The sequence below is a fragment of the Triturus cristatus genome, chromosome 6, assembly GCF_964204655.1.
Source record: "Triturus cristatus chromosome 6, aTriCri1.1, whole genome shotgun sequence".
Taxonomy (NCBI): Eukaryota; Metazoa; Chordata; class Amphibia; order Caudata; family Salamandridae; genus Triturus; species Triturus cristatus.
In genome coordinates this window covers 1,653,713,043-1,653,785,131 of record NC_140589.1, presented here as the reverse complement: position 1 = coordinate 1,653,785,131, position 72,089 = coordinate 1,653,713,043, and positions in this window count along the sequence as shown.

Sequence of the window (72,089 nt, the reverse complement as noted above, 5' to 3'; positions counted from 1 at the left end):
ATTACCATGCCTGGGTCTGCACACCGGCCCTTATACTGTTTCAAATACGTGTGCACCCTGCCTTCGCAGGCTTGAGGATGCACCCTTGCACCTATGTGATTTTGGATAGGTGCCTGGCATGCCATCGCGGGCTGGTGAGTGCATACCTGCATTGCCGGTGTTTAAACAACAGGGTCAGGCATGCCATTGCAGGCCCGTGTCCACACACTTGCACCTATGGTGCCAGTGGCAGAGTGCTTAGTCGGCCATCGCAGGCCGGGAGTGCGCAATTGCACCTGTAAGGGGGTCAACCCATGTCCATCTGGTCCAGGCAGGATGGTGTGCACACATTTGCACCTAAGGTGCTAGGGCCTGGGTAAGCCCAGGTGCCCGACTTGTCATCGAAGCCCGGTGTGTGTGTACTGGCATCTTTTATGATTAAACTCATGAGCAGCCTTCCATTGCAGGCTGCTGCATGTGTGCACCCACACTTATGGTGCCGGTGATTGAATGTGCAGCCTGCCATTACAGGCGTGTGCACTGACACCCGTATTAGACCCATGACCAGTCTCCTGGTGCTGAGAACTGTGTGTTCAACCTTCCATTACAGGTTTGTGTGTGCACTAGTGCACGTGTGCCCAGGTCGTAAGGAATACCTGTGTGTATTTTCACTACCTATGAGGCTTGCTCTCCCCATAGGTTAAAATAAGAAAGATGTTGACATTACTTCGTGCTGCAATAGTGTATTGCAGGGGAGCAGCCCTTTATGTTTCCTATCAATGGATTCGCTGTGCCAAACCCTTTCCAGTGGTAAAGTGGTTTTTGGCATAACTCGTTCCGAAATGCCACTTAAAGAATATTGATGCACTGAAAACACACAGAGGTATTCCTCACTACCTGGGTGAACGTGCACTAGTTCGCACACAGACAACCTGTGATGACAGGTTGTACACATAGTCCCTAGCACCAGGGGTGCAAAAGCGCCTGTCCGAGTCTGCAACTGCAAACCGGACACAAGTTTAACTAATTGGGTGTCAGTGCACACCAGCCTGCAATGGCAGGCAACACACGCTATCACTGGCACCATCAGTGCGGTTGCACACCTACGGTTGCCTGCAATGGCATGCTGCTCATTAGTTTAATCACAATAGATGCCAGTGTGAACACACCAGTCAGCAATGACAGGCCAGGCACATGAGTGTACCCAGGTCCTAGCAACTTAATAGAGAGTGCGCACACACCACCCTGCCTAGACCCATTGGACACGGGTTGCCCCCTTACAGGTACAATTGAGCAGACACATCTCCGGCTTCACCAGGGATGCAGGTATGCCCTCACTGGCCCTCGATGGCATGCCAGGCGCCTATCCAAAATGCCATAGGTACCAGAGTGTATCCTCAAGCCTGCAATGGCAGGTGGGACCTGTATTCAAAACAGCATGAGGTCCAGTGCACACACCCACAGACTGGCCCATGTTTCAAAACACAGTGTCAGTGTCTCATTCTAGACTGTGTAGGAAAGCACACACCCTTCCACACTGTCTTGACAGAGAGTGGGCCACATCTCAGGAGCATCCCATGGGAAGAGCAGAACTCCAAGGCAGCGGAACCTCCATATGGGGTGTTCCTCACTACCTGGGCATGGAACATCCATATGTACCCGCCCAGCCTTCTGCTTACCACCTCCCCTGCACCTTTCAGGGCTTACCCATTGCGTGCCCTCGTGGTATGGGACAACTTATCCGGGATCGGATGATGCATAAGGGATGCCAACCTAGGCAGGGGTTCAAAGGCTCCCCAGCGACCTGTAATGACAGGCCTGATATAGGGTTGACAGCTATCTGGTGGGTGGAACACTCAGTGCTACGTCCCACCACTATCCAGTGCCGTCTCCGCCCTGGATATGTGGTGTACCTGTTTGAGGGTCGCAAGGAGGTACAGCACCTAAACCCATCATGTGCGCAACCCCTGCCCAATGCGGGCAAGGCAAGTGCGTACATCTTCCTTCTGCAGTGCAGTGGTAAAGTACACAGATTCTCAAGGTCAGGTGGAGAGAGTCATCAAAGACTAGGAGGAAAAAGCAAAAAGTTTGGGGGTCAATTTTCCTGAGAAGGGCCATGTCCAACACTGCGTATTTAAAAAATACAGCGCATTCCTGCACTTTCACATTGGTGTAAAGCAGCACTGCAAGAATACTTGTGTCGCTGCCCTACGCCAATTCCCCATAAATGAGGCCGTAACTATCTACAACAACATTCCATTAGGACTACCCAAATACTCCTGCAATTTAGGATAAAACTGAAGACACACCTCTTTGAAGAACATTACATCATGGAGGAGTAAAAGCCCCCCTTTGCTCCGAGACACCAGCTACCTATCAAATCACATGCTGAGTATTTCTTTGCCTTTCACCCTGTACAGTGCTTGGATGCCTTTTGTTAGTGTTGCGCTACAAAAATACCAAACATACACACGTGGCGAGTGTTTAGGAGTTATTTCAAGTTAATGGGAGCACAAGAGGCTGTCAGATTCCTTCAGGGGTGGCTCCGAATGGCAGAGAACCGTTGCCCCACAGCTCGCGGCAGCAGATGATAAATAAACCGACAATAACACAGTTATTGTAATTTTAGGTATGCTGTCTGTCGGTGCCCCGCAATAACTATAGGGCATGGTGGGGCGGGCTGGGCATGTCACGGAGGAGGAGTAAGATAGCTGGGTTGAAGAAACATAAGTGCGCATGTGTGCTTGGCTGGACGTCCTAAGACGACCAAACACACATGTCCATTTATGTTTCTTCAACCCGACTATCTTACACAGCAGGGTTGGAGAAAAGGCACAGGGTCCAATGCACAATTTGAGCGGCAAACGAGCCTCTCAGAGCAATCCTTTCGCTGCTCTCATGTGAGAGCAGATTCAGGATTGGGTGTAGAACCTGTGCCCTGAAGGCCCAGCCTGCTGGAGACGAGAGGAGCAGTGAGGCAGCCATCAGCAGGAGCGGAGCGACAGGTAAGTTTTCTTTTATATTATTTCAACCCCAATCCCCCTCCCCAAACCCCTGCCTTCCATCACGGCCGCCCAACCACTGAAGAGAGATTCCTTTATCTGATAGGTTGACCTACAGTTCTCATCCCACTGACAAAATATCTGCCTTTTTTAGTTTAAGTACATTTTGTTTTAAATGTAAGCTGTGGTTCAATTTGAACATGAAACTTAGCTTATTTTACACGTTTTTGCTCTTCCAACGTGAGTTCATCGAGTATTTTTCTGCTGATAGTTTTATTGCTGTTGCTTGAAAACACACTGCAGACTTCACATTTGATATGAGCACATATCTGTGAATACATGCATAACAAATTACTGCCTCTTGTCTTCATTGTATTCATTTGTTTATATTGTTTTCATTATTATTCGGTGGACAATATTTGAGTAAGTAGTACATCCAGTGATCCCCATTTATTTTCATACATTTGTTGTTTACACTTAAACCCAACGTAAACAACAAATCGAACACTTCATGGGTTGACTGCCTTTCAACATTGTTCACGACATGCGCCTGCTGTTGACATTCAACGCAGTTGAACTTGTCAGTCCTTCAAAAGCAGTTGAAAGGGAAAGTGAAAAAAACACAAGTCTGAGAATCAAATTATTCTGCTTCAGGTATCAGGCCCCATTCTAACAACATGTTCTCTTCCGGTTACTAATCCTTTCCACTACACAAACAGCCACCACTCCAAAATTACAGCCTTGCTTCGACCCCTGCACTTCTTAAGGATTTTGGGGGCCCTAGGCCAAACGTATTTTGAGGGTCCCTGTTCAAAACAGGTTTGAATTTGTGACTCAGTTACAAATCTTTCATGCCCTTTTCGGCCAGGTCACTGACAGTGCACAGGAACACACTGCAAATTCTAAATGCGTTTACATCAAATTTTCAGGGATAATGATGTGTGTTTTTTCAATATTGTAACAAAGCAGAACCAAGGCCTGAGGTGCTCCTTTATCCAGAACCCACACATCTCATTGGAACTGGCACACTTCACGTTTGCGTGAGTCAGAATCAGTGCATCCCCGTTGTTGTGGGGAGCAGAGCTTGCGCATTGCCCTCGAAACCAGCGCATCCTTGTCATTGCTTGGACATAGTCCACAGAACCAGCAGATCAATTTTGGTATTAAACCATCACCTACTGCGGGAGCAGAAGTTGCACATCGCATCCAGAACCAGTGCTCGCACTCAGAACCGATGCATTGACGCAGTTGCATGGAAATAAATCGGTGCATCTCATTCCCCGCGTGGCTCGACACAGAAGCATCACCTCAGCTGCACCTCGCATGTTCGCCGATGATGATGATGCATCCCGGATCAAGGTACTTTGGTTTAGTGGGCCCAAGTGAGTCCCTGTATCTGGCCTGCGCTCCATCGCAGTCAGCCTGAACTTTTGACTTCACCCCGGTCTAGCCCAGTCAGATAACCCATTTAAGCGCTTATTGCTTCTACCCACTGTTTTGACATTTATTCTATACAAATTCATATCTCAACTTCTATACAGTGGATTTATGTTGTTTTTGTCTTGTTTCATTTACAAAATCATAATCTGTCTGTCACCTAAAAGTAAATTGCTAACAATGCTCCCCTTCCCATGGGAGATGACTGCCATTATGAGGAGCACATTACAAATTCCATATCAGAATTTTCTTTTTTAAAATAAAAAAAGAAAGTTGTTTGGTGCAAGGCTGCGCATGCTGATGCGGCTCTGCACCAAACTACAAAATGCATTGGCAGGAACTGCTATGACGGTGGTTCCTGCCTGTCCATTATCAATGATCTCCTGCTTGGCGGTCATTTATAAATTTGGAGGCAGGTCCTTCGACTATGGGAGCGGAGAATTTTTTTTCCATCCCCGAACAGAACAACGGGCCATCGTCAAAAATGAAATGAGACCCTAATAGAAAAGGAGCAGCTGCTTGCTTTTGCTGTTCGTGTCCTGTAGCCTTTAGTGCTACTTACTTAGCGCAAAATGTATCCTCTAGCCCATTTTGTATCCCAGAGTGAATTTTGCGAAATAATGAGAAATGTTCTGGTAATTACAGGTGAGTACGCGCAAGAGAATTATGCCAGTTATGCCCACTCCTAGAAATAACCCTGTATCAGCTAGCTGCAGACACTGTTGGGTTTCACATAGCTTAAACAGAGGCCTAGATTCACAAGTGTTTAGCTAACCCAACGGTTAACCTATTTGGGGATTAACAAACCAACGCTAATTGGAATTAGCATTGGTTTGTATAGTAAAGTAACCAAAGTAGCACTAAAAGCTGCTTTGCATTACTTTGCGTGAAGGTTTTTTTTAATGCAAACCCTATCTATTAACATTAGTAGACAGGGTTTAGCTGCAACAATTAACACCACTGAAAAGCAGACATTAACAGGCTAAATGTTTTAATTTCTCCTTTATTTACTGACTTTACCTGCATGCTGTACTGTGCAGCACACATACAAAGTAGGAAAAACTTTGCAGTGTGTCTAGGCATAGTATTTTCTAGAGAAAGCATACCCTTCCTCTACAAAACCTATGTCAGATTGAGGCACGCACCATGGCGCTAAGGTTTGTGCCTGACGCACGTCAGCTCAAATCTGTGGTAGCACTAGGAAGAGGGGACGAAAGTGGCATATCTCTGTGCATATGGTGTTCTTTGCCCATCAAATCTCTTCTCATCATCACATAAAGACACCCTTTACAGCTCAGTTTTAATTAGTTCATCCACGTTCATGGGCATAACAAAGCATAACATGTAATACTTACCTAAGCAGTTCGGTCTGGACTGTTCCCATGGGGCACAGGGTCAAGACTGATTTGCATATCCCTGGGTCCAAACTGGGGTAGCGTAGTGGGCAAAAGAACAATGGATTTAACCCAGATCTTTTGACGGGGGGAATGTTTGAATTGTCAGCATTCCAACCATCATTTGGTTGCTGTAACACTTTTCGCCCTAAGTGGGATGGGTATGCCCAGACGTGGGTCCCTTCCTCACTGTGCCACTGCTTTCAAGCTAGCCTGGCTGAAGAAGGGTGACATACCCTGAAACCAATCCCAGGATGCTTGTTTCCGGTCCAGGGAGGACCTGGCCTGGCAGTTCGGTCTGGAATGTTCCCATGGGGCACAGAGTCAAGACTGATTTGCAAATGGCTGGGACCAAACTGGGGTGGCGTAGTGGGCAAAAGAACTATGGATTTAACCCAGATCTTCTGACTGGGGGAGAATGTTTGCATTGTCAGCATTACATTCATCATTTGTTTGCTGTAACACTTTTCGCCCTAAGTGGGATGGGAATGCCCAGACGTGGGTCCATTGCTCACTGTGCCACTGGATTGACGCTAGCCTGGCTAAACAAGGGTGACATACCCTGAAACCGGTTCCAGGATGCTTGTTTCCAGTCCAGGAAGGACCTGACCTGGAAGTTCGGTCTGGACTGTTCCCATGGGGCACAGGGTCAAGACTGATTTGCATATGGCTGGGTCCAAACTGGGGTGGTGTAGTTGGCAAAAGAATGATGGATTTAACCCCGCTCTTTTGACTGGGGGAAAATGTTTGCATTGTCAGCATTCCATCCATCATTTGTTTGCTGTAACACTTTTCGCCCTAAGTGGGATGGGAATGCCCAGACGTGGGTCCATTGCTCACTGTGCCACTGGATTCAAGCTAGCCTGGCTGAAGAAGGGTGACATAACCTGAATCCGGTCCCAGGATGCTTGTTTCTGGTCCAGGGAGGACCTGGCCTGGCAGTTCGGTCTAGACTGTTCCCATGGGACACAGGGTCAAGACTGATTTGCATTTGGCTGGGTCCAAAATGGGGTGGCGTAGTGGGCGAAAGAACAATGGATTTAACCCAGATCTTTTGACTGGGGGTGAATGTTTGCATTGTCAGCATTCCATCCATCATTTGTTTGCTGTAGCACTATTCGCCCTAAGTGGGATGAGTATGCTCAGACGTGGGTCCCTTCCTCACTGTGCCACTGCTTTCAAGCTAGCCTGGCTGAAGAAGGGTGACATACCCTGAAACCGGTCCCAGGATGCTTGTTTCTGGTCCAGGGAGGACCTGGCCTGGCTGTTCGGTCTGGACTGTTCCCATGGGGCACAGGGTCAAGACTGTTTTGCATATGGCTGGGTCCAAACTGGGGTGGCGTAGTGGGCAACAGAACAATAGATTTAAACCCGATCTTTTGACTGGGGGAAAAGGTTTGCATTGTCAGCATTCCATCCATCATTTGTTTGCTGAAACACGTTTCGCCCTAAGAGGGATGGGTATGCCCAGACGTGGGTCCCTTGCTCACTGTGCCACTCGATTCAAGCTAGCCTGGCTGAAGAAGGGTGACATACCCTGAAACCGGTCCCAGGATGCTTGTTTCCAGTCCAGGGAGGACCTGGCCTGGCAGTTCGGTCTGGACTCTTCCCATGGGGCACAGGGTCAAGACTGATTTGCATATGGCTGGGTCCAAACTGGGGTGGCGTAGTGGGCAAAAGAATGATGGATGTAACCCAGATCTTTTGACTGGGGGAGAATGTTTGCATTGTCAGCATTCCATCGATATTTTTTTTTTTTTTTTTTATTTTGTTCTCATACGCCATTAGATCTTTCCAATGCTGTGTTGATTTCTTCTGCTGTCCCCCTTCTTGTTGGCACCAGGAAGAGATCTCTGATCTTAATGGTTTGCACTTTACACAGAACCTCTCGAAATTGGTCTGTTCCGCTCTTCTATCTGTAATGCCCAAGAACTGACGCGAGTGGTAAAGTAATTCTATGTAGAGGCATAATCATTGGACTCAAATACCCTCGATTAGGTTTAGAGATTATTCAGCCAAATTATACATGGTGTCCAAAAGGCCCTCTTCTTGCTATTCTCTTTTCTTGTGGCTATATCTAATTTCATAACATATTTGATAGCATTTACCCAATCTAAAAAATTCGGAGGGGTACATTTGATCCAACATTTACAAATTTCTCTATGTGCTCTTAAAAAAAGATAAAAACACAACTTATTAGTGTCCAGAGGTAACAATTCATGATTGGGGAGAAAACCAAAAAAAAATAGAGAAATGCTCACCTGTATATCGAACCCAAATATTCTTTCCATACCTTTTAATACGAAGTTCCAAAAGTTCTGTATTATAGGGCAGCTTACAAACATATGCACGTCATTAGCTTTTTCCTTCCGACATTTTGGGCAACATGGAATAGCGACCCTTGCAAATTTAGATCATTTTAAAGGAGATTAGTAAACTCTGTGAAGAGAGAAAAGATGATTCCTTCTTAAATTGGCAGCTTGGACCGTGGCGTATAGTAAACGAAAGGATACTTACCATAAGGTTTCTGTATTGACGTCCGGCAAGTACTCGCCCCACAGCCGTGTTGGAAGTGTAGAGTTCTCATCTGTGGAGTCAATCAGGAGCCAATAAAGCTTTGCCACTTCTTTCTTGTTTTGTTGTCTGGTTCTTAATGCTGACTCTAGATCATTTGTAAAGCCAATCGGTATACCAACCCTTTGAGACCAACATTTTATCTGTAAATACTTAAATTTAGATAATTGGTTTTCCGTCATAAGCTTCAAGTCTTCCCAGGATAATAAACATCCCTCTGGGATAAGTTGCGCCCAACAGTTTATACCCGCAGATTTCAAAGGTATTGCCAATGAATCTTTAGTCCATTCAGGTGAACCAGGTGTATCCCATATGGGCGTCATAGCGCTGTAATAGCTGATTTTTGACATCTTTCTGATTTTACTCCAGGTTATTGCTAGGTCCTTTAAAACTTTCAATCGGACTTTCTTGAAGAATTGTGGATCTCCAAATTTATATATGTAAGCATATTCAGCTTCTTTTGGGTCTTGGAGCATTTCCTTAAACATTTTCCCTATTTCCGAGAGATTGGGTTCATTCATGAGCATTTTTCCTGCCTTCATTAAAAAAAAACATGCATAAAGAGATATGTCCGGCACACATAAGCCTCCCTTATTCTTTCTCCTACGAAGTTTCTTCCAGGAAATTCTAGTGCCCTTAGATGCCCAAATAAATGAGTTCATTTTTGACTGAATTTTCCTCAGACTTTCTTCTTTAAATGCTAATGGTATATTTTGGAATAAAAAAATCAATTTAGGTAATAACATAATTTTTACCAAATTGACCCTTCCTATTAATGTTAGGGGTAAATAAGCCCAGCTTTTTAAAGAGTCGGAAATTTCCTTATCGATTTTACTCAAATTTGAATTAGGTATATCGTTAATATCATGAGTAATTTTTATTCCCAAATATCTAATTTCTCTTTTTAGTTGGATGGAGCAAATAATAACATTTCAGGCCATACAGTCAGTTTTTGATCGATTAATCTCATAGCCTGAGATATTGCCAAATTGTTGAGCTAGGCTATATACAATTGGGATAGTTTTTTTTAAGATCTGACGTATATACCATAATGTCATCGGCATACAGTGAAACTTTTTTCTCCCAACTACTGAATCTAAAAGGGATTATTTCTTCATGTGACCTAATACTTTCTGAGAGGGACTCTATATATAAGTTAAAAAGCATTGGCGACAGAGGGCATCCATGCCTTGTGCCTCTTTGCACTTGTATGGAACAGGAGAGGTTACCATTTACTAATATTCTGACTGTTGGAACTTTATAAATTGCTGAGATCACTCTGGAGAAAATTTCCCCCAGATTACATTTCTCTAGTACCGTATTTAAACATTCGGTCTGGACTGTACCCATGGGGCACAGGGTCAAGACTGATTTGCATATGGCTGGGTCCAAACTGGGGTGGCGTAGTGGGCGAAAGAATGATGGATTTGACCCAGATCTTTTGACTTGGGGAAAATATTTGCATTGTCAGCATTCCATCCATCATTTGTTTGCTTTTACACTTTTCGCCCTAAGTGGGATGTGTATGCCCAGACGTGGGTCCCTTGCTCACTGTGCCACTGGATTCAGGCAAGCCTGGCTGAAGAAGGGTGACATACCCTGAAACTTGTCCCAGGATGCTTGTTTCTGGTCAAGGGAGGACCTGGCCTAGCAGGTCGTTTTGGACTGTTCCCATGGGGCACAGGGTCAAGACTGATTTTCATATGGCTAGGTCCAAACTGGGGTGGTGTAGTGGGCAAAAGAACAATGGATTTAACCCAGATCTTTTGACTGGGGGAGAATGATTGCATTGTCAGCATTCCATCCATCATTTGTTTGCTGTAACACTTTTCGCCCTAAGTGGGATGTTTATGCCCAGACGTGGGTCCCTTGCTCACTGTGGCACTGGATTCAAGCTAGCCTGGCTGAAGAAGGGTGACATACCATGAAACCGGTCCCAGGATGCTTGTTTTAGGTCCAGGGAGGACCTGGCCTGGCAGTTCGGTCTGGACTGTTCCCATGGGGCACAGGGTCAAGACTGATTTGCATATGGTTGGCGTAGTGGGCAAAAGAACAATGAATTTAACCCAGATTTTTTGACTGGTGGAGAATGTTTGTATTGTCAGCATTCCATCCATCATTTGTTTGCTGTAACACTTTTCGCCCTAAGTGGGATGGGTATGCCCAGACGTGGGTCCCTTGCTCACTGTGCCACTGGATTCAAGCTAGCCTGGCTGAAGAAGGGTGACAGACCCTGAAACTGGTTCCAGGTTGATTGTTTCCGGTCTTGGGAGGAACTGGCCTGGCAGTTCGGTCTGGACTGTTCCCATGGGGCACAGGGTCAAGACGGATTTGCATGTGGCTGGGTCCAAACTGGGGTGGGGTAGTTGGCAAAAGAACAATGGATTTAATCCAGATCTTTTGACTGGGGGAGAATGTTTGCATTGTCAGCATTACATCCATCAATTGTTTGCTGTAACACTTTTCACCCTAAGTGGGATGGGTATGCTTAGACGTGAGTCCCTTGCTCACTGTGCCACTGGATTGACGCTAGCCTGGCTAAAGAAGGGTGACATACCCTGAAACCGGTCCCACGATGCTTGTTTCCAGTAAAGGGAGGACCTGGCCTGGCAGTTCGGTCTGGACTATACCCATGGGGCACAGGGTCAAGACTCATTTGCATATGTATGGGTCCAAACTGGGGTGGCATAGTGGTCAAAAGAATGATGGATTTAACCCAGCTCTTTTGACTGGGGGAAAATGTTTGCATTGTCAACATTACATCCATCATTTGTTTGCTGTAACACTTTTCACCCTAAGTGGGATGGGTATGCCCAGACGTGGGTCCCTTGCTCACTGTGCCACTGGAATGAAGCTAGCCTGGCTGAAGAAGGGTGAAATACCCTGAAATCGGTCCCACGATGCTTGTTTCCAGTCCAGGGAGGACCTGGCCTGGCAGTTCGGTCTGGACTGTTCCCATGGGGCACAGGGTCAAGACTGATTTGCATATGTCTGGGTCCAAACTGGGGTGGCGTAGTGGGCAAAAGAATGATGGATTTAACCCAGCTCTTTTGACTGGGGGAAAATGTTTGCATTGTCAGCATTCCATTCATCATTTGTTTGCTGTAACACTTTTTGCCCTAAGTGGGATGGGAATGCCCAGACGTGGGTCTCTTGCTCACTGTGCCACTGGATTCAAGCTAGCCTGGCTGAAGAAGGGTGACATACCCTGAAACCGGTCCCACGGCACTTATTTCTAGTCCAGGGAGGACCTGGCCTGGCAGTGCAGTCTGGACTGTTCCCATGGGGCACAGGGTCAAGACTGATTTGCATATGGCTGGGTCCAAACTGGGGTGGCGTAGTGGGCAAAAGAATGATGGATTTAACCCAGTTCTTTTGACTGGGGGAAAAAATTTGCATTGTCAGAATTCCATCCATCATTTGTTTGCTGTAACACTTTTCACCCTAAGTGGGATGGGTATGCCCAGACGTGGGTCCCTTGCTCACTGTGCCACTGGATTCAAGCTAGCCTGGCTGAAGAAGGGTGACATACCCTAAAATCGGTCCCAGGATGCTTGTTTCTGGTCCAGGAAGGACCTGGCCTGGCAGTTCAGTCTAGATTGTTACCATGGGGCACAGGGTCAAGACTGATTTGCATATGGCTGGGTCCAGACTGGGGTGGCGTAGTGGTCAAAAGAATGATGGATTTAACCCAGATCTTTTGACTGGTGGAAAATATTTGCATTGTCAGCATTCCATCCATCATTTGTTTGCTGTAATACTTTTCGCCCTAAGTGGGATGGGTATGGCCAGACGTGGGTCCGTTGATCAATGTGCCACTGGATTCAAGCTAGCCTGGCTGAAGAAGGGTGACATACCCTGAAACCGGTCCCAGGATGCTTGTTTCTGGTCCAGGGAGGACCTGGCCTAGCAGTTCGTTTTGGACTGTTCCCATGGGGAACAGGGTCAAGACTGATTTTCAAATGGCTGGGTGCAAACTGGGGTGGCGTAGTGGGCAAAAGAACAATGGATTTAACCCAGATCTTTTGACTGTGGGAGAATGATTGCATTGTCACCATTTCATACATCATTTTTTGCTGTAACACTTTTTGCCGTAAATGGGATGGGTATGCCCAGTCGTGGGTCCCTTGCTCACTGTGCCACTGGATTCAAGCTAGCCTGGCTGAAGAAGGGTGACATACCCTGAAACCGGTCCCAGGATGCTTGTTTCTGGTCCAGGGAGGACTTGGTCTGGCAGTTCGGTCTGGACTGTTCCCATGGGGCATAGGGTCAAGACTTATTTGCATATGGCTGGGTTCAAACTGGGGTGGCGTAGTGGGAAAAAGAACTATGGATTTAACCCAGATCTTTTGACTGGGGGAGAATGTTTGCATTGTCAGAATTCCATCCATCATTTGTTTGCTGTAACACTTTTCACCCTAAGTGGGATGGGTATGCCCAGACAAGGGTCTCTTGCTCATTTTGCTACTGGATTCAAACTAGCCTGGCTGAAGAAGGGTGACATACCCTGAAACCGGTCCCAGGATGCTTGGTTCAGGTCCAGGGAGGACCTGGCCTGGCAGTTCGGTCTGGACTGTTCCCATGGGGCACAGGGTCAAGACTGATTTGCATATGGTTGGGTCCAAACTGGGGTGGCGCAGTGGGCAAAAGAATGATGGATTTAACCCAGATCATTTGACTGGGGGAGAATGTTTGCATTGTCAGCATTCCATCCATCATTTGTTTGCTGTAACACTTTTCACCCTAAGTGGAATGGGTATGCCCAGACGTGGGTTCCTTGCTAACTATGCCACTGGATTCAGCTTGCCTGGCTGAAGAAGGGTGACAGACTCTGAAACCGGTTCCAGGATGCTTGTTTCCGGTCTTGGGAGGACCTGGCCTGGCAGTTCGGTCTGGACTGTTCCCATGGGGCACAGGGTCAAGTCTGATTTGCATATGGCTGGGTCCAAACTGGGGTGGCGTAGTTGGCAAAAATACGATGGATTTAACCCAGATCTTATGACTGGGGGAGTATGTTTGCATTGTCAGCATTCCATCCGTCATTTGTTTGCTGTAACACTTTTCACCCTAAGTGGGATGGGTATGCCCAGACATGGGTTCCTTGCTCACTGTGCCACTGGATTCAAGCTAGCCTTGCTGAAGACGGGTGACAGACCCTGAAACCGGTTCCAGGCTGCTTGTTTCCAGTCTTGGGAGGACCTGGCCTGGCAGTTCGGTCTGGACTGTTCCTATGGGGCACAGGGTCAAGTCTGATTTGCATATGGCTGGCTCCAAACTGGGGTGGCGTAGTGGGCAAAAGAACAATGGATTTAACCCAGATCTTTTGACTGGGGGAGAATGTTTGCATTGTCAGCATTACATCCATCATTTGTTTGCTGTAACACTTTTCACCCTAAGTGGGATGGGTATGCCCAGACGTGGGTCCCTTGCTCACTGTGCCACTGGATTGACGCTAGCCTGGCTAAAGAAGGGTGACATACCCTGAAACCAGTCCCACGATGCTTGTTTCCAGTACAGGGAGGACCTGGCCTGGCAGTTCGGTCTGGACTATACCCATGGGGCACAGGGTCAAGACTGATTTGCATATGTCTGGGTCTAAACTGGGGTGGTGTAGTGGGCAAAAGAATGATGGATTTAACCCAGCTCTTTTGACTGGGGGAAAATGTTTGCATTGTCAGCATTACATCCATCATTTGTTTGCTGTAACAATTTTCACCCTAAGTGGGATGGGTATGCCCAGACGTGGGTCCCTTGCTCACTGTGCCACTGGATTGAAGCTAGCCTGGTTGAAGAAGGGTGAAATACCCTGAAACCGGTCCCACGATGCTTGTTTCTAGTCCAGGGACGACCTGGCAGTTCGGTCTGGACTATACCCATGGGGCACTGGGTCAAGACTGATTTGCATATGTCTGGGTCCAAACTGGGGTGGCGTAGTGGGCAAAAGAATGATGGATTTAACCCAGCTCTTTTGACTGGGGGAAAATGTTTGCATTGTCAGCATTCCATCCATCATTTGTTTGCTGTAACACTTTTTGCCCTAAGTGGGATGGGAATGCCCAGACTTGGGTCTCTTGCTCACTGTGCCACTGGATTCAAGCTAGCCTCGCTGAAGAAGGGTGACATACCCTGAAACCGGTCCTACGGCGCTTATTTCTGGTCCAGGGAGGACCTGGCCTGGCAGTGCAGTCTGGACTGTTCCCATGGGGCACAGGGTCAAGACTGATTTGCATATGGCTGGGTCCAAACTGGGGTGGCGTAGTGGGCAAAAGAATGATGGATTTAACCCAGCTCTTTTGACTGGGGGAAAATATTTGCATTGTCAGCATTCCATCCATCATTTGTTTGCTGTAACACTTTTCAACCTAAGAGGGATGGGTATGCCCAGACGTGGGTCCCTTGCTCACTGTGCCACTGGATTCAAGCTAGCCTGGCTGAAGAAGGGTGACATAACCTGAAACCGGTCCCAGGATGCTTGTTTCTGGTCCAGGAAGGACCTGGCCTGGCAATTCAGTCTAGATTGTTACCATGGGGCACAGGGTCAAGACTGATTTGCATATGGCTGGTTCCAGAATGGGGTGGCGTAGTGGTCAAAAGAATGATGGATTTAACCCAGATCTTTTGACTGGTGGAAAATATTTGCATTGGCAGCATTCCATCCATCATTTGTTTGCTGTAACACTTTTCGCCCTAAGTGGGATGGGTATGGCCAGACGTGGGTCCGTTGATCATTGTGCCACTGGATTCAAGCTAGCCTGGCTGAAGAAGGGTGATATACCCTGTAACCGTTCCCAGGATGCTTGTTTCTGGTCCAGGGAGGACCTGGCCTAGCAGTTCATTTTGGACTGTTCCCATGGGGCACAGGGTCAAGACTGATTTTCAAATGGCTGGGTGCAAACTGGGGTGGCATAGTGGGCAAAAGAGCAATGGATTTAACCCAGATATTTTGACTGTGGGAGAATGATTGCATTGTCACCATTTCATCCATAATTTTTTGCTGTAACACTTTTCGCCGTAAGTGGGATGGGTATGCCCAGACGTGGGTCCCTTGCTCACTGTGCCACTGGATTCAAGCTAGTCTGGCTGAAGAAGGGTGACATACCCTGAAACTGGTCCCAGGATGCTTGTTTCTGGTCCAGGGAGGACTTGGTCTGGCAGTTCGGTCTGGACTGTTCCCTTTTTTTTAAAATATTATGTTTATTGTATCTATTCAGCGAGGCAGCATTACATTATTTCGAAAAAACACAGCAAATAAAGAGAGAAGATGGAAGAGAGAAAAAAAAACAATATAGCAGTGATACAGATACACTAGACATCCTTACTGTACCCAGTTTCTTATCGGCTCCCATATCGAGGCCCCCAATCTTTCTATGAGGTACCGCTCGCCTACCCACATTGTGGTAAATATTTAAATTACCTGTACTATTTTTTATGCGGTAAAGTCTAGTAAGAATAACTCAGTCAAAATAAGAGGCAGAATCCGTGGTATTAGAGGTTCTGAAAAGGGCTTTATTCCTTACAAAGGAATTATGGTTCGAACCAGGCAATCTTATTCCATCACCACGAAGGTTCAGGAAGGGATAGACAATACATTATTGACAAGTAACAATATATATATGAAAAGCATTGCATTAAGACAGATGCAGGAGGCGTAACAGCTGATAATACAGATAAGAATACACATACGTAATGAAAATAGGCGGAATAATAGGCGTGTACTAGAAACGTCATTTAAAATGATGTCACAAGTGGGTGGATCCATAAGAGAATCCTGCAGTGTCAGCAGAAATATTTGGCAGAGATGCGCGCGCAGCCGCGTGACGTGTGATTGACGTGTGATTGACGTGCAACTAGAGGGTGAAGGGGAATTGACATTTAGCTCTACATGTGGAGACAGAAGTCTGGGGGGTCAGGTCAACCTAATCCCAAATCGTATCTAATATCTTTGTTTAAGGAACTGTTTTATCCAAAAGGAAAGGTCTCTCGGACGGAATCTATTCTATACTGACTGTTAGTGCATGTACAAGCGTCTATGTGTCTACATGAGATGCGAGGGGGCAAGAATCTTCCATGGTAACAGGGGCTATGAATTACTTGTATAAAGACAGCGAGGCCGGGCCCTTTGCTCGGTAGCTGGAAGGATGTTTACCTAAACTACTAGACAAGAATGCATTGGATGAGGAGCGGAGCAGATAACTTGAAGGCTGAATACAGTTTTTGGCAGGCAACAGGCCGCGTCAGGCACCGTTAGCCGCGCAGGGAGTAGGACAAAGTTCATGGATACGGATGCAGGTCCAGGCTGGAGCATTTCAGAGGCAGAAGCAGGAAAAGGCTTGATGGCAGAATTCAGGGCCTACTTGCCTGAACTGTAAAACGTGAAAAGTGAACCATATAAAGTCGGTGGCCAATCATACTTAGGAATGGACTATTTGACCCATTCATGGCGGATCTGAAAGAGGACATGTTGACGTTGGACGCACATGTATTTGCGTCTTCATAGCTGGAACTGGAGGGAACATACATGTACTTGTAGCATGTACATGGAGCCGTTGGGGTCTAAGATAGGGGACATAACTGATCATAAAATTCATATTTCCTCATTCCCTCCTTGTCCCCTACGGACCCTTATGAAATATCCATTTTCATCAATCCATCAATCTGTTCATATAGCATCATTTGTTCTTCTTTCTTCTTCCGGGATCTTGAATGAAAATTTGAAGGCGGGATACACGATGTGGCACACAGACCACAAATCGCTGGCCCACATTGTAGACACAAGCAGCAACTGAATAGTATGAGAAAGCCAATACCTAGGAAGGATAGGATCCTCCATCCCCAGGCTGACAACACGCTCCAGAACCAACCGGACCAAGTCCAGGTGCCTGGATTCTGGTGTATCTGGCTTACGATTTTATGAAGTCGAGTTATGGCTTTATATACTGACGGCGCGTTTTCTGGTATGAAAACACAGCAACTTGATCCGATGACCCTACAAGCTCCGCCCCTATCGGCCAGAATGACGTCAAGGACAAGACGATTTTGAAGAACAACAATCCGCATCGCAGACTGCTCCTCTGTTAAGTTGCCTAAGGCGGAAGTAGTTTCATTCACTACTGCTTCAAGGGTTCTAGTTAATCTACGTATCAGCTTACTATTAGTGACTGTACCTATGTAGGGAAAGAAACCTTTATTGAAATCTGTGTATTTCTCCCATGCTGTTTCAGTGTAGTCGACAATCGGGAGATCTCTCTGCTGTCTATTGTGTACTAAATGGGTATTCCTATGATAATCAGGCGGGGCTAGGAAAACAGGTGGTAGAAGGAATGCAATGTAACAGGTACCATCCCAATCTAGGGGTAGGTGTATATATGCGGTGTGACCACAGATGAAGTAGGAGTGACGAGAAGCTCTAAATGTAGACTTGCCTTTATCACCGAATTCTATTACAGTGGTACATTTACTATGGCCCATGTGTATTGAACCATTCTTTCTTACACATAATTCGCCTCTAACTGGAAATACTGACATAGCGGGCAAGATTGGTGTAGCTTCGGATTCAACATTCAGGATCATGAGATTAAGTGTAAAGTTACCTAATCCATATACTTCATTTTCTAGATCAGTTCCTGTTCTTTTGGGAAGTCCCTCCTTGTTAGGGTAGCAGACTTTAAGTAAAACTAGGTTCAGGTTTCCCCAAACCCAGTTGTCTTGATAAACTACTGAATTTGAATCTAGGGAATTAATAAAACTAAACCATGCTCCACAGGAGCCATTGTGTGTGAATGGATACGGAAAGAGGGGCAGAACTCCCCTATATTTCTGATAGGGAGGGAGTCGGCCACATATCCAACAATTTGTAGCATTGCTGGTCTGATGAGAATGATGTAACATACTAATGAATGTGTTGTTGCACAGCGCAAATCTATAGGACAACTCATGCGGGGGTAATTCGCTAAAAGAATGTTCGGCAGTAGCATTGAAAGCACGCTTGGAAATAGGGTAATACATGTGTAATAATATACTGGCAATGATAATCAGAAGACTTAGAAAAAACATAATTAACAATGTCACTATGCAGTGACTACGAAGTGATTTACAGTACGCATGTTTCTTGAGCTGTTTCTGTCTATTTCTCTCTCTATTTCGGTCTAGAGGATACATGTCAGAGACAAATTCAACCGATTCACCTTGGAGAGGACTTAAACAATCAAATTGTCTGACTTGCTAGACCTTAGTTTCAGTTTATAGTTTTCTTTTTCTGTCTTGTCAACCAGGGGGAGTTTTGAGTCAGTCTGTGAGGGAATGCAGGGCTGATAATTCAAATCGGATGATAGTCCATGAAATTTTTTGATATGGCTCGAGTGCAACCACCCTTTACGTCCCTCAATCTCCACAGCTGTCCTTGTGGTCAATAAGACGAGTTTAGGCGACTGCCAGCGAGGCTCCAGCGGGTTCCTTCTGTCGAAGTTCCTTACAAGTACAATATCTCCCGGAACCACGTCATGGGGCTTCACCTCAGTGTTATCGGGAAAAGCTGCAGCTACCTGTGAACGACAAGATTGTAGTGCAGACATCAAGGAAGCCAGGTAATCTGTCAGCATATTACAATCAACATCAGTTATTTTACGAAGTATAGGCGTCCCCCACATATTTGGTGGTCTACCGAAGATCACCTCATACGGGGATAGCCCTGTTCGAGAGTGTGCTACCATTCTCATGTAAAAGAGCGCAACCGGTAAAGCTACTATCCAGTCGACACCTTTTTCTCTACATACTTTGGACAGTCTAATTTTCAGAGTTTGATTATGTCGCTCCACGAGACCTGCTGCCTCGGGATGTCGGACACAGTGGAATTTCCATTGGTAGCCTAACAGAAGTGAAACATGTTTCATTAGCTCGGATGAGAACGGCTGGCCATTATCTGAGTACACAATACGGGGCAAACCATACCGTGGGAAGAATTCTCGAACTAACTGTTTGGCAGTAGTCGGGGCAGTGTAATCTGAGACGGGATACGCCTCTGTCCACCGGGAAAGAGCGCATACAACTACGAGGACATATTTGAATCCTCGACATCGTTCCATCTGGATGTAATCCATCTGGAGGACTTCAAAAGGGTGATCGGGGGGTTGAAATCCACCCTGTTCTACAGGTACACCTTTTCCTGGATTGAACTGACAACAAATCATACAGGTACGTACTTTCTGTTTAGCTGCTGCTCGCAAGTGTTTATTGAACCAAATGTGTTGAATACTGTCTAGCATAGCTTTCTCTCCTAGGTGTGCTGGACTATGTATTGTGTTAATGATGACCTGACCCATTGAGTCGGGGAGAAACCATATAGATTTTCCCTTCGTCATCCATCCTTGATCCGTTTGGATCCCTCCTAATTCAGTCCATCTCTTTATTTCTTCTGGTGTAGCATGTGTCTGTATGTTAATTACATCAAGGGCGGGATCCTTAACTGTCATGCAGTGTGTTGGTGTCGGAACTATTGTCTTTGTCGTGTCAGTTGGATGAGTCTGATTCTGAGCAGTCTGTTTAGCTGTTCTGTCAGCTAGGTCGTTACCCTGAGAAATAATGTCAGTCACTTTTGTATGGGCTTTACACTTCATAATCGATATTGCAGTAGGCAGATGTATTGCATCTAACAGAACTTGAATAAGGGGACCGTGCTGGATGTGGGCACCGTGAGAAGTTAAATAACCTCTCTCTCGCCAAAGCACGCCGAAGTCATGGACGACTCCGAATGCATAACGTGAATCTGTGTATATGTTGACTTTCTTATTTTTGGCTTGAATACAGGCTTGTGTCAGAGCGATGAGCTCTGCTGCTTGAGCTGACAAGGTATCGATACAATTTGTTTCAATAATTTCAGTATCTGTTGTGACTGCATAAGCAGCCACTAACTCTCCTGTATTTGTTCTCATGCATGAACCATCTACATATAATGTCAGGTCTGGATCTGATAATGGAATATCTGTCAAGTCTTGTCTGGGTTTCGTCGTAATAGTAATAACTTCAATACAATCATGTGCCAATGGGTCTGTTCCACTTAATGGCAAAAGTGTGGCAGGATTTAATGTACTACAACGTCTGATTTCTATGTGTGGCTGGAACAATGTCAATTCATAACCCGTCAGTCTTGCTATAGTCAAGTGTTGTGTTTGGGTCCGGTTCAAGAGAACCTCTACTGCGTGTGGTACTTGTACTGTCAATTGATGTCCTAACACTATGGCATCGCTTTGTCTGATTGCTAAAGCTGTTGCTGCGACTGATTTCAGGCACGCAGGAAGAGCCTGATCTACGGGATCTAAGGTACTATAAAAATAAGCACATGGCTTGTGTGAACCTGCTTGTTCCTGCGTGAGTACTGACAAAGCAGTACCTTCACGTTCTGTAACAAAAAGTGTAAAACGTTTGCTGTAACATGGCGTTGCTAAAACAGGTGCTTGGCATAAAGCTTTCTTTAAGCTTTCAAAAGCTTGTGTATGTTCCTGAGTCCAAGGGAGGACAGTCGATGTCGCTGCCTCCTGTGTTGTCAACTGAATGAGTGGTTTCGCTAGAAATGCATATTGAGGGATCCACTGCCTACAGTACGAAGTGAGGCCTATGAATGCCCGTACCTCCTTTTGTGTCTTGGGTGGCGGCATGTTAACAATTAACTGGATACGGTCGGGTGTAAGCTGTCTCCCCCCCTTGGACAGCAAGTGCCCAAGGTACACAACTTGCTGGACACAGAATTGCAGCTTTGAAGGGGACTCTTTGTGCCCCTTGTCGGCTAAGAAATGTAAAACCGTCAGTGATGCTTTTTCACATTCAGGTTCGCTTCGGGCGGTGATCAGCAGATCATCGACGTATTGAAGCAGGGCAGTGTTAGCTGGCATGTGGATACTGTCAAGTTCTCTTTTCAATGCTTGGCTATAGATGCTGGGGCTTTCTGTGAATCCTTGAGGTGCGCGTGCGAATTTAAAACTTCGTCCATTTAAACTGAATCCGAACAAATATTGGCTTTCCGGATCGATTGGGACGCTAAAGAAAGCATTCTTGAGATCAATTACAGTAAAGAACGTTGCTTCTGAATCTATGGCTGTTAGCAATGAAGAGATATCTGGAACCACGGGGTATTGTGGTACAATGCATTTATTTAATTCTCGCAGATCAATAACTAATCGATATACTGGTGGTGCTTTTGGATCAGTTCGTTTAAGAATCGGAATTATCGGGGAATTACATACATTGGAGTCGGTTTCCACAACCACTCCTTGTGCAATGAGCTCGTCAATGATTTGCAGTAAAGCCACTACAGCATCTGGCGGTAACTTGTATTGTCGTATTCGTGGTAGTACCACTCCTGTTTTGAGTGTGACTCGATATGGTGTAATGTGCATACAACCTACATCAGTGGGGCCTTGCGCCCATAAATGTGCAGGTAGATTCTGTAACCGGTGATCCATGTCTCTAGACACGTAGTGACCTTTAAAGTCACGCAAAAACAGTCGTACTCCTTCCGGAGAACAACATATTACAGCTCCTAGAGCCTTCAATGTTTTTATACCTAACAAGTTTTCTGGACATGATTTCGTAAGCAATAGATCTGTAGTCCGTGTTAACGGACCGACTGTGAATGCAAGCGGTTGCGATACTTCGTTAATAGTGGGCTTTCCTGAGAAACCAAGGGAAATATTTTGTGAGCCTGAGAGGGGTGCCCCTGGGACTTCGCTATGACTGATAGTTGTTCTGCTTGCCCCTGTATCGAGTAGAAACTTTCTGTCTTTTCCTAATACTTGACTCTGTACGTAAGGACCCTCTTGATCTACGGGAACCTCAATAAGGGGTAGGCCAACTTCCCTCTCTAGGCTATTTCATGTGTAGCGCTGATACTCTGGGTAGTCATTTTGTGCATACTGATACATCTGTTGTGTCGTGTTTTGTGTTGCAGCAATAGGCTGTGGCTGTTGTTGTGGTTGTTGTTGTGGTTGTGGTACGGTCTGCTGTACAGCTGGCATAGGCTGTATATTCTGAGGTACTTGTGGTTGGATCTGATCCTGTCTAGGCGGACGTGGTCTCTCTTTCGTTATACCCGTAGAGATATTATGTTTCAGAACTGCGCAATCGTGTATATAATGACCTGGCTGTTTACAATAGTTGCATGTCCCTCTAACGGGACCCGCTGAATCATTGGACTGTGTCGTACCCTTTTTATGACCGTCAGCTGGAACTGACTGGGCCACTAGCATTTTCATTTTCGTGTCTTTCATACGTCTTTGTTCATGTTCTTGTTCTTCCCTAATTCTATTGTGATGATATTGTAACATTTGTAACATCTGTGACGGTGTGTTGCCTTGCCAAGTACTCTCGAATTTCAGTACTCTACCCTTAACTTGGGGCAAGGAATTTTCAACTAATTTTGTCACAAACAGATGTGGATACGACTCACTACTTGCTTTTATGCCACTATTAATACCAAAACATTTTTCAAATCTGGAATAGAAATCACTAGTGTCTTCATCTTGTTTTTGTTTTTACTCGGATACCTTCCTCAACTAATACGTTTTCTCGGGCTTTATTTGAGTTCTCCCTACTTTTCTCTTCCTGTCTGAGCGCTTTCTCTGTGCGCCTATGCTACTCTTTGCGCCATAGTTCAATGGCATCTTTCTGTGACTGTCTGGCTTTCTTTTTCCATAATTCTTCTTCTACTCTCATGATGCAATCTGCATCCCATGTCCCAGCTGCGGGCCACCTCTGACTTTCTGCTAGATCCTTGGTGTAGTCCACCCATAAGTCAAGATATAATACGGCATCTAGGCCATGTTTATGATACATAAAATACCCTGGAGTGTCCCTAGGTGGAATGGGAACAGCTTCTTCGAGTACTCCTTTTCTAGTTTTGATCTGTCTTAATTTTGAAAAGAACGGCATCTTTAAACCTTGCTACTTGATTCTTACTCAAACTGGACTTGAACACAATTAATACAATAAACACAATAATGAACACTCATTCATACCACAATTTTTAAACACAGTAAAACATTTAACATTTAACGAACAATGATAATTAGAAGAAAACTAGTTACTGACATAATACTAATACTAGATAATACTGAATTATATACATGAACATACTGGATATACTGCTAAACAGTACAGATACACTGCTAAAACAGTGCAGACCGGATCTGTGTACCCAAACAGACTCGGAACTTCGGAACCTGGTGGGCCTCTGTATACCTCGGATCTTGCTCTCTCAGCTAGGCTCTGGTCGGGATACTTCGCACTTCTCACCGCCTCGTCTGGGTGTTGATCGCAGCCTCAGTCACCCCCGCTTGGCCGGAGGGAGATACAGGAAATCCTGCGGGTACGCGTTTTTGTCCGTCCAGCTGTGGCAGGAGACCGGGCCTGCAACGCACCTCCGGCGCGCGAGATGAGAAAGTGTCCCTATTCGGGCGCCAATTTATGTGGTAAATATTTAAATTACCTGTACTATTTTTTATGCGGTAAAGTCTAGTAAGAATAACTCAGTCAAAATAAGAGGCAGAATCCGTGGTATTAGAGGTTCTGAAAAGGGCTTTATTCCTTACAAAGGAATTATGGTTCGAACCAGGCAATCTTATTCCATCACCACGAAGGTTCAGGAAGGGATAGACAATACATTATTGACAAGTAACAATATATATATGAAAAGCATTGCATTAAGACAGATGCAGGAGGCGTAACAGCTGATAATACAGATAAGAATACACATACGTAATGAAAATAGGCGGAATAATAGGCGTATACTAGAAACGTCATTTAAAATGATGTCACAAGTGGGTGGATCCATAAGAGAATCCTGCAGTGTCAGCAGAAATATTTGGCAGAGATGCGCGCGCAGCCGCGTGACGTGTGATTGACGTGTGATTGACGTGCAACTAGAGGGTGAAGGGGAATTGACATTTAGCTCTACATGTGGAGACAGAAGTCTGGGGGGTCAGGTCAACCTAATCCCAAATCGTATCTAATATCTTTGTTTAAGGAACTGTTTTATCCAAAAGGAAAGGTCTCTCGGACGGAATCTATTCTATACTGACTGTTAGTGCATGTACAAGCGTCTATGTGTCTACATGAGATGCGAGGGGGCAAGAATCTTCCATGGTAACAGGGGCTATGAATTACTTGTATAAAGACAGCGAGGCCGGGCCCTTTGCTCGGTAGCTGGAAGGATGTTTACCTAAACTACTAGACAGGAATGCATTGGATGAGGAGCGGAGCAGATAACTTGAAGGCTGAATACAGTTTTTGGCAGGCAACAGGCCGCGTCAGGCACCGTTAGCCGCGCAGGGAGTAGGACAAAGTTCATGGATACGGATGCAGGTCCAGGCTGGAGCATTTCAGAGGCAGAAGCAGGAAAAGGCTTGATGGCAGAATTCAGGGCCTACTCGCCTGAACTGTAAAACGTGAAAAGTGAACCATATAAAGTCGGTGGCCAATCATACTTAGGAATGGACTATTTGACCCATTCATGGCGGATCTGAAAGAGGACATGTTGACGTTGGACGCACATGTATTTGCGTCTTCATAGCTGGAACTGGAGGGAACATACATGTACTTGTAGCATGTACATGGAGCCGTTGGGGTCTAAGATAGGGGACATAACTGATCATAAAATTCATATTTCCTCAACATCTGTACCAGATTCTATACCAAACAAAACCAGAGTTGCTGTTATACATATTGATATTCCTAAAGATTGCAACATAAAACGCTCAATATCCAGCAAGAGTGGCTGAAGTGCAGGACATGAAAAGAACATATGAATCGAATCTGCCGCGTGAAGGCCACATCTTGAGCATTTATCCCCCCTCCCCGCCTTCCATTTTGCAATCTTTGCAGGCGTATAGTACAAATTAAACATAGCCATATATGACTGACTTTTAAGGCTTTTTTTCACAATGAGCAACTGTTCTAGAAAGGGTGGAAGATGATAATCTTCCGTTGTAGTGGAGTAATCTTCCAAAACCCAACTGTCAGGTGGAATATCAAAGATATTGAAGTAAAAGCCTCACTCACATAATAGTGACATGCTTCATCATAGGCAAATACTCCACACCCAGAGAAGGTGGTACTCTCCGGGCGGACTCAACCAAAGATATAATGGGAGTTCTTAGATAAGTGGGTACTGGTTAAGCAGGGAACCAGATTATAGTTAAAAATACCTGCGAGTATACCCTTAATTGGTCCTTTATTCTTGGGTACTCTTGGTATCATTAAAAACTTCGTGTTGGGGTTATTTTGAATCTAATTTAATTCAAATGTACCCTCAATTTTGTGCCAACATGTTTCGGCCCTTACAATTAGCCCAATCGGGTCTGGGGGCCTTCGTCAGGGCGATGAATATGTTCTGTATTTATATATCCCTGCCGTGTGTCAATGCATGTGTTACATGCACCCCGAAAGTGAGGCCTAATGCACTCACCTGTACGTGATCGTACTCCAACACCAGTAGTTTTTCTGTTAGAGATATCAAACAGAAGCAATTTAACATTTATACTTTATAAACATATTGAAACTACTACTGTGCCTATGTTGTGCTCTTATTATCTACAATGAAGGTGGAGTGTAAGTGCACCACCTGACTATGTGCTCACTATTTGTGGCTTAGTGGACTAAAGAATTACTAATCCAAAGAACTTTTTTAGTGCCAATTCACTGAAATCCATTCACCACGTTACGTGCTCTCTAAAAAGGGACTGTTAAATCATAACTATAGTGGCCACGACCGTTGTGTAGGTTAAAATCAAATCCAAATGCCGCACTCTCTCCACTCTCGAGGAAAGCGCTCAACGTGGTGTATTGAATTCATTCATTTGAATTCTGTTATTCGCTGTGTTCTATAGTGCTTATTTGCCAACCTGTAGCCGGGATATGTTCATATTTCCCACCTAGGGTGAAGGGAGAATTATCTTTCCGACCATATATAATTGGTAAAGTACCAAACCGTTGTTTCTCACCTACTGGGAGATGCCTACTTGCACCATGCAGTTCTCAAGTGTAGGGGTGATATCTTGTAGTCACACACTAAATTGAGAGAACAATGTATGACACATGCTATCTGATGCACAGACACGACTAGCTTCTTAAATGTCTAGCATTTACATCTCTGAAGAACATGCACGTTATGTTGACGATATGTGTCCCCCACAACTCGTGGTATTGTTGCCTAAATCCAGTGGTGAGCATTCGCTACAATCGCATGTCCCAAGGGGTTTAGAATATTATCAAATGAGGACAATATCACGCGATTCAATGTCTATTTGCCATATAAATCTACGAATATCGTGTCCGCTAGTTCAAGGCGGGCTGCTTTTGCCTGCTCCTCTCAGAAAATTGTGTGCTGCACTGGCAATACGGACGCATCTTCTCCTCCCCGTTAGTCTAAAGTGAGGTAACAACAATTATGTTGCCATTCAAGACTCCAGTGTAGTTGAATAGGGGGCCTCCATCAGTAAATGAAATTAAATCCCCACTTACTTCGTCAAAGGTACCACCCGCTGTTCCACCTCTCGGGACACATCGTCTGCCGTCGGAGAGGTTTCACTGATACTCGGGCCTTAAGTGGAGCGTTTACCCTCTCGTGATTGGTCGCTCTATCTGGTGCAGAGTGATCTCTATACTATAGAAAGGGGATGCTGGGATATTAGGCATATGTCTGACTGATTGGCCCGGATTTCTGGGTAATGTAGTTTTGCATGTAGTGTTTACGATATTATGCCTCTATGGCGTGAATCTACTTCTGTTTTATTTGAATCAGTATAGCTTTATGCCGATCGGGACCTCTGAACATCGTGTGTTGATCTACGGAATTTAACCGAGTATGTGAAGAGTATGTTTACTGCCAAGGATCGTGATGAGTTTTCCGATCCCCATTTATAATTCATACATTTAAGCGAATGTGTGGAGAGTGTAATTTTAGCCCAGGCTCTGTCCTGTATTTTTGAGCCCTAATGCTGGTGGTATATATTTCCACCCCCTCCATTTTTCTGCCACATTGTAAGGGATTTATTTTTGACCCGTATCAGGTTATGTTGGTTTAATCTATACTGTAACTGCCAGATACCCCATCTGCACATATGTAGTATTCTGTTTATGTTAGGGAGGTCCACGGGATTTCCTCATTCAGGCCCAGTGTTGCGCTGGACAAACGGTAGATCCATCTCTGTTCCAGTTTGAGTAGTTGTCCCTCATTGCAGCTGTTTGGTAATTTCTCAATCACAGTCCAAGTGAAATCATTCTCATTGTGATTCTGGGATTGAAAATGTCGCATCATTTTGGTGATTGTTTTGCCACATCTAAATGTGCTCCGATGCTCATTTATTCTGGTTTTAACTTTCCGTGTGGTCATACCAATGTATATCTTCTTACATTTGCATGTTATTAGGTAGACTACGTTCTGGCTGTTGCAATTACTAAAGGAACGTTGTTGCCAAGGGTTTCTTAGGCCTACGTTAATTTCCTTAGTAGCTGTTGTTAATCTACATACGTTGCACGATCCACACGGGAAATGTCCTACCACTTCTGGGAGATTCCACAAAGTGTGTTGCTGCCCTGTTCTTGTTTGCCTCTTCTTTGGACGGGTATGAACAACAGCATCCCGGATTGACTTCCCTCTCCTGAAGGCAAATAATGTTTTTTCCAAACCCAGGCCCCCTGAGTTTAGAGTTCTCCAATGTCGTAGGATAATTCCTTTTATTTCATTGGATTCTGTTCCGAAGGTAGTGACACAAACTATTTTTTTGTTCTCAGTTTTAGTTCGAGGCTCAAGCAATCCCTCTCGGTTGCTGTTCTTCGCTCTTTTATATGCTTGTTTGATCAATCTTTTTGGATAAGATTTTGTCTTTAATTTGTTCGTCAGTTGTTCAGCGTGGAGTTCGCCTTGTCTGTGCAATTCCTTCTCAATCTTAGAAATTGACCTACTGGTAGGTTATCTTTTAAAGCTTTAGGGTGAAAGCTGTCATATCTGAGCAAGTTGTTAGCGTCAGTCGGTTTATAAAACACTTCCGTTTTTAGTATCCCTTCGGTTGGCCAGATCTTTAGATCCAAGAAAGTAATGGAATCTCTTGCCAAGGTCATCGTGAACTTCAGGTATGCATCCCTGGAGTTCAGCCAAGCTTGAAAATCATGAGCTCTGTCAACATCTCCTTTCCAAATGATGAATATATCGTCGATAAATCGTTTCCACGTCCCCAAGTTGGTGTGGTAAGGGTTTGTCTCACTATATATGAACGTTGTTTCAAAGTTGTGGACATAAAGGCATGCTATGCTAGGCGCGCAGGTCATGCCCATGGATGTACCGTGGGTTTGTAGGAAGTACTCTACTTCGAATTCGAAGAAATTTCTCGTCAGAGCTAATCTTACACAATCCACAACAAACTTTATCGGTGTTATGGATGTCCAATTCTCTGATCTCAGTAGTTTCTCTATCACCGTTAGAGAAGCTTCTTGTGGAATGCTGGTGTAAAGCGCCTCCACATCGAGGGTCATCAAGTAATCAGTGGTTGGATCAAATCTTAGTAGTTGGAGTTTCAACAGGATGTCCTGTGTATCTTTTAGGTATGAAGGCATTTTTTGTACCATTGGTCTCAAGAAGTGGTCAGCGAATCTTGAGAGTGGTTCGAGTGCCGAACCAATGCCTGAAACGATTGGTCTTCACGGAGGTGGATGTCTGTTCTTGTGTACTTTCGGGAGAATGTAAAAGTATGGTATCTTTGGGTCATTCTCTTTCAAAAAGTTTTCTTCGGCGGTGGTGATCCATCCCTCTTCTTTGGCTTTTGTTACCATCTCATGTATTTCTGATTTTAGGTTCTCCGTTGGGTCTCTCTGCAACCGTGTGTAATTTCGGGAGTCATTTAATAGTTTTAGGCATTCGATGTTGTACATTGTGATGGGTAGGATCACTGTTGCTCCTCCCTTATCCGCTGGTTTTATGATGATATCCTGCATCTGGTCGAATTCCGTCAAAGTACGCTGTTCCATAGTTGTGAAATTGTTGAACGATCTGCGGTTCTTATCTTTGAGTTGATCAACTTCCCGTGTTACCGCCTTTTCAAAGGCTAGTAATGCTGGTGGCATGGTATGGTTGGGAGGGATGAATTTAGATTTCTTTCTCAGGCCAGTGTTTCTATCTCCAGTGTCGGTCAGTTCTTCTGTTCCCTCTGTTTCTGAAAAGAACACAGATAGTCGGAGTCGACGGAAGAATTCCGCTAGTTCTATTCTTAAGTTGAAGAGATTGGACCTATTCGTCGGGACGAAACCTAGTCCTTTCTTTAGCACTTCTTCTTGTGTTTGTGAAAGGACTCTGGTGCTCAGGTTTAATATTCCCGTGTGTTCTTGCTCGTGCTGGGTCTCGGTTCCTGTGCCGTAGGGTCTTCTCTGTTTGTTTCCCACTGTACCCTGTGTCCTCTCCGGTTGCCTTCTCTTTGTGTCCGGCCTCGTCCTAAAAAAGGTTGTTGATAGGGTTGCCATTGATATCCAAATTGTGGTGGTTGAACCGGTGCTTGCATAAAGGGGTTCCATCCAAACGGTGGTTGTTGGTAAGGGCCCAGGTGCTGGTATGTTCCTCTGTTCCTTCTGGAACGATTGCCTCTGCGTCTCTGGTTACCTTTCTGGCCGTCGAAAGATGAATCGCTTGAGTAGTTCCCAGAGCCTGTACTATCTGTATCTGTGAAATCTGATTTAACTTTTTCAGATGGTGTGTAATCTTCCTTGGAGTATGGAAATACGTTTTCAAACTTGAACTTTTTTAAATCTTTCTGAAATTTTGTGATTTTTGCCTGGGTAAGATATTCTTTGTATTCATTTATAGTTTTATTGTTTTCATCTAGTTTCTTCTTAAACTGTGCGATAGTGATCTGGGTCTTCAAAACATTTTCTAGTGTTTTTATTTCAATGAGTAAAGCATCTGAAAGTCTTTTTGCAGTTTTTATAATTAAGACGAGCCAGTCCCTGCTGCATTTCCATGCAATCAAGGACCAGCTACGTCTGAATTCCGGGTCATTCAGAAATATTCTTGGAGAATTTGTTACAATCAGACCGTTGGGTGCTATGTTGCCCCTCAAATATTCGGTCATAATTGCACCATGTAGTAGGGTTTTGAGTTGTGTTTGTTTCAGTTCAGTTAAGGAATCCCAATCGCCATTATTTTGGCTTACATGCGTAAGTGTTGTGTCAGAGATCAGTGATGGCAAAGCTAAAATGGATGATATTTCATCCTCATCATAGGCGAACCCTTCCGCCATTTTTTCAGGGTTCTTTTAGCCAACAAAAGGAGGTGTATCGCCCCCCAATTTCGTAAGGGGTCCTACCAGAATAGATTTTATTCAGTGTCCCTGTAACCCTAGGAGGGGTTGTATTTTTTAAGGCTCTCTGGGCTATGGAGGCCCCTCTAAATCTGTTTTTCACACATGGAGAGTGAGAGAGTAAACGACACAGTTGCGTTCTCCCGTACTAGACTTTTTTTCACAATGAGCAACTGTTCTAGGAAGGGTGGAAGATGATAATCTTCCGTTGTAGTGGAGTAATCTTCCAAAACCCAACTGTCAGGTGGAATATCAAAGATATTGAAGTAAAAGCCTCACTCACATAATAGTGACATGCTTCACTATTGGAGAAGTGGAGAAGTGGAGAAGTGGAGAAGTGTGGCTCAATGGTTAGAGTGGCAGACCTCGATGCAGAGCACTGGTCCGGGACCAGGGTTCGATTCCCGTCGCGGCAGGGTCTCGGGCTATAAATTCCGCGGACCGGATATTCTCGCCTCAGTGCCTATTCTGATCATGGGTCCCACGCTGCAACTCTGGGCAATAGCTTGCTTAATCTCCACAATGGCCCCAACAGCGCTGGGATGCCTGGCTTCACCCTGGGGATGCCCAGGAGTGGACATTTCACAGGGAAAAAGCCAGGAAGGGTTCCCTAGCGGTATGAGTACAGCGCCGGGAAACCCCGTACCGGGGTAGCTGTGCGCTATATAAGTACAAGCACATTTACATTTACATTCATCATAGGCAAATACTCCACACCCAGAGAAGGTGGTACTCTCCGGGCGGACTCAACCAAAGATATAATGGGAGTTCTTAGATAAGTGGGTATTGGTTAAGCAGGGAACCAGATTATAGTTAAAAATACCTGCGAGTATACCCTTAATTGGTCCTTTATTCTTGGGTACTCTTGGTATCGTTAAAAACTTCGTGTTGGGGTTATTTTGAATCTAATTTAATTCAAATGTACCCTCAATTTTGTGCCAACATGTTTCGGCCCTTACAATTAGCCCAATCGGGTCTGGGGGCCTTCGTCAGGGCGATGAATATGTTCTGTATTTATATATCCCTGCCGTGTGTCAATGCATGTGTTACATGCACCCCGAAAGTGAGGCCTAATGCACTCACCTGTACGTGATCGTACTCCGACACCAGTAGTTTTTCTGTTAGAGATATCAAACAGAAGCAATTTAACATTTATACTTTATAAACATATTGAAACTACTACTGTGCCTATGTTGTGCTCTTATTATCTACAATGAAGGTGGAGTGTAAGTGCACCACCTGACTATGTGCTCACTATTTGTGGCTTTGTGGACTAAAGAATTACTAATCCAAAGAACTTTTTAGTGCCAATTCACTGAAATCCATTCACCACGCTACGTGCTCTCTAAAAAGGGACTGTTAAATCATAACTATAGTGGCCACGACCGTTGTGTAGGTTAAAATCAAACCCAAATGCCGCACTCTCTCCTCTCTCGAGGAAAGCGCTCAACGTGGTGTATTGAATTCATTCATTTGAATTCTGTTATTCGCTGTGTTCTATAGTGCTTATTTGCCAACCTGTAGCCGGGATATGTTCATATTTCCCACCTAGGGTGAAGGGAGAATTATCTTTCCGACCATATATAATTGGTAAAGTACCAAACCGTTGTTTCTCACCTACTGGGAGATGCCTACTTGCCCCATGCAGTTCTCATGTGTAGGGGTGATATCTTGTAGTCACACACTAAATTGAGAGAACAATGTATGACACATGCTATCTGATGCACAGACACGACTAGCTTCTTAAATGTCTAGCATTTACATCTCTGAAGAACATGCACGTTATGTTGACGATATGTGTCCCCCACAACTCGTGGTATTGTTGCCTAAATCCCGTGGTGAGCATTCGCTACAATCGCATGTCCCAAGGGGTTTAGAATATTATCAAATGAGGACAATATCACGCGATTCAATGTCTATTTGCCATATAAATCTACGAATATCGTGTCCGCTAGTTCAAGGCGGGCTGCTTTTGCCTGCTCCTCTCAGAAAATTGTGTGCTGCACTGGCAATACGGACGCATCTTCTCCTCCCCGTTAGTCTAAAGTGAGGTAACAACAATTATGTTGCCATTCAAGACTCCAGTGTAGTTGAATAGGGGGCCTCCATCAGTAAATGAAATTAAATCCCCACTTACTTCGTCAAAGGTATCACCCGCTGTTCCACCTCTCGGGACACATCGTCTGCCGTCGGAGAGGTTTCACTGATACTCGGGCCTTAAGTGGAGAGTTTACCCTCTCGTGATTGGTCGCTCTATCTGGTGCAGAGTGATCTCTATGGTATAGAAAGGGGATGCTGGGATATTAGGCATATGTCTGACTGATTGGCCGGGATTTCTGGGTAATGTAGTTTTGCATGTAGTGTTTACGATATTCTGCCTCTACGGCGTAAATCTACTTCTGTTTTATTTGAATCAGTATAGCTTTATGCCGATCGGGACCTCTGAACATCGTGTGTTGATCTACGGAATTTAACCGAGTATGTGAAGAGTATGTTTACTGCCAAGGATCGTGATGAGTTTTCCGATTCCCATTTATAATTCATACATTTAAGCGAATGTGTGGAGAGTGTAATTTTAGCCCAGGCTCTGTTCTGTATTTTTGAGCCCTAATGCTGGTGGTATATATTTCCACCCCCTCCATTTTTCTGCCACATTGTAAGGGATTTATTTTTGGCCCGTATCAGGTTATGTTGGTTCTATACTGTAACTGCCAGATACCCCATCTGCACATATGTAGTATTCTGTTTATGTTAGGGAGGTCCACGGGATTTCCTCATTCAGGCCCAGTGTTGCGCTGGACAAAAGGTAGATCCATCTCTGTTCCAGTTTGAGTAGTTGTCCCTCATTGCAGCTGTTTTGGTAATTTCTCAATCACAGTCCAAGTGAAATCATTCTCATTGTGATTCTGGGATTGAAAATGTCGCATCATTTTGGTGATTGTTTTGCCACATCTAAATGTGCTCCGATGCTCATTTATTCTGGTTTTAACTTTCCGTGTGGTCATACCAATGTATATCTTCTTACATTTGCATGTTATTAGGTAGACTACGTTCTGGCTGTTGCAATTACTAAAGGAACGTTGTTGCCACGGGGTTCTTAGGCCTACGTTAATTTCCTTAGTAGCTGTTGTTAATCTACATACGTTGCACGATCCACACGGGAAATGTCCTACCACTTCTGGGATCCTCTCCCAGAAGTGGTAGGACATTTCCCGTGTGGATCATGCAACGTATGTAGATTAACAACAGCTACTAAGGAAATTAACGTAGGCCTAAGAACCCCGTGGCAACAACGTTCCTTTAGTAATTGCAACAGCCAGAACGCAGTCTACCTAATAACATGCAAATGTAAGAAGATATACATTGGTATGACCACACGGAAAGTTAAAACCAGAATAAATGAGCATCGGAGCACATTTAGATGTGGCAAAACAATCACCAAAATGATGCGACATTTTCAATCCCAGAATCACAATGAGAATGATTTCACTTGGACTGTGATTGAGAAATTACCAAACAGCTGCAATGAGGGACAACTACTCAAACTGGAACAGAGATGGATCTACCGTTTGTCCAGCGCAACACTGGGCCTGAATGAGGAAATCCCGTGGACCTCCCTAACATAAACAGAATACTACATATGTGCAGATGGGGTATCTGGCAGTTACAGTATAGATTAAACCAACATAACCTGATACGGGCCAAAAATAAATCCCTTACAATGTGGCAGAAAAATGGAGGGGGTGGAAATATATACCACCAGCATTAGGGCTCAAAAATACAGGACAGAGCCTGGGCTAAAACTACACTCTCCACACATTCGCTTAAATGTATGAATTATAAATGGGGATCGGAAAACTCATCACGATCCTTGGCAGTAAACATACTCTTCACATACTCGGTTAAATTCCGTAGATCAACACACGATGTTCAGAGGTCCCGATCGGCATAAAGCTATACTGATTCAAATAAAACAGAACTAGATGTACGCCGTAGAGGCAGAATATCGTAAACACTACATGCAAAACTACATTACCCAGAAATCCGGGCCAATCAGTCAGACATATGCCTAATATCCCAGCATCCCCTTTCTATACCATAGAGATAACTCTGCACCAGATAGAGCGACCAATCACGAGAGGGTAAACGCTCCACTTAAGGCCCGAGTATCAGTGAAACCTCTCCGACGGCAGACGATGTGTCCCGAGAGGTGGAACAGAGGGTGATACCTTTGACGAAGTAAGTGGGGATTTAATTTCATTTACTGATGGAGGCCCCCTATTCAACTACACTGGAGTCTTGAATGGCAACATAATTGTTGTTACCTCACTTTAGACTAACGGGGAGGAGAAGATGCGTCCGTATTGCCAGTGCAGCACACAATTTTCTGAGAGGAGCAGGCAAAAGCAGCCCGCCTTGAACTAGCGGACACGATATTCGTAGATTTATATGGCAAATAGACATTGAATCGCGTGATATTGTCCTCATTTGATAATATTCTAAACCCCTTGGGACATGCGATTGTAGCGAATGCTCACCACGGGATTTAGGCAACAATACCACGAGTTGTGGGGGACACATATCGTCAACATAACGTGCATGTTCTTCAGAGATGTAAATGCTAGACATTTAAGAAGCTAGTCGTGTCTGTGCATCAGATAGCATGTGTCATACATTGTTCTCTCAATTTAGTGTGTGACTACAAGATATCACCCCTACACATGAGAACTGCATGGTGCAAGTAGGCATCTCCCAGTAGGTGAGAAACAACGGTTTGGTACTTTACCAATTATATATGGTCGGAAAGATAATTCTCCCTTCACCCTAGGTGGGAAATATGAACATATCCCGGCTACAGGTTGGCAAATAAGCACTATAGAACACAGCGAATAACAGAATTCAAATGAATGAATTCAATACACCACGTTGAGCGCTTTCCTCGAGAGAGGAGAGAGTGCGGCATTTGGGTTTGATTTTAACCTACACAACGGTCGTGGCCACTATAGTTATGATTTAACAGTCCCTTTTTAGAGAGCACGTAGCGTGGTGAATGGATTTCAGTGAATTGGCACTAAAAAAGTTCTTTGGATTAGTAATTCTTTAGTCTACAAAGCCACAAATAGTGAGCACATAGTCAGGTGGTGCACTTACACTCCACCTTCATTGTAGATAATAAGAGCATAACATAGGCACAGTAGTAGTTTCAATATGTTTATAAAGTATAAATGTTAAATTGCTTCTGTTTGATATCTCTAACAGAAAAACTACTGGTGTCGGAGTACGATCACGTACAGGTGAGTGCATTAGGCCTCACTTTCGGGGTGCATGTAACACATGCATTGACACACGGCAGGGATATATAAATACAGAACATATTCATCGCCCTGACGATGGCCCCCAGACCCGATTGGGCTAATTGTAAGGGCCGAAACATGTTGGCACAAGATTGAGGGTACATTTGAATTAAATTAGATTCAAAATAACCCCAACACGAAGTTTTTAACGATACCAAGAGTACCCAAGAATAAAGGACCAATTAAGGGTATACTCGCAGGTATTTTTAACTATAATCTGGTTCCCTGCTTAACCAGTACCCACTTATCTAAGAACTCCCATTATATCTTTGGTTGAGTCCGCCCGGAGAGTACCACCTTCTCTGGGTGTGGAGTATTTGCCTATGATGAAGCATGTCACTATTATGTGAGTGAGGCTTTTACTTCAATATCTTTGATATTCCACCTGACAGTTGGGTTTTGGAAGATTACTCCACTACAACGGAAGATTATCATCTTCCACCCTTCCTAGAACAGTTGCTCATTGTGAAAAAAAGTCTAGTACGGGAGAACGCAACTGTGTCGTTTACTCTCTCACTCTCCATGTGTGAAAAACTGACTTTTAAGGCTACCAGAAAGCAAAATAGAGCCAGCAATTTGCATTACCAGCTGTAAATCCAGATTAGTTACCAGCAATTTCTCCTCCCATATTGCTTCCTGTCTAGCCATATCATCAGATTGTGTCAACATAAATTCCATATATATTTGCCCTATTTTAGAGTTCCCTTTCATTAAATCCAGAATTCGAATCTGTCGGACCCCCCGTAACTGCACCCTGCAGGAAACTTCTCAACTGCAGGTATTTAAAAAAATCAACCTTTACGACCCTAAATCTCCCTTGCAATGCTGAAAACTACATCATCTCTCCCTGCTCCACCAAGTCCCCAATTAGTTTAATGCCATGCTGTGCCCACCTCCGCATAATCGAATCCTGAAATACAGCAGGCAATATGGCAGTCGAATCCAATGGAGTATACCATATAATGCTAGGGATATGAAACTGCTTACACAGCCTCTTCCAAACTGAATGTGCTGCCTGGATAATTTTAAACCTAGTCTTTTTGTAGTAGCTTGGCTCCAAAACTTTTAAAAGTAACCCTTGCGCCGATTCACCCAGACACCATTCATATATTGAGGGTGAGAAAGCGGGATCCAAAACCACAATCCTACCACAGACCAGAACTCCCATAAATTGAAGTAGCGTGGCGCAATAATATAAATAGAAATTTAGAAGAGACAAGCCTCCCTGTTCCCTTGACAAATAGAGCCATTTAATTGCTCTTCTAGATCGACGATAACCCCACAAAAATCGTGAGCACATTTGTTCTATTTTAGTAAATATAGATTTAGGAAAAAAGATTGGAATAGCCCGAAACAAATATAAGAACTTCGGAAAAATCGACATTTTCAGAACATTGCCCCTTCCATATAAAGTCAGGTGCAACTGATTTAATCGTTCCAAAGTTTTGTCCGCGGATGCAAGCATCGGTTCCGCATTAATCTTTGGAATATTTTGAATTTGAGGTGAGATAATTATGCCTAAATACATTGCCTCTGTAACTACCTCCATCTCGGATGATAATCCAAATTCTGTATGTAGCACTTGTGTTTTCCCTAAATTTAGTTTTTAACTAGACACTGCTCCAAACTTTTTAGTGATAACCTCAATTCTCTGCAGTGCCTTATTCATATCTGTAGACACCACTGCCAAGTTGTCGGCATATGCTAAAACTTTGACTGAGTATGACTGCGCCATTACCGGTCTAATTTCCATATCAGCCTCTAGTCTAGAGATAAGAGGATCTATAAATAAGCAAAGAGAAGTGGAGAACAGGGACACCCCTGCCGGGTGCCCCTGTTTATCAAAAACCTCTGTGACTCCTCTCCCGACAGCCGTACTATTGCACCCGGGGTGGAATACATTGACTGTATCGCCCGCATAAAACCATTAGGAAATGACTTCCACCTCATCACTGCCCATAGATACTCCCAGGAAACCCTGTCGAACGCCTTTTCGGCATCCAACAGGGCCACCCCTACAGGAACACTCATCGCCTGGGCCCAATCAAATATGGAAATGACACGTCTAACATGGTCCGAAGTCCCCCTCCCGGCAATAAACCCGTGTTGCTGTAATGACACTAGTGGGGTAATGACTGCCCCCAGTCTCCTTGCCAAACATTTCGAGTACATTTTATTATCCGCATTAATTTAAGAGATTGGTCGATATGAGGAAAGCTCATAGGGATCCTTTCCCTTTTTTTTAAAAACCACTATTACTGTTTGAGGCCAAGAAGCTGGGGGAACCCCATCAAACGCCCCTTGAAATACTGAGGTCATTATCCCCTCTAAGATCTTCCTAAACTTAATATAAAACTCTAAGGGGATCATGTCAGGGCCCATCGCCTTCCCTGAGGCTAGCGACAGCATAGCAGTTTTAATCTCCTCCCAAGAGAGCACTTCCGACAGTACATCTTTATCCAACTCATCTAACCCTAAACACGGCATTTCATCAAGATAACTCTCGGGTCTTACAACTGGGTCTGCCGTATATAATGTTTCATAGTACTTTTTAAAGGAATCTTGGATCAGAGACGGAGTCTCTACAAATTTCCCCTCCATATCTTTAATCTTGACAATCCTAGAATGGACCTCTTTTTGACGTAATCTATTAGCAAGAACTCTCCCGACCCTCTCTCCATATTCATAGCATTCATTCCTATGTACCTGATACTTGGCGGCTGCCTCATCTGCATAGCCTTGATATATTTTTGCTCGACAGGCAGCGACTTCCGCCTGTACCTCCTTGACCCTACCCCCACTGTTTATTTCTTGAACTAATTTCTGCTCCAACTGAGAGAGGGCCGCTAAATCATTTATAGACTTCAGACGGTCAGTTTTACGCTTCCTAGCAACAAATCTAACTGTCTCACCTCTTACCCCCGCCTTCAGTGCGTCCCAGACAACATCTATCCTGGCTGACCCTATATTTACCTCGACAAATTCAGGGATCCATTTCTTCATCCAATTACAATAATCTTCATTAAGAAGGAGCCTTCTATCAAACGTCCATTTTGTGATCCTAGATGTTAAACCAGTACACTCAAACTCCAGTACCACCGGGTTATGATCAGATATAATTTTGGAAAGGATCTTAATAGAAGCCCTTGATAAAATAACATCGGAAACCAAAAAATAATCTAGCCGTGCCATCTTTCCTTGAGGGGCAGAAAAATATGTATAGCCATCTTGACCTGAGTTAAGCTCCACCCAAGCGTCGTACAAGCCTTGATCTTGGACAAGCGCTTGCAAGCCCCTAAACCCTCGTGGCTTCCTTCCCATATAGGATTCGGCTGTTCTTAAATTATACCGTGAATGAAGATGGATATTTAGATCTCCGCAAACTATCATCGGTTGTGGATATAATGAAAGTTCTGTATTAATCTCTTGGAAGATATCCGGGTCATCTAAGTTTGGCCCATATATTGAGCACAATGTGATAACTTGCTGAGAGACAACTACCTCCATCATAACCCAGCGTCCCAAATTATCGACCTTATGCTTCCTCACCTCCAACAATCCCTTTTTAGCCAGTAGTGCAACTCCTTTAATATTAACTGACTGGGATGTACAAGCTACTAATTCTAACCCAAGGGAGCTAAACCAGGCCCTGTTAGACCATGCTATATGAGTTTCCTGCAAGAATAACAGGTCCCACGAACATGCATATATAATTCCAGCTAACACCCGTCTTTTCCTGGAATCGTTCAACCCACAGATATTGAGAGTACAGCATATTAATTTCCTCATCCGAAGTCCTTATCCACTTCCAAGTTTTGTCTCAGAAATTTGATACAATAAAGTTTCTCAAACCAAGTAATTCTAGATAGACAACTTGTTAGCCCAGTATATAGCTGTTGACCTTTGGCACCTAAGTCAGTCTTTTTAGGTCGAGCCTACAGCTGCGCATGCGCTGTTGCTCGACTTTTGTAAGTGGGATTTAAAAGTGCTTCCCACCGGCATTCGCTGGCCTAATGCTTGCGTTCACGCTCGCGTGAACGTGCAATTACTTTCACTTTGGGCGCTACTGCGCGTGCACAACTCGCGTTTGCCGGCGTGCGCGCGCGCCTCCGCCTCTCTCTCCCGCTGCAGCCCCCATCTTTGCATTCTCCCGCGACCAATGCTTGTTTTTAATGTAGGCAGCACCGCACACCTTGGCAGGAATGACGGCGGCATCGACTTTCTTTTATTATGTGTGGCACCGAACGTGGCTGCATGCCTTTCTTTTTATGTTTATTTGACTTTGTGTCTACAATGGCAGCACCCGTACTTTAGCTTTAAACTTCCTAAGCTAAAGCGCGGGTGCTGCCATTGCTTCAAAAGTAAAGACATAGAAAAATTAATTGTTTTCTATTTTTTTACTTTTGAAGCCATCAAGGCAACTGCAATTTAGCTTAAGATGTCTAAAGGTAAAGCGCGGGTGCCGCGATGGCTTTGCAATGGAATAGCTCTCGCATTACTGAAAGTTTGAGCTAGCGGGGTTGCATTATTACTAGCAACGCCAATAGCTCAAACTAACAGTTATGCGAGATCTATTGTTTATCGTTATTACTAACCCCGGGCGTAGCACTACGCTTCGCCCACGTAGTGTACGTAGCGCTGCCTGCTTCGCACTTTCCGAAGTAGGCGAAGCAGGGCAGCGCTACGCACACGCCGAGGGCGAAGCGTAGCTGCTTGCCACCCGCCACCCACCTCCCGCCTGCCCTCCTTTTAATAATATAAGCATTGAAAAATAAATTAAAGTACGTCGACTTACCCGTAAGCGCGGCGTCTCCGGGGCTCCCTCTTTCTGTTTCTAATTTCTTCTGGCAAATGCGCATGCGCGGACACCCGCGCATGCGCATTTCTCGCGATAAATGCGCATGCGCGGGCGTCCGCGCATGCGCATTTGCCAGAAGAAATTAGAAACAGAAAGAGGGAGCCCCGGCGACGCAGCGCTTACGGGTAAGTCGACTTACTTTAATTTATTTTTCATTGCTTATATTATTTAAAAGAAGGGCGGGTGGGAGGTGGGTGGCACGTAGTGGGGCTACGCGAAGCGCGTAGTGTGCGTAGATTTGGGCACACTACGTGCTGCTTCACGTAGCCCCACTACGCCCACTACGCCCACCCTTAGTTATTACCATGCAATGTTCTCTCATCTGCAAGTTGTTTTTTTTTCTTTGATGTGTGCTGCTTCATAGCTTCTCCCTAACCACTGATAGAATAACCGTGTGTTTTTTAAACTAAGCACTTTTTTCACTTTTATTTTCTGTAACGCCTTCCACCACAACTACTTTTCAGCTCATTTGTGTTCTGTCCAATCAGGGCTCTTAACAGATGAACTGCATACGGCAGTGTACATGTCCTACTGCCAATTTAAATGTGCGTGCACAACATGGTGTATGTAATAGGCGGAAGCAGACGACCACTGTTTGTCTACAATTATAATGCAAGTGTTCCATGACGTCAGAACAGCTAGCCCAGGGCACATTCGGCTATGTCTTTATTTGGCATTTTTAGAAACGCATCTAAATGCAATCATTTAGAAAACATTATCGGAACATAGAAAATGGAGGAACTATTCTCCTCACAACTCCCTCTGCTTGGTATTTGTTTCAATACCAAACGTTCAAAACAATAACATTATTGTGTAACAATTTCCGATTTTCATAGCTGCATGGCTTGATTCGGATCCTGTTTTATTAATTAAATGTTTTTCACTGACTAATGTTCTGTATTAATCTCTTGGAAGATATTCGGGTCATCTAAGTTTGGCCCATATATTGAGCACAATGTGATAACTTGCTGAGAGACAACTACCTCCATCATAACCCAGCGTCCCAATTTATCGACCTTATGCTTCCTCACCTCCAACAATCCCTTTTTAGCCAGTAGTGCAACTCCTTTAATATTAACTGACTGGGATGTACAAGCTACTAATTCTAACCCAAGGGAGCTAAACCAGGCCCTGTTAGACCATGCTATATGAGTTTCCTGCAAGAATAACAGGTCCCACGAACATGCATATATAATTCCAGCTAACACCCGTCTTTTCCTGGAATCGTTCAACCCACAGATATTGAGAGTACAGCATATTAATTTCCTCATCCGAAGTCCTTATCCACTTCCAAGTTTTGTCTCAGAAATTTGGTACAATAAAGTTTCTCAAACCAAGTAATTCTAGACCGACAACTTGTTAGCCCAGTATATAGCTGTTGACCTTTGGCACCTGAGTCGGTCTTTTTAGGTCGAGCCTACAGCTGCACATGCGCTGTTGCTCGACTTTTGTAAGTGGGATTTAAAAGTGCTTCCCACCGGCATTCGCTGGCCTAATGCTTGTGTTCACGCTCGCGTGAACGTGCAATTACTTTCACTTTGGGCGCTACTGCGCGCGCACAACTCGCGTTTGCCGGCGCGCGCGCGCGCCTCCGCCTCTCTCTCCCGCTGCAGCCCCCATCTTTGCATTCTCCCGCGACCAATGCTTGTTTTTAATGTAGGTAGCACCGCCCACCTTGGCAGGAATGACGGCGGCATCGACTTTCTTTTATTATGTGTGGCACCGAACGTGGCTGCATGCCTTTCTTTTTATGTTTATTTGACTTTGTGTCTACAATGGCAGCACCCGTACTTTAGCTTTAAACTTCCTAAGCTAAAGCGCGGGTGCTGCCATTGCTTCAAAAGTAAAGACATAGAAAAATTAATTGTTTTCTATTTTTTTACTTTTGAAGCCATCAAGGCAACTGCAATTTAGCTTAAGATGTCTAAAGGTAAAGCGCGGGTGCCGCGATGGCTTTGCAATGCAATAGCACTCGCATTACTGAAAGTTTGAGCTAGCGGGGTTGCATTATTACTAGCAACGCCAATAGCTCAAACTAACAGTTATGCGAGATCTATTGTTTATCGTTATTACCATGCAATGTTCTCTCATCTGCAAGTTGTTTTTTTTTCTTTGATGTGTGCTGCTTCATAGCTTCTCCCTAACCACTGATAGAATAACCTTGTGTTTTTTAAACTAAGCACTTTTTCACTTTTATTTTCTGTAACGCCTTCCGCCACAACTACTTTTCAGCTCATTTGTGTTCTGTCCAATCAGGGCTCTTAACAGATGAACTGCATACGGCAGTGTACATGTCCTACTGCCAATTTAAATGTGCTTGCACAACATGGTGTATGTAATAGGCGGAAGCAGACGACCACTGTTTGTATACAATTATAATGCAAGTGTTCCATGACGTCAGAACAGCTAGCCCAGGGCACATTCGGCTATGTCTTTATTTGGCATTTTCAGAAACGCATCTAAATGCAATCATTTAGAAAACATTATCGGAACATAGAAATGGAGGAACTAATCTCCTCACAACTCCCTCTGCTTGGTATTTGTTTCAATACCAAACGTTCAAAACAATAACATTATTGTGTAACATTTTCCGATTTTCATAGCTGCATGGCTTGATTCGGATCCTGTTTTATTAATTAAATGTTTTTCACTGACTAATGTTCCTCTCCCACTTTGAATAAACTGCAGGTAGTCGGGAACCTACATTGCTGGTCCACAGAAGGGTTTTCTCAGTCATTTTACCTAGGTGTGACATTCCCATAGTTTCAGCACGCTTAGCGTGACATTTAGAGAGGCGCAATGTTGCTAGCTCTGCAAAGCACGTCTAATTATTAATTATATCTAAACTGATCCAATTTCTATTAAGTCCTGCATAAAACACAGCAACGTTGCACCGCCATCAGCTGTAGGAGCGCTGTGCAGGCCCTTCATATAAACGTACAATTAAACACATCTACACGCAAGAAACCTGCAGTGACGTGACTATTCGCCCCTTCTCCATGGAGGTGCCGCAGACCGGGGGGTTCATTTCAATTTAGCAAACCTTGCCTACCCTTCTGCCAAAAAGTCCCGTCCTTTCGTCAGCATGCCCACTCTTTTTTTAGCGCGCATTACTTGCTTTCCAGAGTGTCAACTTCACCCTGTGACTTGTGTCAGTTTCATAGATCTGATGCTCTGAGCGTGACCTGAATACACAAGATTTGCTCAAGTGACACGCACAGGGGCCACTTGGTGATTATTTTTATTTTACAGAACTCCCTCAACTGGTGATGAGCTGCTTCCGACATCCATCATTTAGCATCCACCCGTGCCCAATCATGCATCCATTCGCCCACGCCCAAGCATTCATCCACCCATTCACTCTTGCATCCATCCACGTGTGCTGCCACCCCTGCCCAGTGCCCACCCATACACCGCTGCATGCAGGTACACCCATCCAACTATATATTCATCAAAGTATACACCCATTCAACTATAAACGTATCCATGCATCCATAACTTATCCATTAATCCACCACATACCTACTACGTGCACGTCCTCATATGTCTGTCGATTGTCACCATAAATATGATTGTGTGTGACAGCTGCGCCCGTCCTGGGGTCCTGTAATCACCCTGTGTTAATGTTATTCAGTGCAACTGCATAGATAGTTCTGATGATGCAGAGAAGCAACCTTTCGCTCACATTGAGTCAACAAGCATTTGCAATGCAATAGGTCTCGCATTACCGAAAGTCTGAGCTATTGGCGATGCTAATAATAATGCAACGCCAATACCTCAAACTTTCATTAATGCGAGAGCTATTGCATTGCAAATGTTGTTTTTCTATTTATTTACTTTTTAAGCAATTGCGGCACCTGCGCTTATTGCGTAAAAAAGTAAATAAATAGAACACATTTTTTTCCCTTTTTTTTTTTGTTTTTAAGCTATCACAGCACCCAACTTATTGCTTAAAAAATGAATACATAGAAAAAAACATTTGCAATGCAATCGCATTACTGAAAGTGGATCGTGAATTGACTACCTTATGCTGATTTTATCGTCTCACAATCCCACGCTTTGCTGACGGGGTCTTTTCACAAATCTATTTGAATAACGCACAGGAAAGTCTGCATCACCGATGGAAAGTAGTGCGTCAGATAAGCTAACTGACTTCATCTCAGGCGTACCGGGGTCCACGAGGGCCCATCCTCTCTAGTGACTTTGTTTGGGGCACTGCTTACCTAAAGCAGACACTAAACAAACCTTTTGATTGCTGCTTTTAGACAATTTTGTATTGCCTCTTCAAGGCCTGAAAACATGAACTTCACAGCTGTGAGACTGCTTTCGAGAGCTGCAGTGGTGGAGCCAGGGCTTTAAGTGGGATGAAAAAACTGGGGGGTCTCTCCAAGGAGCGTGGCCAATGTAATTAAGGGTGTGGCTTAAAACGCATAGGAAAAAAATCTGTGCTTAGCATAGTGTGCCACAGACTTGTATTTTGCTGTTTCTGTCATTGCATCCAGACATGATACAAGTAACATCACAGCTACAAGAAGTCAGGACTATTGGCGTTGTCAATGGTTGTTAGCTGCATAAGATAAATAAGCAGCAACTATGGCTTGTACATATTATTGAAAAAGCTTCCACTTAAAACCCCGGTGACACCACGACAATGTTGCCTCTCCTGAGATTCAAAAAGAGAAGTGGCAATTTGCAGTGTGCTATTCAAAAGGGCCTCCTCACTCGCAACTGCGCTCGGAGTCTTATGTTTTAAAAAGCAAGCACATGGGGGATGTAAGAAGCAAGGATTTCCCTTCCCCTACAACGTTCACTTGGCATGACGTCATGCCGTAACTTCTCCACTAGCAGAAGTGAGCAGTGTGAGCACGCACACATGGATGTGCCTGCTGTCACTGCAATCCGGGAAAAAACAGACGGTCTGTGCCAGGGCACAAAACAGAGCCCGTTTCGAGGCCATCTTTAAACAAGCATTGGCATAGCCAATAGGTCTCGCCTTTGGGACCTTATAAGTGTTTAGCCATGCAACAGTTGTTGTTGCACCAAGGATAATGTGCTGCATAACTAAATACTTATAAGGTCCCAAAAGCGAGACCTATTGGCTATGCCAATGCTTGTTAATCTTGCGCTGTATGCCTGCTTGTTTTAATTGGAACAAATTAGCATAAAACATGAAATCTTTACTCCTCGCTGAATGTGTTACACCCACCCCCAATACCTCCCCAACCCCACCCCCCCAACTACCCCAAACCCAACCCCTACCCTTACCCTTCCAACCCTCCACCCCCCATTCCCCCCTTTACCCCCCTCATAGGGCATTGGGAAACTCTTCCCTAGTGATGGTAAAGCTCGGTGCCCATACCTCCACCTCCGCAACCTTACAAACATAACATAATACTGTAAGAAAAAATCATACTTCAACAGAAACCCCCTATAGAATCACTATAGAATCACTAATAGGTCCATACATCTCCCTGATTATCCAGATCCATTAGTCAACTTACTACCATATCAAACATCAATACACATGCATATAAGGGCCTAGAAGAGTACTTAAATTGACTGAAGATATTCTTTTGCCTTGACTTCGGATGTAAAAAACTGACTGTGGCCACCCTTGACCACCTTCAGTTTAGCCGGATTTTGAAGGAACACCTGAGCCCCCTTGGCTTGGAACATTGGGATAAGCTGTCTAAACTTCCAACGTTGCTCAACTGTAGACTGGCAGAAATCCGGACGGACAAAGAATTCACACCCCTTGGCATTTCTCCGTTTATTCGGTCGTGCTAGATCATAGAGCTCTTCTCTCGCCCGAAAGTTGTTCAATGAAATCAAAATAGCCCTAGGGAAATCTGCCACTTGCCCTTTCTTCTGTGCAAATGGAAATCTGTGTGCCATTTGAACTTCCCTTTGCCACTCCCAGTGTCCCAGCTCCGGAAAAGCTTCTGATAATAGCTACACCACAAATTTTAATGGATCAGATCCCTCCTTTCCCTCCGGCACACCAAGCACTCTCAAGTTATTACGTCTACACCTATTTTCAAGATCAATTACTTTCCATTGGACATCGTCCCTATATGCTTTGAGAGACTCCACAGTTTTCTTCTGAGCTCCAAGTTCGTCCTCCAGTGTGGAGATCCTTATCTCAGCCTCGCTCATCCTTATAGCAACATCCGAGCATGTCTTAGCGACCCTTCTGACAGCATTCTGTAAACGTTTACAGGCGTTTTGAGTACGAGTTAAGCCGGCCTGTGTCTCTGCCCTATGCGTCATAATTAGGTCATAAATTGTAGTTAATGTGATCTCTCCAGGCACTGAATTTCTTTCAATTAATTGACCCTTTACGGATGAGGCAGCCTCACCCGATATGACAGTCCCAGCAAAGTTAGGTGAGCTCTGTTCGTCCCAAGTGGAAGAGGCTTCTGAACCTATCCCAGTCCCACTTCTAGCAGCCTGGTCACGTCGCCCCGGAAGCTCCACGGAATCCTCGAGGATCTCCTCCTCTGCCCCCGTGCTGGCCCACTCCAACCAGTCCTGTACTGCACTATCGGCCGAGGACCTATCAGATAGAGAGAAAAAATCCTCCGTAGTTGAGACCATATCAGGTAGGTCAGACGATTCTCTCAACATCCCTGTAATTCCAGGCTGCATCGGCTGTTGCACCACCTCCTCCAACTCTGTGTATGTCTGATCTAAACCTTCTTGAACTACATCTCCCAGAATCCCACTACCTGGACAGGCTGGGGTCAGGATAGCTGGAGGCAATTGCGTAGATTGTTGAGCTTTCTGGCCACCCATACTCTGCTGTACTCCCACCACAGCTAGAGCTGGCTCGCCAGTTAAACCTCGGTCTTTTCGTGTTGTATTTCTAGGTTTAAACTTTGCAGGGATATGGTGTACTGAATCCACTGCACTCCCCCCATCTCCGCCGCCGCAGACTCCGCAGCAACCGCCTGGGATACATTAAGCGCATTATTTGCCTCCTGCCGATTACCTAGGACCTCGTCAAGCCCGTCTCCCACCTTCTCAGCCGGCTTCTCCCCCGCAGCCATCTGCCGCGTTTTCACCGGAGTGCCCGCAGGGTGATCATTACCTCTGTTGCGACCAGACCGCGGGTGCACATTCTTCCCTGCCATGACCTTCACAGGAGCGTGGTAGTGAGCAGACCCCAAGAGAAGGCGCCGTAACCGCAGCAGGTTCCGCAATTCACACCAGGCGGACGCGGAGCTTAAAAACCGCCACAGCATAGGCGGCAATATCCTTGGAGACAGCGTCGTCCGTTATCCGTGAAGCGTTGAAGGAGTCCACACCGGCAATATCCTGCCACCGTGATCCGTGGATTGCTTAGGAACGTAGAAACGCCATTAACTACCTCGAAATACATCAAAATACATTAGTAAGTTTGCAGAGGTAGAGAGCGCCCGCTTAACCGGCCACTGATGCGGCCGCCATCTTGCCCATTCGGTCTGGACTGTTCCCATGGGGCATAGGGTCAAGACTTATTTGCATATGGCTGGGTCCAAACTGGGGTGGCGTAGTGGGCAAAAGAACTATGAATTTAACCCAGATCTTTTGACTGGGGGAGAATGTTTGCATTGTCAGCATTCCATCCATCATTTGTTTGCTGTAACACTTTTCACCCTAAGTGGAATGGGTATGCCCAGACAAGGGTCCCTTGTTCATTTTGCTACTGGATTCAAGCTAGCCTGGCTGAAGAAGGGTGAAATACCCTGAAACCGTTCCCAGGATGCTTGGTTCAGGTCCAGGGAGGACCTGGCCTGGTAGTTCGGTCTGGACTGTTCCCATGGGGCACAGAGTCATGACTGATTTGCATATGGTTGGGTCCAAACTGGGGTGGCGCAGTGGGCAAAAGAGTGATGGATTTAACCCAGATCTTTTGACTGGGGGAGAATGTTTGCATTGTCAGCATTCCATCCATCATTTGTTTGCTGTAACACTTTTCACCCTAAGTGGGATGGGTATGCCCAGACGTGGGTTCCTTGCTCACTTTGCCACTGGACTCAAGCTAGCCTGGCTGAAGAAGGGAGAGAGACCCTGAAACCGGTTCCAGGATGCTTGTTTCCGGTCTTGGGAGGACCTGGCCTGGCAGTACGGTCTGGACTGTTCCCATGGGGCACAGGGTCAAGTCTGATTTGCATATGGCTGGGTCCAAACTGGGGTGGCGTAGTTGGCAAAAAAACGATGGATTTAACCCAGATCTTTTGACTGGGGGAGTATTTTTGCATTGTCAGCATTCCATCCGTCATTTGTTTGCTGTAACACTTTTCACCCTAAGTGGGATGGGTAAGCCGAGACGTGGGTTCCTTGCTCACTGTGCCACTGGATTCAAGCTAGCTTGGCTGAAGAAGGGGGACAGACCCTGAAACCGGTTCCAGGATGCTTGTTTTCAGTCTTGGGAGGACCTGGCCTGGCAGTTCGGTCTGGACTGTTCCCATGGGGCACAGGGTCAAGTCTGATTTGCATATGGCTGGGTCCAAACTGGGGTGGCGTAGTGGGCAAAAGAACTATGAATTTAACCCAGATCTTTTGACTGGGGGAGAATGTTTGCTTTGTCATCATTCCATCCATCATTTGTTTGCTGTAACACTTTTCGCCCTAAGTGGGATGGGTATGCCCAGATGTGGGTCCCTTGCTCACTGTGCCACTGGATTCAAGCTAGCTTGGCTGAAGAAGGGTGACAGACCCTGAAACCGGTCCCAGGATCCTTTATTCCGGTCCAGGGAGGACCTGGCCTGGCAGTTCGTTCTGGATTGATCCCATGGGGCACAGGGTCGAGACTGATTTGCATATGGCTGGGTCCAAACTGTGGTGGCCTAGTGGGCAAGAGAACGATGGATTTAACCCAGATCTTTTGACTGGGGAGAATGTTTGCATTGTCAGCATTCCATCCATCATTTGTTTGCCATAACATGTAATCCTTCCATATCATGTTCTGTTTCACCCATCTCAGACCCAGTGTCTGCTCTGGTACCTCCAGAATCAGCCACATGACTAGACCCTAGGTCCTATGCCTCTATCCACTAACATAATTCCATTACTGTTTTAAATTGTTCAATTTTGGATTGGTCACAGGTGGGCCTGCGAAAGACCTCCTTGTGTTTCTTCCTCCATTTTCTCATCACAATTTGCCAGTCACTCGGCTCCTCCAAGGTCACTTTGAGTTCTCCAGCTTTCTTTTCTGTCCATGCCATGGCTTCTCCTTGATCTAGGAAGTAGTGTGCTCTCTCACTTTCAATTACCCAAAGCTTTGCAGAATAAGGCAGCATGTATTTGAAACCCAGCACCTTGAGGTTGTGATTGACCGAGGGAATGCCGCTACCTGCTGTTGAACAGAAAGGGCGTAATCAGGGATGAGGAATACTTTGGTGTCTCCCACTTCAAAAGGCTGTCAAGTTGTGCCAGCTGAAGGATGCTTTTCCTGTCCTGTTAGATGAGTAAGCTTGCCACTACAGGGCAGGGAGGGGCTCTGGGCCAGGTGGAAGGTTTCCTACATTATGAATGCACATTCAATTGAGAAGAAATTCAAGACGGTCATAGGCCACTACCTGCCGGAGCCGGTCTTCCAGGAACAGCTCCATACGGAGACTCTCAATCCTCTCAGGCATCCATACAATTCTTACATTATTCTTCAGGGAGCATTTATCAGATTCCTTTGCTGGGCCTTCTGGTGCTTTTACTTTGACCAGCAAATCACTAATTTGATGTTGCATCTCGCTCACCATTGGGCAACTGCTCTCCAGCACTGACTCTCCCCCCCTCACTTTCTGTCCAACATATTCCATTGATATGCCCATAGGAGGCTGAGATCTGTAGCCACTGTGTCAACTTTACTTTTCAAGGCTTCGTGCATGTCAGCTAGAGCTGCCAGAATCACATTAAAGATGACTAAATCCTAAATAGACCACGCACATTTGCCGGTGTCCTGCTGTATGCTGATGAGCTCAAGCGATATTGAGCCCCAGTTAGTCCTGTCCAGAGTCCCACAGCTTTACTTCTGCTCATGTCATGGCAGGTTAAGGTAGACAGCAGTACATACTGAAACGCTTCTGCCCTACCAGAAAATGGGCATCCGAGTCACCACCTGGTCACCAGCTGTCAAACGGCTGGGTCCAGACCTCAGGGGGCCCCAGCCCCACAGCATACAGGTGGGATTGAGATGTCTCCCTGGCACTCACAACATTTCTCAGGGGCAGTCAATCTTTTATGCCTCCACTAATATACCAAACATGGACACCCACTTTGGGGCAATACTGCCCTGTTGTGAGTAAGTTTATATTCCAGTGTCCAGGATTGCTCTCATGTATGCGTCCAACAATGCACAACTTCAATTACCCTTAATGCCAAGTGCCAGAGTGACTATTCACCTTTGAGGCACTCTGGGTCCGACCCTGGCAGCCAAGCTGTCTCCTACCACTGGGCCAGGGCCACCAGGGTCCACGGATCTCCGCTCCGCAGGTCTCCGAGGCATTCAATTTCATGGACGTTTCTGATCATCTCTGTGGCTAAGGACCTGGACAGAGTTCAGTCTCAAGCTGCCCCTGATCTCGCCCTGCTGCTCCATTAGCTGCATTATCAATGTCTGCTCAGACCCCACATCGGGAGTCGTATTCCCCGGCTCTGCCTTTAGGGCGGTATCAGCTGTGAAATTGCCACTCCCCTGCCTCCAGGCTCAACCACACAAGAATTATGTTGGATTTTGACATTGGCTGCGCTGAGACATGTTTACACGGCCATGTTGGCTGACCACGCCCCTTTCTTGTGATTATTAATACAGTTTTGCCATTTCTGCTGTATTAATTCTTTGTTTTGAAGATGTTATTTGCATGAAGCATACTTATTTGTCTTTAAGTCAGATATATACATGCATTTACGCGTCATTTTCTGCACAGTTGACTAGAGGAAATGTTTTCCCAGTTTTATTGATGTTTTGTTTCAGTTGATGAAAAAACCAAGGGGCATATTATCAAACACGGCGTTACAATTATCGCCGCTTTAGCGGCAGAAAACTGCCGCTAAAGCGGTGATAATGGGCTTGATATTATGCCGCAGAGAATTTCCATAGAGGCCCATGTTGACACCAGAACATGGGCTTCTATGGGAATTCTCAAGGGCATATTATCAAGCCCATTACTGCCGCTAAAGTGGCGATAATTTTAACGCTGTTTCTTGATAATATGCCCCCAATTAAGCTGCCATTCTTGTGTGTCTGTATTACAACAGGTGGTTATAATAGAAGTGTTAACGTCTTCTTTTTTTTTTTTTATTTCTTTATTAATTTTTTCAATCATCAGACAGCCAAGACAAAAACAATAAGTACAAACAAAATAACTATATCATCAATCAAGTAAATACATGACACATAAAATCAATAAATTAACAGCTCAAAATAAAGTAAAATTCAGTTCATAGCCAGTTAGAGAGCGGGGTCCATAATAATTTCAAGCCAATTGATCTTCTTTTCTTACCCTTTGTTTTATAAACAGCCATTTCCAAATGATAAACGGACAGTAATCTAGCTTGCCAGTTATTAAAAACAGGTGGTTCGGTATCAAGCCATTGCGTTGTAATACAGCACCGAAAGATTAACATTCATATAAATACAAATCTGTCCTCCAAATCTGTTCTAGTACTGTCACTACTAGTTTGTACACCCAAAATAATTAATTCTGCAGTAATTTGTGTTTGAACACCTAAATGAGTAGACAAAAAATACTCTGCATCTCTAATAAATTGACTTAATTTTGGGCACAAAAAAAAACATATGTATAGTGTCTGCAGCAATAAGTCCACATCGGTTACATTCATTCATTCTACCATGTGCCCATCTAGCAAGTTTATCAGGTGTGTAGTATAAGTCATAAATGGACATAAAATGTTGACTTATTAATGATCCACTATATAGCGTTTTAATAGATGTTTCTATAACTCTATGCATATCAATTCCTTCCACATCAAATTTCTCTTGCCATTTATCTTCCAACACTAATAAGTCATCCTGATGTTTTGCCAACATTAATTGATAAATATGACCAATTCTCGATCTTTTCCGAAGTACTTCGATAATTTTAACTTTTTGAAACAGAATTTGATTATCAGCACATTTTCTATCTAGAAAGCTGCAAACCTGTAAAAACTTAAAAAATTCTGTCCGAGAAAGATCATATTTTTGTTGCAAGGATAAAAAGGAGGATATCTGTTGACCATCAAATAGATCCCCCAATTGACGTATACCAGCCCGATACCATCTAAGCATAATTGAGTCTTTGAAAATATCCGGTAACAAAGGGCAATGAATTAAAGGAGTATAATAGTTTAAGTTAGAGCTAAGTCCAATTCTTTTTTTGATTTTCCTCCAAATCTCAAAAGCAGTTATAATAATTTTGAATTTAGTTTTTTTATAATAACTCGGCTCAATAATGCGAACTAGACATTTCCGTGCCTCTTCTCCCAATACCATCTCATATATTGATGGTCTTACTGATTCACCCAGACATATTTCATTAACAAGTAAAACGCCCATATTCTGTAAAAAGATAGACCAAAAATATAACTGGAAATTAGGGATTGCCCAGCCCCCTCTATCTCTTGGTAAAGTACACTTTTTAAGAGCTCTTCTGGATCTATGATAACTCCAAAGAAACCTAGAAGGCATTCTTCATTCTTTCAATTCGATTAAATATAGAGATAGAAAAAAATAAAGGGATAGTTTGGAATAAATACAAAAATTTAGGAAAAATAAGCATTTTCAACACGTTGCTGCGACCATATAAAGACAAATGGAAATTGTCGAGTCTTTCTAGAGTTTTGTTAGCAGAGGCAATTACTGAATCAGTGTTTAAATGAACAATTTTATCGATATCAGCTGATATTTTTATGCCTAAATATATAGCCTCCGCCTCAAAATGCATATCATGTGGACGTCCAGAATCTGAATGAAGTAATTGAGTCTTAGAAACATTGAGCTTGTATCCGGAATACCTACCAAATTCTTCCGATGCTTCTATTAGCTTGGGTAGAGCAGTCTTAATATCCGTAGTGACTATAGCAATATCGTCTGCATATGCAAACACCTTATAAGCTATATCGTGTATCCGAACCGGTTTAATTCCAGCATTATTATCCAGGCGATTTAAAAAAGACTCAATATACAGAGCGAATAGCAGAGGAAAAGTGGGACAACCTTGTCTTGTCGGCGTCTAACAGGGCCACTGCAACCGGAGAATCAGAGGCCTGTGCCCAATCTAATAAAGAAATGATCCTTTTAACATGATCTGTCCTATCACGCCGTAAGATAAATCCATGTTGTCTCTTAGATACCAGTAAAGGCATAAGATTATTTAGCCTATTCGCAACAATTTTGGAATAGATCTTACTATCCGCGTTGAGAAGAGATATTGGTCTATAAGATCCCATATCTACTTCTTTCTTCCCTTTTTAAAAAAAAATTACTATAATGGCCTCTGACCATGAATCCGGAGGGCTACCCAGAAAGGATTGTTGACATACTTCCAGTAATTCTTTTTTCAATATATTTCTAAAAGTACGATAAAACTCCAGAGGAATCTGATCCGGGCCCATTGCTTTACCCAGAGCTAATGCTAATATAGCTTTCTCCACTTCCTCCCACATTATTGGGGCAGATAAATGTGTTTTCTGCAGTTCAGTAAGTCCTGTAGTTGCAACTCCCGTCAGATAGTCCCTCCCATCGTGATCAGGTATCTCACTGAGCGGAGCACTATAAAGAGATTGATAAAAATTTTGAAAAGCCTCCAAAACCCCCTCTCTGGTTTCTTGAATGACCCCATTAGCATCCGTAATTTTGGCTATATCGTTATACTCTGCTTTTTGCCTTAGTCTTTTAGCCAATACTTTCCCAGTTTTCTCACCAAATTCATATATTTGCTCCTTATGTTGTTTATATTTTAAAGCTATTTTATCCGCTCTATTAGAATATACTCTAGCCCTCTTGACAGTAAGTTCCCTTTGAGCCAATTGTGTATCCCCACCAGACCTAATTGCCTCAGCCAATTTATGTTCGGCTGTCATAACCATCTTGAAATCATTTTTATATTTAGCAATCAGCTTTTTACGTCGTAATAAAGAAAAGCTGAGGGTTTCTCCCCGGACTATAGCTTTAAATGCATCCCATATAATTTGGTTGGATGCCGTTCCTTTATTAAAAGAGAAAAACTCCTGTATAACTTTGAGCATAAATTGACAGTATTCCTCATCCAAAAGCAAACTCCGTTCAAAGGACCATGAATAATTTCCTACCTTTATTTGTGATTCAATTATAAATTCAAGAACTAAGGGATTATGGTCAGATATAAGTTTAGGCAAGATCTCTAACTCAAGTTTGCCTAAATAGTGTAATGAAACAAAAAAATAATCTAATCTCACAAATTTGTTATGAGGAGCTGAGTAAAAAGTATACCCTAAATCATCTCCATGAATTGCATTCCAAGCATCAAACAGACCATGATCTAAAATTAGGTCCCTTAATGCAGTAAATAAACGTGGCTTCCTACCGTTATATAGAGAAGTCATCCTTACATTTAAACTAGCATCCAAATGAATATTCATATCCCCACATAAAACTAGGGGTTGTGGCCATAGAGCTAATTCAAGATTAAGGAAATGTATAAATTCCGTATCATCCAAATTGGACCCATAAACATTGCATATTGTAAATCTGAATTGTCCAATCTGAAATAAGCTAATCACCCAACGCCCCCATTTATCTTCTGCCGATTTAACACATGCAACTAAACATCGCCTCATAAGAATCGCAACCCCTCTCTTCACCCCAGTTTGTTTAGAGCATGCAACCAATTCTAATCCAAGTTTCCTCAAACATCCCCTTTTGGCCCAAGCAACATGAGTTTCTTGTAAGCAAAGTATATCAATATTTATGATCTGAATAAATTTAGCAAACAAATCTCTCATTTTCAAATCATTTAACCCACAAATATTAAGCGTGCAGATTTTTAATTTCCTTTAATTTCCTGGCCATATTACAAGAATAACATTTCGAAAATCACTCGTCTTTTGAAAAAGGATAACTATGGTAGCTGAGATGATATACTGTTCATGTATTTGCATAATCTTAACATAAAATTTAATACTTGCAAGATCAGTAATATTATATATCCAGGCTGTCGATGATTTTTCACCCCCCAAGCACCCCTTACCCATCACTTCCCACTCACCCCATCACCTAAACCCTAAGCCGAGCACCCACCCCACCCAACCCACCCAAACCACCTAATCCACCATATGAGGCATAGGGACAAGCAAGCCCTAGAATAGATGGACTACCGCCCTCCCCCCCCTAATTGCAAGGAGAGTCAGATTATTGAAGCACGTTTATACTAGACTCTCCTTAAATTGAACCCCTTGTGTATTTGATCCCGAATTACAAAGAATGTAAGAATTCTTTAGCTGCAATCTCGGAAAAAAAAAACTTTGTCTGGCCCTTAATCATGACCTTGAGCTTGGCAGGGTTTTGCAAGTATACAGTAGCACCTTTCTCTTGAAATCCAGATATTAATTGGCGCAAGTGCCAACGCCTCGAGACCGTTTCTTTACAAAAATCAGGTCTAACAAAAAAATTGCAATCTTTGGCCACTCTCTTTTTGTCAGGTCTGGCAAGGCCAAACACGGCTTCTCTAGCCAAAAAATTATTAAAGCGAACCAAGATAGCACGTGGTCTCTCTTCCTCTCCCAACCTAGCTTTTCTAACATTAAAAGGAATCCTGTGAGCCCTCTGAATTTCTATAGTCCAGTCCCATGAAGTCAGTTCCGGGAAAGCATCTACAAACAAATCACACACAAATTTCCGAACATCAGCTTCTTCTTTTTTCTCCGGAATACCTAAAATACGAAGATTCTTTCTCCGAGCTTGATTTTTCAGCTCTGCCAATTTAAACACTACATCATCCCTGTGTTCACTAATGATACTTAGTTCCGTTTTCTGCGCAGCCAAAGTGTCCTCTAATGCAGAAATCCTTGACTCTGCTTCAGTCATTCTGAGAGCCGTATCCGAACAAATCTTAATAACCCGCCGCACAGAGTTTTGCACTTTCCGACAGGTAGCTTGCATGCGAACATTCTCTGATTTAATCTCAGCTGTGTGTTCCAGCATAGTGTTATAAATTGTTGACAGCGTAATCTCCTGATCCAATGATTGTATAATAGAATCAGTTTCTATATCAAGCCTGGAGGCATTTTCAGAAACCGGCCCCTCCTTCGTAGGTCCTAAAAATATCAATCCACTAGGCGTATCACTACTAAATAATTGCTTATTGCCGTTAGTAGATCGCTCTTTTCCTTTCTTGGCTTTTTTCACAGTGACTATCGGCACATTGGGAGAGTCTTTACTTAAATCGGCTTCATTCTCCGTGCTATTGTCTGCTTCGTTTTCAGACCAGTCTTTACTGCTTTCGTCTGACGAGAAATCAGATAAGGAGTAGAAATTATCAGTGATCTCTTGGGAACCAGCGCTAGCCTGTAATGGAGCTTCCTTGCTTAGCCCAGCTGCATCTATTTGAAATATCAAATCAGCTGAGTTGCCGGTTGATTCTTCGAGCAAAGGAGTTTCAGATACTCCATCTCCCAGAACACCCCTGTCAGAATTAGGGGGAAGCTGGGTTTTTTCCACAGACTGTTCATCTGTTATGGCTAATTTTGGAGGTTTAGAAGAAGACGAAACAACACACTCCACAAGGGGAAAGAGACTGCTGGATACTATATTACTAATGTCAGATAAATCAGAGCCGGGCTCCCCTACCTGCTCGGACTGCAACACAATATCTCTTTTGGCAGCCTGTTTCCCAAACAATTCCGGCAGCGTTTTCACTCCGTGCTTTCCTGTGCGGATTTTCTCCTTCCCACCTCGCTCTCCTTTCTTCTGAGACGCATTAATCGAGTGTTGGGTTGGCACGACACTGGACATTCCGCCTGTCGCTTCATTAATCACTCCCGTTGAGGATTCCTCCATAGTCGCAGCTTGGGTCTTCGCGCTTCGTGTTGCTGCTTTTGGCGGCATCTTACACTGACCGCATCCACTGTGTCTGTTGGCAACACTCCAACGGACACCCCAAGCACAGATAGCAGGTAAACGGATCAAAGCTTCTCTCCAGCTCTGACCGGTAAGCGCCTTCCAGCCGTTACGTATTCTGGCAGCAAAGAGGGGAAAGGAGACACCGCCCAACATTCGAAAAGGCTCCAAATATTTTTTTTTTAAAAAGCTGTAAAGACAAGAGATCCCAATACTAGCGTTTTTAGCTACGACAAAGCATTTCTTCTGTCGATTTAGGTCGCCGTATCATTCTGTCCTCCTCTCCAACAATCAGAGCAGGGAGCAGAGCTGTTACACAGCCCGCGCCGCGGCCGCCATCTTGCCTTTTTTTAAGTGTTAACGTCTTCTGAAGTGTTAAGTTCTAGTTGTGCATACTGTTTAGAGTGTATTGTATGCAAAGAAATTAGGTGCATATCTTGTTTTCTATTTCGGGAGTACCCTTTTGTGTCGGATAATCCTGGTTGAGCATTATTTACAGTTATATTGCGTGTAGGAAACCACTTGGGTTAAACATGTGTGACCTGTTGTGCAAGTACAAGGCACTTCTTTTAGAGCACGTTTGACTAGTGTTTCTCTTAACTGAGATACAATTTTTCTGGTTCCTCGTTGGTCCTTTTGACAGATATGGCCTTAATCCTCTGCATGGTGTTCTAGATTCTCCATTTTAACTCTGAATCCCTTTTTTTGTATTGTATGTATGATAGATACTTGTTTATCGAGGATGAACATGAGTTGTAGTTAACATGTTGGCTGCACGGTTGTGTTTTTCTTTCGTAAGTGGTGAATGGGTTTTTACAGTTCAGGGATGTGGGTTGCTGCATGTTTCCTTTTCTTTGTGTTGTCTATTTTAAAGAGGGAGTTGTGTTTCATCCAACAATGTATCTTGCCCCTAGAGTGTGATGTTGCCAGAGCTTGCTAGCAGGTCTTGCCTGTCTGGCTGGCCCTGTGAAGTGTGGGGGTCCGTAGTAGTCATGCTCCATTTGTTCTAGATACGATGGTCGAGATAAGAACAACAAGGCTCCTAGTTAGGCACACTGTTGAGTTATATCTGATGTAACTGACCAATCTACATATATTTTGTGAATGCATTTAACTGTGAGCTATTGTCCTTTCAAAATGCAGATAGATCTCTATAAAAATAAAAGGTGACATTAAACAGACAGCAATGAGGTTATAATTTTCCACAAATTAGACACGCAGCTCACACATACTCAAAGAACATGTCTATGGCATTTTTAGCTTGTGATGCTACAGTACCATAGTTACTAGGGAATGATTCTCTGGTGTGGTATCTTAGTTACAAGAAGGGTTGGAATGTGATCATTTGAATGATCTAGTGGACTGTTGGAGGACTCAGCTGTGATACCTGGATGGGATCTGCTTATCTAAGAATAAACCTACACTTCTTATAACAACCTGCCTTCTGCGTGATCCTTCATGCTGTCATCAGGATCTTACACTGGCGTAGTCGGCAGCTCAAACACCGTGGGAAAAAGAGATTAGAGTGTAAAAAAAAGAAGATCTCATCAACCTACTACTTTCATATGCAAGAGGTCGTGAGTACACCTTTACCTTGACTTTGCCGGTTTCACCCCCGCGGCTCTTTGCCTTGTGGGGTCTTATATTCCTCGGAGGCTCCACGTTGTGTGGCATGCTACTGGTGGACTCTTTGTTGCATTGAGCCTGGAGTCCTGCTTCTCGCACATGGCCTCCCTAGGGTGTTTGTGGATTTCGTGTTTCTCCAGAGGCCGTTTAAATTTGTGCTTCCTCTCCGCTTTTTAGTCCACCTCTGATGATGACATTTGCGGCAAGTGCTGACTCTTTTTGGTAGTCTGTGGTTCACCCAGTGGAGTGATTGTCAGGGGGACAATTGACTTAGCTGAATTGCCTTGAGCACCCCGAGTATCACAGGCTCCGGCGCTCCTTCATTTTATTGGTGCGCGCTCGTGTCTTCCCACAAGCTCTCTTTGCTTTTGTTGCTGCAAGTGCTTCTTCCGTAAGCGTGTCTTCTCTACGTGCCTTTCCAGGCGTGCCTTTGCTGATGTCACTGCCTCAAATTCTCTGTCGGGCATCACCATAGCAAAGCTTTGTGGAGCTGTGTTCCTGGAGCTCCGATCGGAACACATACGCATTACCGCCTATCTTCAACGATGATAGGCACAGCTTCTCTAAGAGTGAAAGTTATATTCCTGCCGTTGAGACGCGGCCGTCTGCCTATCTTCTACGCTGATAGGCACAGCTTTTTGTATAGGAAAGACGCGCGCTTCTGCCTATCTTCTACGCTGATAGGCATAGCTTTCTGTATCTGAAAGTAAAAACAAAATAATAATAATAATATACATTCCTGCTGGTGCTAATTTTACTTACATTCCTGCTGGTGTTCACAGTTTATTTTCTACTTGTTTTTTACGCTGAGCAGCACTCTTCTCTAATAATTCTACAATCTGAATAGTAGAAAATCGATACATTTGTTGTATCTTCTAATCTAACCTCTAAAATGCAAAATCTAACTGCTCCTCTGTTCTTTTTAACGTCACCTGGTGATCCACCCATCAAATGGCAAAAGTGGAATAAGGTTTTTGAACGTTATGCTAAGGTATGTGGCACATCTTTGAGTGCAGAAGGTAGGTCTTCACTTCTGCTGCACTGTTTGGGGTCGGAGGGTCAAGAAGTTGTTGACCATCTCCCTGAGTTGGGAAATGCTGAAGCTATGGACTTAAACGAGTATGATGTTTGTATTAAAAAATTAGACAAATATTTCCTCCCAAAAGCACAATCGTGGAGAGATATTATTTTGCCAGAAGACTGTAAAATGATGGGGAAACAAATGAATGTTACATTAAACAACGAAGGAAGCTTGCTTAATCCTGCAAATTCGGGAATTTACTTGATGAGAGAATCATGGCTCAATTCATGCTGGGATGTAACATCGAAAGGACCAGGGAAGAACTATGGATGAGGGATGAACCCTCTCTTGATGAGGTGATACAAGTTGCAAAAAGATTTAAACACTCCATAAAGTGTGTGGATACCATAAAAAAATAAAAAGAGTCTACGGTTCATGTTGTGAAAGAGGATATAAAGAAACCTGTGGTTAAAATAGGGGGGAGTGAAATGAGGAGCAAATTCACATGCAAGTGTTACAGATGTGACAAGCCTGTGCATTTGGCAAATGAGAAAAAAGTTGTTTGTTCTAAATGTAAAAAGAAGGGACATCTTGCTAATGTTTGCAAAGCGAGGTTGACTTCTACTAATGTGAGAAGTGTTGAAGCTGAAGATGTTGAAGAGGATTTTGTTTGCGGACAGATTGCAGTTCAAGTTGACACTCCTGAAGTTAGGCGCAAAACATGTACAGTTGATACCATTCTTGCGGAAGGAGAACCCACTAAGGTTCTCTTTGACTCTGGTGCTAAAATTTCAGCATGAAATACTGTTACGTGCTGGTTCTCAGCCTTCATGCTGTAAAGTGAGGAGTGTACCTTTGGCTCTTAGAGATGGAATGAAAAAAGAATTAGGGAAACTCAAGGAAGGGGGTATAATTGAAGAGGTGGGAGGTACCGAATGGTTGGCCCCAGTAGTCGCTGCTCGCAAGTCTAATAGAAGTCTTTGCCTTTGTGTAGACTTGAGGCAGCTCACTAAGAGTGTCATTGTAGATTGATATCCCCTTCCAAATATTTCAGAATTATTAGAGTTGCTAGGAGGGGCCAAAGTTTTCAGTACAAATGATCTAACTTCACCTTACCACCAGATAGAATTAGAAGCGTCTTTCAGAGATTACACAGCCTTCGTTATTCCTTTTGGCACGTTTAGGTTTGTAAGGATGCCGTTTGGCTTATTATCAGCGGCATCCGTTTTCCAACGTGCCATGGAAAAGGTACTTAGTGGGTGTAAAGGAGTCTTTGTATATCAAGATGCCATCCTTGATTTCGGTAAAAATGAAGAAGAACATGGGTATTGTCTTGGTATGGTGTTAGAAAGACTTGACAAAGTGAATCTTACTAATAAGGCTGAGAAGTGTTAATTTGACACCACCACTATCAACTATTTGGGTCACACCATCTCTGGTGATGGTGTCTAGCCAAAGTCCGATTTGGTAGATACCATCTCTCGCATGTGTGCCCCTACTTCCAGAGAAGAGTTGATGAAGTGTTTTGGTATGATTGAGTACTATAACAAGTTTGTTGAGAATTTTGCTGACCTTAGTGTCAACATGAGGATGCTGTTGAGGAAAGGGGTGGAATTTAACTGGAGTAGTGCTTGTGAGAAAGAGTTTGTCATCCTCAAAGAAAAGCTTAATTGTGCACCAAGTCTTTAAAGGTTTGACCACTTTAAAATGTCCATCATCACTACTGATGCGTGTCTTAAAGGTTTGGGGGTTGTCCTTCAACACGAAGGGGAAGAGGGGATGAATACTATAATGTTTGAGTCACATGGGTTGAAAAATGCTGAATCTCCCTATTCATCATCGAGCGAGAAGCTCTGGCTGTGTTCTGGGCCATCAGAAAACGTAAGAAATTCTTGTGGGGAAATAAGTTTCTTGTTAAAACAGACCACGAGCCCATGTGCGAAATCTTTACGAAAAAGGGTATAGACCTGGTTTCAGGCAGGATAACCAAGTGGGTGGTTGCCTTACAAGATTATAATTTTGAAATTAGGTATTTCAGGTATACAAAATGGAGTAGCTGACACTTTGTCGAGATTGGTAGGAAAGGTCGATGAGAGTCAGACAGATGATGATGTTGTGGATGATGATGTTCACGTGTGCTTTGTGGATGAGGAGATTGAGGTGCCAATTACGATCCGGTAAAAAAATTCCCTGTGCGACTCGTATCCGGTCTTTTTACCGTACGAATCGTACAAGTGCCGTACGAACTGGCAATCACGATTCGCATGGTAAAAAGTCCATACGAACCGCATTGGGAATGATTTCCCACACGTCCTCGGGTCGGAAAATGTGTCCGACACGTCCTCGGACGATTTACCGTACAAACGTGAAAAGCGAAGTCCGACTGGGGAATCACGATCCGTCCCGGGCGTCCAAATGTACAACCGTATGGTTAAAAGACCGTCCGCACCGAACTCCTATAACAACCATGGAGACGTCCAAACAGGTGCCCGGTACGTGCCGTACCCCCCCCAGCCCCCGCATGTACGTGTCGAACCCCCCTGTGTATGTACACCCGAGTACGTGTCGAACCCCCCGTGTATGTACACCCGAGTACGTGTCGAACTGTACGTGTCGAACCCCCCCATGTATGTACACCCGAGTACGTGTCGAACTGTACGTGTCGAACCCCCCCGTGTATGTACACCCGAGTACGTGTTGAACTGTACGTGTCGAACCCCCCATGTATGTACACCCGAGTACGTGTCGAACTGTACGTGTCGAACCCCCCCGTGTATGTACACCCGAGTACGTGTCGAACCCCCGTGTATGTACACCAGAGTACGTTCGAGACGTACCCCCACCCGTGTATGTACGGTGCGTACCCCCAGCGCTACGCGCTGGGGGTACGCACCGTACATACACGGGTGGGGGTACGTCACGAACGTGACATTTAAGTGTAAAGTTTTTTTCCTATTATAATGTTTGTGTTTCCTTTGTTTGCCTAATATATTGATTTTGCTATGAAAAGAGGGGAGGTGTAAGGTATCTGTAGCCAGTGATGCTGCAGTACCATGGTTCCTAGGGAATGTATTCTCTGGTGTGGTATCTTAGTTACAAGAAGGGTTGGAATGTGATCATTTGAATGATCTAGTGGACTGTTGGAGGGCTCACCTGTGATACCTGGATGGGATCTTCTTATCTAAGAATAAACCTACACTTCTTACAACAACCTGCCTTCTGAGGGATCCTTCTCTGAGCATGGACAGCATGACATTATTCAACCTGTTCATGGATACTGAGGGGAGCTGGCAGTGTGGGAAGTACATGAGCAAGGGGAACGGATCAGGGTTAGTGATGCAGGCTGTCAGTGCACTAATGTCTCCAGCAGAGGCACACACAGTGAGTAGTAGCTTCAGAAGATGGGCCTGCACTCAACCCCCCACCCTCGATCCCCCCTCCACTTGAGGATGTTTTCATAAGAATGCTTTCTGGTCAGCATGAAATGCCAGTGACACACAGGTGTTTAAATGGGTATCATTGGCTCCATCCAGGTGATTTAAGTATGGCCATGGTAGCAGGAAGTGCAGCCTCCTCCTGAACCAGGGACACTACCTGTTGCCAGTACTTTCCTCTTGTAGAATCAGCAGCAACAGCTGCCGGCATGTGAAATGCAAGGGTCACAACAAAGCAAGCATCGTGTGAGACAGATGATAATGGCTTTCAGTCTAAATTTAAATTAATTATTGGTAGCAATTTTAGAAATCATGGTTAATTGTGTGTCTTTTTACTCTGTGGAAATGTTAATCCCCTACCAAAGTTTGATGAACTGTGTGAGAAAGTACCTCTTTTTGCATGGTTAGCTCCCAATTTTTGATTGATGCTTGATGCAATTTCAAACTGTAGGTTCACTGGGCCCCTGCTAACCAGTTTCCCAGTGCCAGATCTCTGTCACAAAATACTGTACCATGATTAGCACAACTTCAGCTACCCCTGTAAGTCCATGGTAAATGGTACCCTTGGTACCTAGGGCACGGGTACTGAAGAGGGTTCTTTAGGGCTGCATCACTGGTTGTGACACCCAGGGCCCCCTCACCAAGGCTAGGCACTGTGCATTTGCAAGCTGTGTGCTTTGGTGCACCGGAGTCATGCCAACCGTACACTTCATAACATATAGGTAGATCACCCCTACTGCAGGCCTTTAGCCCTAAGGCAGGGTGAACTATATCCTAAGTGTGGACATATCAGCATAAAGATATGTGCCCCTACAATGTCCAGTCCATTCTGTGATGTAAGTGAACAAGGAAGCCTTAAGGGGTATATGGGCTGGATACTTGTCAACACGAGTTTCCTAGCTCCAGGACGTCTTCACCGATTTCTAAGATGTTTGGTACCAAACATCTTGTCTTCATAAATCATCACTTATTTATTAATAAGTTCAAATAGGAGCCCCTTTTAGAGGGTCCCCTGACACTTACCCAAACACTAGTGGGGTCTATAGATGGTTTTCACCAGCATGCTACCACCATATATGTTTCTGACATCATGGGGTGAGAGCCAGTGCTCTCAGAGGACAGAAACAATACTTACTCTGTGGGGGGGTGTTTCACACCTCCTCCAGGACAGGATTGCCTTCCTGGGTAGGAAGATTCAAAGGCAATGCCACCTTTGAAATCTAATCCAGGGACCCCCAGATAGTGGTGGGGCAAGCCCCCTTTTCTGCTGCATCAACCCTAGGGTGGGGCAGGTGAAGTGAACCCCTCTCCTGAAATTCCACCATCTTGAGCTGATGAGAAAACCGCCAATCAGTGCGAGGGTAGTGCATCTTCCCACAGGAAATGTTCACTAGAGGGTGTAGATAGCCTAAAGGTAGATAACCCACTGGCTACTACCTGTCTCCCCATGTAACACCCATAAATTCAGTATTTAGGTTGCTCCCCGAGAAATTAACCTCAGATTCATCGGACCAAAGAAGACCAGGACAAAAGAAGATCTGCTACATGAGAACAGAAGCCTTGCGGCAGAAATAAAATGCGCCAAACCCTGCCAGCTGGAAGAAGGACTTGACAATCGCTGCTGCTGTGTCATCCTGAAAACTTCAAGGACTCCAAGAACCCAAGACCACCACCAGCCTTCTAGAAATTACTGAGAAGCCCCTTTGGAGTGAAGGTATCACTCCCCTGCACACTGCAGGCACCGATCCCATGAAGTCTGGTTTGTCGACTTGCCCCTCCCTGACGACCTCGATGCAATACAGAAGCAAGAAGAGGTGCAACAGCTCGGGGGGTTCGGATCTGCCTCTCCACCATGTGTGAAGGCACCAGGACCTACCGGAGCCGCGGCATATCAATACCTGGGATACCAGACCCCCAACTGTAAAAACCAAGAAGAGTCCGCTCTGGACTCCCGAAGCACCAGAAGCAAGCACCCATCGTGGAACATCAAGACACTTGAGAACCACTTCCTGAGTGGCCTAGCTGTCTCAAGATTGCCTCTCTAAGTTGCCTGCACTTGACAGCGAGGACCCTGATGACGCACAATGCCCAGCTTACCTGTTTGGTCTGCACCCTGCCCCATAGGCCCTAGCACTGGCCAGCCAACTCTGCTCCTGTGGACCCTAGGCCCTTGTGACCTCCTCTATCTAAGGAGACCCACCAGACTTACCTGCAAGTCCACCTGTGCAGTGCATTCTCAAGTGGCTACCCTTCTTCTTTGTGCACCAGTTTCCAAGGCCCTCGGGACTCTGCTCCCGTCTGATCTGGGATGCTCCCGAGCTTCTCCTGCTGAAACTTTGGACCTGGTCCTGACATCGAACTAAAACGAGAACTTCGTGAAAGCATTGCCTGATTTTCTATGCAATTTTCTATTTTTGCTATTGATTCCTATGGTGCATAATTGCTCACAAATGTGATATATTTTCTGAACTCTTTAAAACAGTAACTCAAAAATTACTTACCTTAGAACTGTGCTCTTGGTCTCTAAAAAACATAAAGCTCTATTGTATCTTTACAAAAATGGTTTCTGATTTATTCTTGAGTGTGTGTATCATTTATTGCCTCTGTGAGAACAACAAATGCTTGGCACTACCCTCTGAAAAAGAGCATTAGAATTATCTGCTTTTACCTCTGTGCACCATTTGGGAATTCTCTTGAATCTCTGCACAGTGTACTTCTTTTTACTACGCCTTATAGAGAGCCAGCTTCCTACAAACTGTATGTAAGAGAAAACACTCTTTCATGATTTTCCCATGGATATTATGATCAGAAGTCCAAAAGGTTTAAGTGAGGTTATTTTTGCCTGAACATTTATGCATATATTCTTCCCCCATAAAAAAAATCTGACATGTTGAGTGACAGCCATGCTTTCCCGCCCCATTTGTGAGTTATTTCAACAGTCCTTCTATAGATGTATTAATTTCTAGAGTGTTTACAAAGCCAAGGAGCGTCAGAGAATAGCACGGACAAGTTTTTATTTCCAAAACAATGGTAGTACCAAGAACAAAGGGAGTGCCAAGACCAAGTAAAGGTAAAAGAGACAAAAAACAATGTGAAACACCGACGATGCAAAAATGGCACACACAAATACTAATAGTGCTGAATAATGCTTAGAGCAGGGCAATGGCAGGAAAATTCTCCAAGGCAAAAAAGTTACGTCAATGGAAATCCTAATAAAGAACAGGAGTATGAGAGTGAACGGCCAATGAGATCCTACAAGGAGAAGACAAAAAGATTTGAGAATTAGTGGACATCTGTCAGCTGTTTGAAGGGAATCTTTTTTCTTTCCATTGAGCAGAGCATTAGGTACACGAAATACATAGTATACTTAAAATCATTGTTAAAACCAGTTTAAACAAAAACCGAAAACGATAGCTTCTTAACACATGACAAGAAAAGCTATAGCTGTAGCAGCTAATCATATACTTATTCACAAAGCAACAATATACACATTTTTTTTGAGAAAGGCAGCACTGAAAAAGGTTACTAGTGCATCTAAAGTGCAAATACCACTAAAGTGCTGATGCCCTATTATCTCCTAAAATCAACACAGCTACAACATCCTAAAAAAATCGGCTACAGCAGTTAATAACATCTCAAACCGATAATACCAAATACATCATTTTATAAAGTGCACCAACTAGAAAAGTGCTAGTGCTTCTAAAGTGCCATATAGTAAAAACAAAACAAAAAAAAGTGCTAGTGCCTTATAATGAGTGCTGCTACATCAATTTTAAAAACACAAGCGTTAAAATCCCTCTTTTGACTTTTCTAGATCACTAAAAAACTTCCAGTTTTTTTCAAATTTCCTAGTTGCCCCCACTCGTCTAGCAGAAGCTTCCTCGAATTTTCGAGTCCTTTTCATTTTATTGAACCATTTCAAATGAGAGGGAGCTTCAGAAGATTTCCAATTCTGCAGAATTAAAGAACAAGCTACCGTAAAGGAAATAAATACAAAGGCTTTTTCAGCTTCGGATAGCATCTTTCCATCCCTGCAAAGTCCAAACAAAGCAGCTTCGGCCTCAAGCAAAACTCTCTTCCCCATTGCCTGCTCAATATCAGAAAAAACTGCCTCCCAAAAAGGCCTAAGCTGTGGACATGCATAAAAAGTATGGTGCCATTCACCTTCCCCATCCATCTGGCAACGAAAGCACTTGTTTTCAACTCCCGGGAATCTTTTTTTTAGGGCGGCCGGAGTTAAATAAGAAAGCCATCATGATAAGAAGGCCATCCTTTTAAAATTTGCGGCACGTAATGATTTACTCCCTAAATAACAGATCACCTCCCATTCCTTCAAGTCCAACCTACATTCTGTCTCCCGAGCTATTTTACCCAAATGGTTGTCTATCATGGGAGCTAGGCCCTGTAGTTGTAGCAACCTATGCCAGTTTCCTACACCATTAATATTGGCCCCATAGAGACCCAACGCCAATTGATTAGGGGCATCCAATATGCCACTGGTGTTCTTTAACAAATGAACAATTCGTAAATATTCAAAAAAAGACGGTTTCTGATGGCCCTCCGTCCTTGCCACTACTTCTTGCCAAGAAATCAGCCTATTCTGAATTATAAAATGTCTTAACTCGGATAATCCACAGCCTTCCCAGATGTTAATATGTCTTAATTGCAGCTGGAGACCGAGACTAGTGCATTCTCTCAGTTTTAATTATTGGAGGCCCGAAGAGCCTGTCTTTTTAAAAAAGGACTGAAGTCTAAAAAAGTGATCTTTTAAAGTCTTATAACGTGTCTTTTTGGGAAGTTTGGAAATTTTTAAAAACACTTGTGTTTGTGAACCAATTTCTTGGGTCATCTTATTTAAAAAACAGCTGTCTCTGGTACTTTTAGATCCCAACAAGCCTGACACTAATTCTAAAAAAACAGCCTCATAATATGTTCTCATGTGCGGCAAAGCTAAACCCCCTTGTGCGATAGGTAATTGCACCACAGTCAATTTCACTCTTGGAACTTTCTTGCCCCAAACGAATTCCCTAAATAGAGTTTCAATTTCCTTAAAATAGGACTGATTTATCTTGATTGGGACATCAGTGAATAAAAAGGTAAGCAGCAGAAGTATGGACAGTTTGATTAACGAAACTCTACCCACCATCGAAAGGGGGAGTAATACCCATTGATTCAAGAGATTTTTAATCTTATCCTTCATTCTTTAGTAGTTCAATTCCAACAGCTGTTGGTACTGACTAGATACAAATATCCCAAGATATCTTATAGGATCAGGCTGGCTGGCACATGCATCAATATAGGATTTTGCGAGTCCTTAATAGCGAATTTTAAGGATTCGCTATTAAGAACTCGCAAACTCCTGCATGTAGGACTCACAATATTAATTGCGATTCCTACACATTCCTTATTTACGACTCACAAATAGCGAGTCGCAAATAAGGATTAGCTCCCCATAGAATAGGAAATTGCAAGCGCTATTTGCGAGTACCAGTAGGTACTCGCAAATAGCTCCCGCAATTTCAAGGGTGCAAGGGTGTCAACATGACACCCTTTTGCACCCCTGAAATGATGTGTGCACACATGTTGCACACACACATGCCCTAAGGGCATGTGTGTGCGCAACATGAAACTTTGAAAAAAGCATAAAAGTGCTTTTTTCAAAGTTTTAGCAAATTACCATGAAGTCCTACTTCATGGTAATTTGCTCCCGCAATTAGCGAAATCGCTATTATTTTCATAATCATGCATAGCATTTAAGGAATCTCAATTTGAGATTCCTTAAATGCTATCGCAATGTAAGGAATCACTATTTAGAGATTCCTTATATTGCGAGTTTTGCATTTGGGATGATGCATCCCAAATGCAAAAATACTGGTCGCAAAGGGGCAGATTCTGAGAATCTGCCCGTTTGCGACCGGTATTTAGCTTGATGCATGTGCCCATTAGTTGCTTGTGTCTTTAAGCAAGATGGGAAGGAATTCAGATCTGCGTTAAGGGCAAGGACGGTTTTATTGGCATTTATTCTATACCCGCCTATTTGTTCAAAGTTTAAAAATTCCCTTAAAACCATTTCGAAATTATCTTTATACGGGGTCAGGTATGAAATAATGTCATCTGCAAAGAGTTTAAACTTGGCCATGCCAGGGATCGGTGGTTGAATAGCAGCATTAATCCATATTTTAATGACCAAAGGCTCTATAAAAAAAGTAAAAAGCAATGACGAAAGCGGACAACCCTGCCTGGTTCCACGTTTTATTTTTATGGTTCCTGCATGACTTGAGTTTATTACTACCAGAGCCGTGGCTCCCTGATAGATATTACGTAACATATTAATTACCTGGTCAGGGAAACCAAACACGGCCAAGGGTGACAAACAGAGTTCTCCAGTTCACAAGGTCGAAAGCTTTCTCAGCATCAACCATTACGATACTTGCCAGAATTAGATTTATGTTAAAATAATCCAAGGCATTTATTAAAAACTGGGTATTAGTCGTCATTGATCTACCTGCTATACAGACAGTCTGATCTTTGTAGATTGTCTCTTGGGCGGCAGGTAAAAAATGCTCTGCCCACACTTTCATCAGGATTTTATAGTCTGAATTCAAATGACTGATGGGCCTATATGAATTTACATCTACCGGGTTTTTATCTTTTTTCATAAAGGAGGCAATTATTGCTTCTTTAAACTCTGCAGGGACTAAACCACCCTTCTTAACAAAGTTAAATAATTTTTTTAAGGGGATAACTAGTTCTTTTAAAAAGATTTTATAAAACTCAATAGGGAAGCCATCCTGCCCACAGGTTTTTGCCCCAGCTGTTGTTTTTATGGCTGCTGCAATCTCGGCGGTTTCTACATCCAAACCCAGTTCATTGACCCGATTATCTGACAGTTTAGGAACATTCATATTTATAAAATATTCCTGGATCGTCTCCTCCTCCACTGAAAATTCAGTAGAGTAGAGCTGGCAAAAATGATCCAGAAAGATCTGTGGAATATCACTGCCATTAACCACTTCTCGACCCGTCCAGGGGTCTAATACTTTAGAAATTATAGCTGATTCTTGTTTTTTTCTTGTGGAGTTTGCCAAGAATTTGCCAATTAACTGGCTTTCTTCATAGACTCTTTGTTGGAAAATTTGTGAATTACAGACCTCCTCTAAAATGAAAAAGTCCCTCAGCGCTATTCTGGCCTGCTCATATTGACTTGGAAGAAGCTGGAGTCGAAGAGCGTATTCCTGATCCACCTCTGCTTGCAATTTAGCTATCTTAGTTCTCCATAAAGGCTATTATCTGCCCGCAGGCTACCGCCTTGATCCCCTCCCACACTGAGAAGGGTGCTGCGGTATTCTCATTAATCTGAAAATATTCCGAGATCCACTCTCTAAACCTTTCTCCCCAGTCCTCATCCGGCAAAAGGAGACGGTCGAGCTGCCACCTGGGCCGCTCCCTACTTCCTCCCCCAAGCACCATTTCTATCCTGACGTAAGCATGATCTGAAAATGGGTTACATCCAATACCAGCCTCTTGAACCTGGCGGGATCTGGAGGTAAGAAAAAAATCAATTCGTGATGCCGTCTGAAAACGGTGTGAGTAGCAGGTATAGAATTCCTTATCTGGATTAATTTCCCGCCATGGATCCATCAGTTGGTATTCTTTTCTGATGGCTTCAACTAATTTTTTTGTATTTGGTTTTAGTTGTTATTTGTTCCTGTTAGAAGTGTCTTTCCTTAGGTCCTGTATAAAATTGAAGTTCCCTCCGATAATCACCTGGCCAGGGTCTCCTATCAATAGATCATTAATTTGGACCAGAGATACAATATCATCAGAAACAGGGCAATAGTAATTTATAAAGTTCAACACTTTCCCCTGTAGCCTAGTTACCACCCAGATCCATCTCCCATATGTGTCCCTTTACATTTGTAAAAAATCCCAGGGAAGGTTGCTTGAGAAGTAAATTACTACTCCTCGCACCGCTAGGCCTGAAGAGGCAAAAAAAACTTTT